This window comes from Stenella coeruleoalba (genome assembly GCF_951394435.1).
Source record: "Stenella coeruleoalba genome assembly, chromosome: 1".
NCBI classification, from domain to species: Eukaryota; Metazoa; Chordata; class Mammalia; order Artiodactyla; family Delphinidae; genus Stenella; species Stenella coeruleoalba.
This window is the reverse complement of record NC_137169.1, coordinates 57616051-57667524: the sequence shown is the minus strand read 5'-3', so window position 1 is coordinate 57667524 and position 51474 is coordinate 57616051. Positions and strand designations below refer to the sequence as shown.

General features: G+C 37.5%; 1 protein-coding gene across 1 annotated transcript; it reads left to right on the top strand.

The window, feature by feature from the left end:
* Positions 1-9519: 9519 nt before the first annotated feature.
* On the top strand, positions 9520-46351 carry LOC307187206 (uncharacterized protein C1orf141 homolog; the record flags this gene model as incomplete). The annotated part of the gene is given in 8 exon segments (XM_079923012.1): positions 9520-9594; positions 10182-10339; positions 24873-24985; positions 31914-31981; positions 39199-39338; positions 43891-44044; positions 45765-46185; positions 46188-46351. Coding segments are annotated over 8 exon segments (1293 nt in total).
* Positions 46352-51474: the final 5123 nt, after the last annotated feature.

The following is a 51474-nucleotide window of genomic DNA, read 5'->3' as shown; positions in this document are numbered from 1 at the left end:
AGACACGGGCTCAAGCCCTGGCCCGGGAGGATCCCACATGCCGCAGAGCAGCTAGGCCGGTGTGCCACAACTACTGAGCCTGTGTTCTAGAGCCCGCGAGCCACAGCTACTGAAGCCCGCGCGCCTAGAACCCGTGCTCCCAACAAGAGAAGCCACCGCAATGAGAAGCTCGTGCACCGCAACAAAGAGTAGCCTCCACTCGCCACAACAAGAGAAAAGCCTGCGTGCAGCAACAAAGACCCAATGCAGCAAAAAATAAATAAATCTAATTAATTAATTAAAAAAATAAAGAAATGCATAGTTTTATTAAGTCTTAGACCCTTCCTGCCCTGGTCGCAGTAATTTCTCCAGTGAGATCTGACTGGGGAGGGATTGGGTGAGAGGCGTCACCATCATGCTGGGTTGTGGGCTTGCTCTCACCACGCTTTCTCAGGTGAGTGTGGGATGCAGGTGGGAGGCTGGCTTCAGGGGCTTTTCCCAGGTTCCTTGAAAAGACCTTTGCTTTTTCTATACTTAATTTTAGGAGCTTCCTCAATCAAAACATCTTTGATATTTTGGCTTCCTATTTAAGGATCTGTAGGCATAGAGTGTGCAGGGCCCTTGTTTTCCACATGCACCTGTGCCCCTGCGCCCCGCCGGCGGTTCCTGCAGTGGAGGCTCCCTGGGGAAGCAGAACTGGAGGGTGGGCATGTGGTGCAAGCCGACTCTGGGCTGCATAATTGGTGCACTTCAAACTTCCCAAAACAGACAGAATGGGCCTGGACCGGTCTGGCTGGAGTTGATCACTCCTGCAATAATTGTGGTGGGATTTCGAATTGGCCAATGGATTCTTCCAATCGTTATCTCATTGTTTGCCCACAGTAATACTCCCCAGAACATATACATCATACTTTTAAAACATTTTTGATATTTGCCATTAGAATTTTACCATCCAACCTCAAATTGGTTGACCAGCAAATTTTAGTAATGTTTGAAAAAGATGAGGCAATTTCCTCTCCCGCTCTCTAATAACAAAAAGGGGACAAGAAATTATTCGGTGTGGATCTATGCACGTAGGCCAGGTTTAATAATTAATTCTTCTAATAATGAGTTTTTAAATTAGTTCTCGTGATTTGTGGGCTGTATTAGTTTTCTGGGGCTGCCATACACCATACCACAGATGGTGTGACTTAAACAACAGTAATTTATTCCTCACAATTCTGGAGGCTAGAAGTTCAAAACCAAGGTGTCTGCAAAGTTGGTTTCCTCTTAGGCCTCTCTCCTTGGCTTGCCGATGGATGCCTTTTCCCTGTGTCCTCACATGGTCTTTCCTTTGTGCATATTGTCTATGTCTTAATCTTCTCTTCCTATATGACACTAGTCATAGTGGATCAAGGCCCACTCTAATGCCCTCATTTTAACTTAATTACCTCTTTAAAATAAAGGCCCTCCCTCCAAATACATCCACATTCTGAGATATTGGGATTAGGGCTTCAACATACAAATTTGGGGGTGACATAAGTCAGCCTATAATATGAGTCATTTATCAACATTTTAGACTAAAAAAAGAATTCCCTTGTGTGTGTACTTGGAATGCGAGGTAAAGAAATTCAGCCAGTTATCTCATTATTGAGCAAAAAGTAATCATTTAACAGAGTACTTACTATGTGTTCAATACAGTGTTTAGTGGACTGTGTCAGGTACAAGTATAAGACAGAGGCCTTGCCTGCAAGGAGTAAACATTTGAACTGGTAAAGCCAGATAATGGAGTAAATTTTAATTTGAGCCTCCCCATTTTCTAGACAGTTGCTCAGTCCTACTCTTTAGTTTGTGAGTTTAGAGCCACTTTCAGTTTTCCTAAATTCTTCCTTTAATAGGAGACATTTGCAACTTGCTGAAGAAGTCTTCTTAGCAGAGCCGGTTATGTTGGCAACGTTGGGCTTTTTGTTTGTGTGGTTTTTGACTTTTTTTTTTCAAAGTGCTAACTGTTAAAATGAATTAATGCTCTTAAAAGTAACTTTTTAGTTTGGTATTGTTATTTTTAGTAACAACTCAGTCTCTAATGTGCTTATAATGTTGGCCTTGCAACCTTGAAATTTGTTGATGGAGCCAAGTCTTTGCAGTGAGGCCTGTGGATGATTTACTATGAGACTGACTGGGGATTTTATTCTGCTCTAGTTGGCAAGTTCTCTATTTCATTGTATTCTTTTTCAAAAAACTGTCATTACTGAGCCAGTAATTAAGAACATAAATCCAAGTTTCCTTTGAAAATAATTTTACTGAGTTTAGATTTGGCAAGAACCAAATTTTATAATTCACTCAACTTCATATTTCATCCCCAGTAAATCATCATGAATTAATATCATCCATTACAGATAAACGGGGATTACTCCTCCTAAACCGTTTCATTCAGAGACATCGCCAAACTAAATTATAATTTTCAGATCCCAGTTAGGTGTAAAATCCTTTGCCTGGTGTTGAGGTTCAAAGGTAGGTAAATCAATTCTTGCTTTAAATGAGCTTTTAACACAGTGAGAAAGAATTTACCATTGTCAGTTGTCAAATGGTAAATCTCTATAGCACAATGTGCCAAGTTCTATAATGAAGGACAGAGTATAATAGCACACAAGAAAATGAAACTGTCACTGGGACAAAGAATGAAAGAATGTCAAGCAAAGTCTCACAGAAGAGGTTGCCTTTACATTAGGAGTTGGGAAAGAATAGGCTTTTGACTGGAAGACATGAGGAAAGAACATCCCAAGTGGAAGGAAAAACAGGAGTGAAGGACGTGCTTGGAAAGGGGCAGGATGTGTCTGGGGAATAGGAGTAGTAGCACATGGCAGAAGAAGATGGGTTATGGTGGGAAATTAACTGGAAAGGTAGACCGAGCCAGGTCCTGGACTGTTTTCTTGAACTGTCTCGTATGTCATCTGCAGGGTTTGCGTGTTATTCTGCAGGTAATGGGGAGCAAGCCGAGGTTTGTGGGCTGGAGCTGGACCTGATCGGTGTCCTGTTTAATAAAGACAGCTCTGATGGCATTTTGAAGGACCAATATTTGAGGGATATTGAGGAGGAAAGTTAGGGGCTAGCAAATTAGGGAGATTAGAAGCGTAGTAACTGAGAGGAGGGAAAATGAACACCTGAAGGTCTGAAGGAAGACATGACAATGAAAATAAAAGCAAGGATTAGAAAGGTCTTGTCCATTTGGGGTCAATGTTGCCTCACTGTTCATGGAATTATGTGAAAGCCTATTGACCCATTTTAACCCCAAGATTCTATGGGTTAGGTTTCTGTGACCACATAAGAACTCTCTATTCCAGAAGGGAGGATTTCCCAGCAACCGTAAGTATATATAAGAATGCTTCAGATATATCGATACATATTTAAGAAGTGAGATCATCTCTTTCACCCCTAGTTAATGTATCAGTTGAAAGGGGGATGATTAGATCTATTTACTTGAACACAAACTAATTTTGTTTTTTGATGAGTCTCCAGTATGGCAGCATAGTAATGCTTATCAAAGTAGTGTCCCTAAACAGTTACTATATATTCAAGGCCTACAGTAACACTTTATGGGACAATGAGTTTTAGTTTCTGTTCACTGAACTCAGAATAAGAATTTAATAAAAAACTGAGAAGTAAAACTATGAGAAAATTAGGGAAGGAAAGGAAAGAAGATAATAGATGACATGGTACAGAAGATACTGAATTTCTGGATTAAAATAGAAGATACTGACTTGCTGAATACTTATTGTTTCCCAAGTTCCAAGCATTTAGTACAGGTATAATTGAAGAAATATACTGTGAAGGAAGCAAGTAGGCCATAAGACGTATGGAAACCATTGGTGATTGCACAGTGGCAGGTATGCAGAAAAAACCAAAATGATATGCATATGAGGAACATGCATTTTGCAGAATTTATACGTAATCTCACACATCTTAACCCTAACTGGTAAGTGTATCATTACTTATATTCTTTTCTTATCAAGCACTTAATGTGTCACTTGCATTCACTCAATTAAACATCATAACCCCATGAAGTAGGTCCTCCTATTATTCCCATTTTATGGATGGGACAACACAGAAAGTTTAGGCAATTAGCCCACAGTCATACAGCTGGTAAGTAGCAGAGCCAAGGATTCAAACCCAGGCAGTCTGATTTTAGAGTCCATGTTCTTAACCAGTATACTATGCTGCCTTTCTAAGTTTGAAGGTGGGAGAGAAAGCAGTGTTTTTTAATGCTATGGCTTGATCTAGAAGAACCTCAAGAGGACTCTGTCAAAGATTTATGTATACTCAGAAATGTAAATGCAGGATGAAAGCAAGTGTAGCATTTACTGTTTTCCATTTCCTCTATGGCTGATGGTTAATTCATTTATTCAGTTTGTTAGGTATTAGGGATGCAAAGATGAATTAGACATGGTTCTTGCCTTCAAGAAACAGTATAGGGGGGAATCAAGTATATCAAATGCTTTAATAAAGTGTGATTAAGTACTAGGATAGCAGTATACATAGACTATCATGTGAACACAAACGTTGGACATCTAAATCACAATGTATCAGGGAAAGCCTCCCAGCGGAGGTGTTATTTGTGTTGGGTCTTGAGAGATGAATGGGACTTAGAAATACAGGGAATGGATAACAGCATTGTAGGCAGAGGGAACAGCAAAGACAAAGCAACAAGTAAAGGAAAATACAACACATTCAAGAATTGCAAGCTGTTCATTAGGACTGGAATATCAAGTACACGTGAGGGAGAGGCAGGTGAGGTTAAAGGCTTAATCAGAGGCCAAACCATGAGCCTTGCATGATAAATCAAGGAGCTTGACCTTTGTCCTGAAAGCTACAGGGAGGCATTGAAGCTGCAATCAGGGAGGCATGTGATTGTATTTTTCTTGAAAAAATAATTCAGGCAATAGTGAAGAATAAAATGGATAGGATGGAACAAATGTACAGACATATTTTGAAACTACTACAATAATCCAGACAACAAGTTATGGAATCTTAGACTGAGGCAATAGCAATGTGAATGGATAAGAGGAAAAAAACTAAAAAGATATGTAGGATGTAGCATATACAAGAGAAAGTGACTGTTATATACTTAGGGAAAGGATGGGAGGGAGTTTTCCAGGAGAGTGGTGACAAAATTCTGGTTTAGGGAATGGCTGCATCAGAATGGCTTTAAAAAATAGATACCGGGTCTTTACCGCCATAAATCCTGACTTAGTGGATCTGAGGTGGTAACTGGGAATTTGTATTTCTTCAAACCGTTTGAGTTCATTCTGCAGTGTAACTAGGATTGAGAACCTTTACAACTCCTAAGTTTATGGGCTGGATGCCTAAGATACAACCTGTGTGATAATAAAGAGATGCCTATGTGATAATAAAGGTTGGAAGAGATTTTTGGCTAAGGGAGCAGAAGAATGGATTTACTTTTAGACCTACCTTTGGGCTACCTGTGGGAAATCTGGATTGAGTGAGGTATATAAGTTTGGAACTCAGAAGAGAGAATTTCTTTAGAAATAAATGGTATTTACTTCCAAAGCCATGGTTTGGGTTTGGAAGCTCATCCTGGGAGAATATATGGAATAGTGGAAAAGATAGCTGAACATTTAGGAACACTAGTATTTAGGAAGCGGTCTGAGAAAGAAGAGCAAGTTGAAGACATTGGCAAGGAATGTTCAGAGAAGGCAAGAAGATGTGACTGTTGTCACAGAAACCAAGAGAAGGGAGACCCATAGAAAGGGGTGGTCAACATTAGCAAAAGTTATAAAACTCAAATAAGATAAATAAGAGCAGAAAAGTGCCCACCTATGTATAAGATGGTGACCCTGGTGACTTATGAGAGCAGATTTAGAGGAATAGTTTAAGAGGAAGTCAAATGATGGCTGACTGAGAAGGACAAGGGTTGTAAAAAATTAGAAAACCTAAGTATAGACAACTAGCTTAAGAAATTTGGCAATAAAGGGAAGATGAGAGAGGATAATGGCTAGTAAGGTTAGAGGAGGAGTTTTTTTCCCTTTTTTCTTGTTTTAAATAGAAGAGACTTAAGCATGCTAAGGAGAAGAAATTGGGGAAGAAAACCAATGAAAGATAGAGGAAAGAGGATAAAAAATGGAAGTAATTCTTTTAGGAGGCCAGAGGTAGTAGAACCTAGAGTATTTGGGAGGGATTAGCTTTGGATGGGAGAGGAAACACTTCTATTAAAATTAAAATACAGGTGAGATGGGAATGGATGCCGATGAGACTCTGGTATGAGAAGTGGAAGTTGAAGAAGTTCTTACCTGAAATAGGAGAGACTATTTGCCTTGCCTAGGAAGATGGGTGTCACAAGAAAAATGTCTGCCAGGTGCCAACTTACCCAATAAATTTGGTAGAATACCTAGCACAGTGTCTTTCATGTAATAGAGTTAGTAGCTGGAGGCCAAATGAAATGTTTATCATTAAATGAAAATGTATGCTCATAGAAATAGGACAATGAAGCAGAATTTATGCCCATAGAAGTATAAATATGAAGCAGAAGTATGAAGCCAATATGCTGGTTTAAAATAGACATTAAGGGTTTCCCTGGTGGTGCAGTGGTTGAGAGTCCGCCTGCCGATGCAGGGGACACGGGTTCGTGCCCCGGTCCAGGAAGATCCCACATGCCACGGAGTGGCTGGGCCCGTGAACCATGGCCGCTGAGCCTGCGCGTCCGGAGCCTGTGCTCCGCAACGGGAGAGGCCACAACAGTGAGAGGCCCGCGTACCGCAAGAAAAAAAAAAAAAAAAGAAAGGACTGAAACTTTCTCCCAGTGCCCTTCCTCCACTGGGAACCATTGGCACATTGCCAAAGACCTATGAAAGCATTTGCAAACTGAAAAAGGAAGTATTGGTTCCAAAATATGAAAATAAAACTGCAAAACTGAAACTAATATCATTCTGTCAATTTCATTAAGTGTCAAATTCCGTATTCTTCACTTCAAAGAAACTCATGATATGCACAGTGACTTGCCAGAAATCATATCATAGCTAAATAACTTATTCATAGCAAAATAATTTTAAATCAAAACCAAAAATTCTTTCAAATTGCAGCTCTGTGTCCGTGTGTGTGTGTGTAAAAAATGGGATGATGTGGTATAGCTTAAAATTCTGATGTGATGTTAAAGATGAGGGACTCTAAAAGTAAGATCCAAAAGACACTTTACCCTTTAAAAGGACCTGCTTTCCATCCCTCTCACAGTAAGTAGCATGTCTCAGTTCCCTCATGTAATTTTTACCTTCCCCAAACTTGGAAATACATTCGTTTCAATATGCCGGTTCCTCTAGTTATTTAACTCTCTCTCTCATTTAGAAATAGAAACCTTTGTCCCCAGTAAAATAAATTTTGGTGAGAAATATAGCATCCTTCCCCATACTTGAAGTCATATTATGTTTAAGGGAAACACAGAAACTAAAATTCCTGAAGTTGTTTTCAGGATATATAAGAGGGGTGGATCCTGAATCTGAAAAGACAGTATATAGCATCCAGATAATCTCTATTCTCTTCCAAAATCTCTCCCCTCCTCTCCTGTAGGAGACCCAGAGGTCTGAGGCATTCACACTGTGCTAACACCCTTGCCCTGCCTCTCTCCTTTCCAACCTGCAACCAAAGGTTATGTGGTTCACAACAAGGCAGGCTATCTGCCCGCAGCCTCATAGCCCACAAAAGCCCTTTGTCACATTGGATTACATCATGGGACAGAGGTGAAGTATTTAGATGTAGCAAAATGTCAGAGGGCATGCTGGGATGGAAAGACACTAGCAGAGCACCAGGAATTCATTCCCAGGGCAATAGGTAGTAAAGGAAAGAAAGTAGAAAAGAGAGCTAAAAGAAACCAAGTACAAAATAATATGAGCTTTTGGCATAGGATTCTTTTTTTTTTTTAATTCCTAAGTAGTTTATTCTTTTGTACTTTTTTTTAAACATCTTTTTTGGGGTATATTGCTTTACAACTGTGTGTTAGTTTCTGCTTTATAACTAAGTTATACATATACATATGTTTCCATATCCCCTCCCTCTTGCGGCTCCCTCCCACCCTCCCTATCCCACCCCTCCTGGCATAGGATTCTTAATTCTTGTCTTTTCATGCTTTATTGTCTTTGTGTGATATTGATTGAATAATATACAATATGGGAGACATCGCATAAAATTTTTTGAGCTAGAAAGAACCTTAGTGTTGACATTGATGTTCATTAGAAATATTAATGAATTCAATACTTTCTGTGAACTTTTACATTTAAATGCCGCTGGAGCCCATTCAATTCACTGAGCAAAAATATGTCAAATGCATAAATGTCTACTCAAATTTTTAAAATAAATAAAATAGAGGGAGATTGGGTTAATATTCCTGATCCTTGCCTCCACTCTGCCCCTAGCTATTTGTATTGCATTGTAAGGTATTTTGTGGCTTTTAATTTTCTCATCTGAAAGTGGAAATAAATTAGACCAAGTCCTGATGGCTAACACTCAGGTCCCCAAAACTAATGTGGACCATCTGACCCCAGATGAAATTTTCAGCAAATTAATTAACTGGAAAGTAAGAACTATTATGGCAACAGAACCTCACCAGTTTGGTTGCTGCTCCTTCTGTGTGACTGTTTGTCTTCTAAGTGCTGTATTAACAGTTTTGGATCATTGACCAATTTATTTTATTTATTTATTTTTGGTACGCGGGCCTCTCACTGTTGTGGCCTCTCCCGTTGCGGAGCACAGGCTCCGGACGCGCAGGCTCAGCGGCCATGGCTCACGGGCCCAACCACTCCGCGGCATGTGGGATCTTCCCGGACCGGGGCACGAACCCGTGTCCCCTGCATCGGCAGGCGGACTCTCAACCACTGCGCCACCAGGGAAGCCCCCATTGACCAATTTAATTTGAATGTAATTAACTCTGTAAATGTGAGCTCTTCTTATTTACTTTCATTAAAATTAAATCATGACAAAAAGAAAATAGGTATAAATCAAGCTGCATGCCCTTGCTTCAGGTATGAGTCACATCTGGTTCTCATACAGTAATCTTGAACTTTCTGCAACTCACCTTTATCATACATTTAAAAATTCCTGGGCTTCCCTGGTGGCGCAGTGGTTGAGAGTCCGCCTGCCGATGCGGGGGACACGGCTTCGTGCCCCGGTCCGGGAAGATTCCACGTGCCGCGAAGCGGCTGGGCCCGTGAGCCATGGCCGCTAAGCCTGCGCGTCCGGAGCCTGTGCTCGGCAACGGGAGAGGCCACAGCAGTGAGAGGCCCGCGTACCGGAAAAAAAAAAAAAAAAAAAAAAATTCCTGGGGCCCACATGCTTCCGGGAATTCTGATCATATGAGCTTCTATCTAAAAAACTTGGGTACCTCTGCAATTCTGTGGTTTATTCCATGATCTATACAGTTCTTTTCTTTACCTAAAACAGTAATGTAAAAGTGGATCTCTTAATTTATGCCTAAATAATTGATTATATGTTTAAATTTAATTGCTTTGGAGATTTATTATTTTTTCCCCTCCTTTTAAAATAGGAATTTACTGACTGACAATGGCAAAAAAAATCTTAGAGAAGTTAGATATTCTGGATGAGCAAGCAAAGGCACTCTTGGCCATAAGAGCAAAGGTTTGTAAAATATAGGCTAAAATTCAATTTTCCATTAAAAGGTTTTTATCTCTTTATGCCTCTGTGCTGTGCTCTGAGAGAATGTTTTAAAGAAGATTTTCGGCTCCTTAACTCGCTCTTTAGCTTTACGCTTTTCCCTCTTCAGTCCATCTGTATAAATACTTGAACAAAGTTCTCTTTCGATTGCTTTCTTAACTCTATTTCTGGCTCATGTTCCACCATGTGTGTGGCTCCAGGGAGAAGAGCAGGTTGGAGAGAGCTGCCAGCTATAATTCCAATAACTCTATGTATCAATATTGTCTTTCCTAAATATATAGGTCGTTCTTAAATTCTGGACTTTGGATTTTGGAGGGAGCCTTCATGATCATCTAGTCCAACACCCTCATTTCATAGATAGAAAAAGAGTTGGTACACAAGGCCTCCAATTTTCAGTCTGCATTATTTTTCCATTGTTGCCTGCCACATAAATTCTGTGTGTGAGTGTGTGTATGTATGAAGTGAGATTAATTTTGTCCTTTCCATACCGGATTTGCCTTATATGAAAAGTGCTCCCTTTTTCACTGAGTTATGTTTTGGATTTTCTGCAGAAAAACTTCCTTCAGAGTGAAGTAAAGAAAAAGATTTCAGTGATACCCCTGACATTTGATTTTCAGTTGGAATTTGAAAAGGATATTGCTACCTCCATATCTGAGGCAGAATCAAAGATCACAAAAGACAGATCATATGGCATTAAAAAAACAAAAAGGTAATCGTCATAACTACCTCAAACTTTCAGTTTGAACTTTTAAAGCATTATTTTATATTTGTCTTAGATTATGCAATCTATATTAAATGTAAGCTTTGTCAAGCATGTATATTTCATAATGGTTATGAGTTACAATATGCTAGATTAGCATTCTGAATATTGCTAGTTTATAAAATATTAATTATAATATTTCACTATTGCAGATGATAATTGTATATAGTAATTATAATTCCAGACTTTTAAAGAAAGACTTCTTGAGCTTTACTATATCGCCCCAAATTAATGTCAGGATTTATTTCAAACTTTAACCAATATACTGCAAAAAAAAGTAGGCCTAGAAAACTAAGTAAGGCCGTTTCTCTGTGTACTTACAAGGGGTAGCCTGAATATGTAATAATTGGTCTTTCACTGGCATTGTGTATGTATGTAATGTTATATAAGTTTCTAGGCATCAGAAATGTGGAGGAGAGCCCAGACAAAAGAAATACTCAGGTACAGAATCAATAGGACTTCAAATCAGTTGGACATTGGTGGTAGTGTGTTCTTACCTCATTTATTCTGTAGTAAATCACTGTATTAAGTGCAGTTTTACAGATGCCAAACCCAAGTCTTGATGAGGTAAAATAACTTGCCCAAAGTCACAAAGCTAACACGTGGCAGAAGCTGGATTTAGACATAGCAGTCTGATTTCCGAGCCTATGCTCTTATCACTACCACATTCAACAGAATGATTTCCAGCTTTTGGTCTTGGTGACTAGATGTACTTTGGTGTTTTGTACTTAGGTGGAGATCATAGGATGAAAAGCAGATTGAAGTGGATAAGAGATTAGAGTGAGAAATGCTGAGCTTTATTTTGGATATGTTAAGTTTTAGATGCCTGTGGGGCATCCAGGTGATGGCGTCCAGAAGACAATTGGACAAATATGTCTTAATCTAAAGTAAAACAAGATCATTTGGACTCAAAATACAGTTTACTCAGATTTTTGTTGTTTATGATTTACCAGGATGTCAGAACATGTTTCCATTGTGCAGCCATAAGAAAAAGGAGTTTGTTCCTAACACAAATAAATATTAGTGGTTTATGAAATTCAGCTTTATCACAAACTTCTTTCACTACTATTTTGTTTTTATGTACAGCCGATAAAAGCCAATACTTTTACTTTGAAATCATTTATAGAACTATCCATGTTAAAATAGAATATTTTAATAATACATAGAAAAAGTTGCATAAAATGGAAGTTGGGCATGTAGAGAAGGGAAAAATAATGTCTTATTATATATCATGTATTATATAATTTTAATTATATATATTTTATATTTGTATATATTTATATTTTTGAATTTATATATATGTATACCATTATGTGATAACATAATATATGGCTAATGACCCATTAGACACATTTAAAGATAACGTGCAGTGTGTTTTATGACAGTATTTTCCAGGATGATACTGTTGCTTTCCCTTTCCTTTCTGTAGTTTATAAAGGCATCATTGATCCTGTCTTTAGTGAGGATATCAATAGCTGAGTAATGTTCCTTTTGAGTCGCTTAAGTCTGGCTAAGTTGAAGTTTGAAATCAGAGTCCAAAATAAAGACAAACAGGCACATAGTTTCAAGATTCAAAGACCAAGTAAATTTTGCTTGCTCGGTGCTCAGAGGACCAAAACTATCACACACACACACACACACACACACACACACACACAAGTACAGGAAAATGTCAAGAATTTACACAAGAATTAGGGTGTAACCTAGGCCAAAAGAAAGAAAATTTGGTTGAAGAAATGAAGAGGATCTAGTACATACAGATAAGTCCAACTGGCAGCATATCTAGGCTCCGAGTTTTGCTTTTAAGACCACTTCTAACAGTTGCCTCTCTTCAAGTAGCTTTGTGGCAATTCTGTACTGTCACTCATGCTTGAATGATTGGCCCTAAACCAAGTTCAAATAAAGAATTCTTACAACTTCATTTTAATTTTTGTTAACAGTAGCTCTGCTATCCCATACAACTGTAATTTTAATTTATTGATTTTATTCTACAAGTGTTTACTGAATGACTACTATACTCTAGGCATATGACAGCAAGAGTGAAATATTATCTCTTCAATGGAGATTCAGATAAGCAAATGGGCAAACACCAGTTGCCACAGAGAGATTCCTAATGTGAGGATCTGCAAGTTTCCTAGAGGAGGTGGCCCCTCAGGTGAGACCCAGGGAGTTAATGAAGAGGCAACAAGATTTAAGAGAGAGAAATTGATTCCAGGCCAAGGCAATAACATGAACAAAGGGTCAGCCAGAGGCAAAGGAAAGCCCAGCTCATTTGAGGAACCAAAAGTAGTTCAGTGTTGCTAGACTTGATAGGGATATGGGGTAGAGACTGGAGATGGATTGGTAAGAAATGAGGCTAAAGGGGTAAATAAAGGCCAGATCACCAAGGCCTTATGAGCCAAGTAAAGCACTCTGGCCAATCTCCTTCAGTGAGGAGCTGCTGCAGGGTTTAAACAGGGCAGTGCATACTCAGATTTGGATTTTAGAAATATCATTAAATAGCAAAAGAGGTCATTAAAAATTATGGGGGCTCCTCAGAGAACCGAACCTTTTATTAGAATTTATAGTATCTCCAGAAACTGCCTGTTCTAGGAAGCCAATCATCTTGCAGTGAGTCCTTTTTCAGCCATAGAGGAACGATTACTTAAATAACAGAGCATAAGGTGGTAAGTTTTTTCCCCATATCAACAATGATATGCTGATTACACTGGCTATATTGCACAGATTTAATTCCTCCAAATCTTGAGATGCAGCTCCTGGTCTTATAAGTTACGTTAATTATAACAGGATACCAGCCTCCACCAGTGCTCACAAACCTCACTCCTACACTAACCCAAGATGTCAGATCTGAGTCACACAGCTTTCAGCTTAGCCTAAGCCTTACATCATAACCACCACCACCAGTACCATAGTAACTCCTGGTAACTGCATGCCTCTTTCATTTTTGATCTCTGGTCTCTTGCTATTCAAAGTGTTATCTTCCATCCAGCAGCACTGGCATCACCTGGCAGCTTGTTTGAAATGCAGAATCTCTGACCTCATCCCAGATGACAGCTGCAGTTAACAAGATCCCCCAGGTGATTCCCATGGACAGTAATGATGGAGAAACCCTGCTCTAGCCCAGTGATTCTCAAACATGGAGGACTAGTTAAAACACAGATTGGGGGCCCCCACTGGCAGAGTTTTTGATTCTGTAGGTCTGGGCTGGGGCCTAATAATTTGCATGTCTAGTAAGTTTCCAGGTGATGCTGACACTGATGGTCCTGGGTCATCATCCTCTAGCTGGATGAGTCCCTCCTCTAGCTGTGTCCCACTATAACCATGCTGCCCAACACTGACATCCGTTCCATGTTTCTCCTTGGCTTGCTTAATATCATAGCAACGCTCAACCTGGTGCTACCCGATTTGTAGCTGAGCTTTGTTTTCAGAGCAGTGGTTTTCAACCCACCTGCATGTTAGTATTACCTGGGAAGCTTTAAAGTAATTGGATTCAACTTTAATTAGTTTGGAGTAGGTCCTAGGCATTACTATTTTAAAGATTTTCCCAGATGATTCTTACATAAAGCTAGGATTGAAAACCATTAAAATGCATAGGGCTTCTTTTTCAGTTACTCCCAGAGACATCTTTTCCATGTAACTATTATCTCAGGATTTCTGCATTTTTCTCGGATAAAAGGGAACTGATAAAGGTGATGGCCACAAATACCCAGAATTTGCTGGAAGGACTTTCCTAGGATTACTTTCCTGATACAGAGAGAGTTTTATAATCATTCAAAAATCTCAGTCTTTTGCCTTTCATTTGTATATAGTCTTTAAGATTTGTCAGTAAACACCAAATCTACTCTTCTTTGCAACTTTTCATAATTGGACCTTTTACAGAAGAGCCATACTTCGGCTTCCCTGGTGGCGCAGTGGTTGAGAGTCCGCCTGCCGATGCAGGGGACATGGGTTCATGCCCCGGTCTGGGAAGATCCCACGTGCCGCGAAGCGGCTGGGCCTGTGAGCCATGGCCGCTGAGCCTGTGCGTCCGGAGCCTGTGCTCCGCAACGGGAGAGGCCACAACAGTGAGAGGCCTGCGTACCGCAAAAAAAAAAAAAAACCTAAGCATTCAGTACTGGATTATCAGATGAAAATGGCAAATTTACCATTTATTAAGTGGTAAGAAATAGGAAACAATTTAGGAGTAAGTAGACAGATTTAGATTAATAGGGTCTTCTCATTAGAAGAATTATTTTCCTAAAAATAAATTCAAAATAATATTCCTTTCAGAAATATTTTTACGACAGAAGGATAAACTTGCATAAGGAAAGATAATGAAATATAGAGACTATGGTAAGAGCCTATAGTGAAATTTAATTGGTCAAATTCCACATGAAAAGCCCGCACACCACAACAAAGAGTAGCCCCCGCTCGCTGCAACTAGGGAAAGCCCGCGTGCAGCAACGAAGACCCAACACAGCCAAAAATGAATAAATAAATAAATAAGATAGTAATGAGATACACGAGCCATGTTTACATATGGCAATCATTTCGACGATAAAATCCTAGGTAAAGTATGACTTATAATAGGTAGGTGGGTTGGGGAGGGACAGGAGCAGAAAGGAGAAGGAGGCATTTAAGTAAGTGAAAACAGAGATTCATGCCTTGCTTGCTGCTACCCACACAACTTCTCCCTTACCTGGGCACAGGTTCTTTAAAGGCCCCACGAGGATTCTGGGCAGGTAACAGCCCTGCCTCCTCTAGCTCTCTGTGGCGAGAGCTTCACTTCTGGGCTGGATGGTTCCTCTTCCCTCCAGCTGGAAGAGGACTCCCACTTATTGCTCATACCTGGAGAAACCTGAGACTCTCCCGCAAAGCTTCTCAGCAGTGGCTGCTCACTTCAGAGTATTTGGAAAATGCACTGAGCCCTGCCCTAGAGATTGTGATTTAACTAGTAGGGAAGAGTCTGGGCATAGGTAATTTTTCAGAGCACCCCGGATGGTTCTAATATACAACTAGAGGTTTGAGAACCATTTCTGGAGGCCTCTTCATTTCTCACTCCCTCAGCTGCCATGTGAGACCCTCTCATGACAGCTTGTTTACCACTGATCACTGCAAAAGAATCTTCTCTCACTGCCTGATACTACCTGAGTCCCAAATAGCCTGACCTTCATAGGTGCTGCAAGAACCCACACTCACTGAAATGAGTAAAGAGAAACCACAGGTCATTTAAGGGGACTCACATGAAGGATAGAGATGAAGCCAAACAATCAGAACAGGTACCTGACTCCTAACGAGGCAGACTTATGGGAGGAAACAGAAGAGAACTTTAGAAAATATCTCTCTTAAGGACAGTAAACAGGAGAAAAGGGTATTTGAAAAATAATAGACATTTTTGAATCAAAAACTGAGTAGGGAAATTAAAAATAGAATACAGATGAAGACTGAATTGGTAATCTAGACGATCAAATAAAGGCACAATCTTATAAAAACACCAAAAAATGGAAATCAGAAGAGAGACATGTAGATACATTCAGGATACTCAGTATGAAAATATATATTTAATACATAAAGCAGGAGAGTAAGAAACAGATGGTGAGGAAATAATCAAAGAAATATAAGAAAAAAGTGCCCTTTGTTTAAGACAGACTTGAATCTTCAAATCAAAAGTGTTACTAAGTGCTAGACTTATGGTAAAATTACCCAATTCCAAAGGCACAGGAAAAAAGCAGTTAATTACAAAGGAAAGGATAGCAAATCAGTTTCATATGTCTCATCTGCATCTCTGAGGCTAGAAAATAGTAAGCCATTTTCAACTTCTAACAAAATGTCAATCCAGGAATCTGCTATTCGGATGAATCATCATTTATATTTGAGAACAAAAGAAAGACAAGTTTTTGGACATGAAAGACTTTAGAATGTAAACTGCTTATTTATTCTTTCTGAGGGACTTGGAGAAATATTTTTATCCAAATTTAAATTAAATATGAATAAAATAAAGATCCAAACTGGGTATCTTTATTACACAAAAATGCATTTGAAATTTTCCCATGGTGTCTGAATGAAATTCTGGACTTCCACCTCAAAGTGGCTGTTCTATAAAAACATAAAACATTCCAAAGATTACCATGTAAGTGGTCCATACGAGATTTCAAGTTGGGAAGAGGCAGCTTTAGCTCAACCCCCATCCTCCCATCTGAGCTGTACTTTTCTCTGGGTTTCTTCCTTTGTTTGCCAGTGGCACTTCAATGGTCCATTCCAGACACATGCAGCAGCCTTCCTTTAATTCCAGCCCATGCAGCACAAATCAAGGCCTTTACTTGTATTCCCTTTAAGTCAACTGCAACAGGATGTAATTTCACAGGGAATTTTTCTAACTATAAGACAAAAAAAGTGGGAGAGGGAAAAGGATGAATTTTTAAACATTCAAGCAGCCCCAAACCAATACAACTTACAAAAACCAGATTTATAAATTTATGCTAGTGAACTAACCTACCAAATTTATAACTCCAGTTTCATTCCTCATATTGTATGAAAACCCAGTGCTGGGCTTCCCTGGTGGCACAGTGGTTGAGAGTCCACCTGCCGATGCAGGGGACACGGGTTTGTGCCCCGGTCTGTGAAGATCCCACAATGCTATGAGATTAGATATCAATTACGGGAAAAAATCTGTAAAAAATACAAATACATGGAGGCTAAACAATACACTACTTAATAACCAAGAGATCACTGAAGACATCAAAGAGGAAATAAAAAAATACCTAGAAACAAATGACAATAAAAACACGACGACCCAAAACCTATGGGATGCAGCAAAAGCAGTTCTAAGAGGGAAGTCTATAGCAATACAATCCTACCTCAAGAAACAAGAAACATCTCAAATAAACAACTTAACCTTACACCTAAAGCAATTAGAGAAAGAAGAACAAAAAACCCCAAAGTTAGCAGAAGGAAAGAAATCATAAAGATCAGATTAGAAATAAATGAAAAAGAAATGAAGGAAACAATAGGAAAGATCAATAAAACTAAAAGCTGGTTCTTTGAGACGATAAACAAAATTGATAAACCATTAGCCAGACTCATCAAGAAAAAAAGGGAGAAGACTCAAAACAACAGAATTAGAAATGAAAAAGGAGAAGAAACAACTGACACTGCAGAAATACAAAGGATCATGAGAGATTACTGCAAGCAACTGTAGCCAATAAAATGGATAACCTGGAAGAAATGGACAAATTCTTAGAAAAGTACAAACTTCCAAGACTGAACCAGGAAGAAATAGAAAATATAAACAGACCAGTCATAAGTACTGAAATTGAGACTGCGATTAAAAATCTTCCAACAAAAAAAAGCCAAGGACCAGATGGCTTCACAGGCGAATTCTACCAAACATTTAGAGAAGAGATAACACCCATCTTTCTTAAAGTCTTCCAAAATATAGCAGAGGGAGGAACACTCCCCAACTCATTCTACCAGGCCACCATCACCCTGATACCAAAACTAGACAAAGATGTCACAAAGAAAGAAAACTACAGGCCAATATCACTGATGAACATAGATGCAAAAATCCTCAACAAAATACTAGCAAACAGAACCCAACAGCACATTAAAAGGAGCATACACCATGACGAAGTGGGGTTTATCCCAGGAATGCAAGGATTCTTCAATATATGCAAATCAACCAATGTGATACACCATCTTAACAAATTGAAGGAGAAAAACCATATGATCATCACAATAGATGCAGAAAAAGCTTTTGACAAAATTCAACACCCACTTATGATAAAACCCCACAGAAAGTAGGCATAGAGGGAACTTTCCTCAACATAATAAAGGCCATATATGACAAACCCACAGCCAACATCATTCTCAATGGTGAAAAACTGAAACCATTTCCTCTAAGATCAGGAACAAGACAAAGTTGCCCACTCTCACCACTATTATTCAACATAGTTTTGGAAGTTTTAGCCATAGCAATCAGACAAGAAAAAGAAATAAAAGGAATCCAAATCAGAAAAGAAGTAAAGCTGTCACTGTTTGCAGATGACATGATACTATACATAGAGAACCCTAAAGATGCTACCAGAAAACTACTAGAGCTAATCAATGAATGTGGTAAAGTAGCAGGATACAAAATTATTGCACAGAATTCTCTTGCATTCCTATATACTAATGATGAAAAATCTGAAAGAAAAATTAACCATTTATTATTGCAACAAAAAGAATAAAATACCTAGGAATTAACCTATCTAAGGAGACAAAAGATCTGTATGCAGTAAACTATAAGACACTGATGAAAGGAATTAAAGATGATACAAACAGATGGAGAGATATACCATGTTCTTGGATTGGAAGAATCAACATTGTGAAAATTACTACCCAAAGCAATTTACAGATTCAGTGCAATCCCTATCAAACTACCAGTGGCATTTTTCACAGAACTAGAACAAAAAAAATCACAATTTGTATGGAAACACAAAAGACCCTGAATAGCCAAAGCAATCTTGAGAAAGAAAAACAGAGCTGGAAGAATCAGGCTCCTGGACTTCAAACTATACTACAAAGCTACAGGAATCAAGACAGTATGGTACTGGCACAAAAAAAGGAATATAGATCAATGGAATAGGATAGAAATCCCAGAGATTAAACCCACACACATATGGTCACCTTATTTTTGATAAAGCAGGCGAGAATATACAATGGAGAAAAGACAGCCTCTTTTCTGGTAAAACTGGACAGCTACATGTAAAAGAATGAAGTTAGGGACTGCCCTGGTGGCACAGTGGTTGAGAGTCTGCCTGCCAATGCAGGGGACACAGGTTAGATCCCTGGTCTAGGAAGATCCCACATGCCGCGGAGCAACTAAGCCCGTGTGCCACAACTACTGAGCCTGCTCTCTAGAGCCCGTGAGCCACAGCTGCTGAACCCACGTGCCACAACTACTGAAGTCCTCACGCCTAGAGCCGGTGCTCCACAACAAGAGAAGCCAGTGCAATGAGAAGCCCGTGCGCCACAACAAAGAGTAGCCCCACTTGCGGCAACTGGAGAAAGCCTGCGCGCAGCAACAAAGACCGAAAGCAGCCAAAAATAAATAAATAAAAATTTAAAAAAAAAGAATGAAGTTAGAAACCTCCCTAACACCATACACAAAAATAAACTCAAAATGGATTAAAGGCCTAGATGTAAGGCCAGACACTATAAAACTCTTAGAGGAAAACATAGGCAGAACAGTCTATGACATAAATCACAACAAGATCCTTTTTGACCCACCTCCTAGAGAAATGGAAATAAAAACAAAAATAAACAAATGGGACCCAATGAAACTTAAAAGCTTTTGCACAGCAAAGGAAACTGTAAACAAGATGAAAAGACAACCCTCAGAATGGGAGAAAATATTTGCTAATGAAGCAGCTGACAAAGGATTAATCTCTAAATTTTACAAGCAGCTCATGCAGCTCAATATCAAAAAAACAAACAACCCAATCCAAAAATGGGCAGAAGACCTAAATAGACATTTCTCCAAAGAAGATATACAGATTGCCAACAAATGCGTGAAAGGATGCTCAATATCACTAATCATTAGAGAAATGCAAATCAAAACTACAATGAGGTATCACCTCACATCAGTCAGAATGGCCATCATCAAAAAATCTACAAACAATAAATGCTGGAGAGGGTGTGGAGAAAAGGGAACCCTCTTTCACTGTTGGTGGGAATGTAAATTGATACAGCCACTATGGAGAACAGTATGGAAGTTCCTTAAAAAACTGAAAATAGAACTACCATATGACCCAGCAATGCCATTACTGGGCATATGCCCTGAGAAAACCATAATTCAAAAAGAGTCATGTACTACAATGTTCATTGCAGCACTATTTACAATAGGCAGGACATGGAAGCAACTTAAGTGTCCATCATTGGATGAATGGATAAAGAAGATGTGGCACATATATACAATGGACTATTACTCAGCCATAAAAAGAAATGAAATTGAGTTATTTGTAGTGAAGTTGATGGACGTAGAGACTGTCACAGTGTGAAGTAAGTCATAAAGGGAAAAACAAATGCCATATGCTAACACATATATATGGATTCTAGAGAAAAGAAAAAGGTTCTGAAGAGCCTAGGGGCAGAACAGGTATAAAGACGCAGATGTAGAGAATGGACTTGAGTACACAGGGAGGGGGAAGGGTAAGCTGGGACAAAGTGAGATGGCATGGACATATATACACTACCAAATGTAAAACAGTTAGCTAGTGGGAAGCAGCTGCATAGCACAGGGAGATCAGCTTGGTGCTTTGTGACCACCTAGAGGAGTGGGATAGAGAGGATGGGAGGGAGATGCAAGATTGAGGAGATATGGGGATATATGTATATGTATAGCTGATTCACTTTGTTATAAAGCAGAAACCAACATACCACTGTAAAGCAATTATACTTCAATAAAGATGTAAAAAAAAACAAAGCTGTCATCTCCCAGTACTTCCACCAGACTTTGGCTTTCCTCTCATTAAGCACACTGAATCTTTAAGAACATTTTGCAAAATTAGCATGTTTAAGACCTCCCCAAAGAATGTTAAAATGACCATAATTTAAGAAATTGAAGAGAAGAAACAGACAACATAAAGGCACAATATTAGTAATGAGAAAGGAGCTATGACGATGGATGTAGAAGAAATTAAAATAATTATAATGAGTACTTCATATAACTGAGCTGCTTTGAAACATGAGTCTGTTAGTGGATAATCTGGGAAAATATGAATGGTGAAAATAGAATCAAGAAGAAAAAGAAAATGTAACTAAATCAATAACTAGAAAATTTTGAGAAATTGTCAAAGAACTGTTTTACAAAAGCAGTGTCTTGGATTTCCCTGGGGTGCAGTGGTTAAGAATCTGCCTGCCAATGCAGGGGACACGGGTTCAAGCCCTGGTCCGGGAAGATGCCGCGGAGCAACTAAGCCCGTGTGCCACAACTACTGAGCCTGCGCTCTAGAGTCCGCGAGCCACAACTACTGAGCCCACGTTCCACAACTACTGAAACCCACGTGCCTAGAGCCCGTGCTCCACAACAAGAGAAGCCACTGCAATGAGATGCCTGCACACCGCAACGAAGAGTAACCCCCGCTCACCACAACTAGAGAAAGCCTGTGCGCAGCAAGGAAGACCCAACACAGCCAAAAATAAATGAAATAAAATAATTTATTAAGAAAAAACAAAAAGCAGAGTCTTGAAGCTGTATCAGGGTGACTACAACGTTTCAAAGAAGTATTTAAATGGTTTCTGAGCATAGAGATGGAATAGTTCCAATTCTTTTTATAAAGATAGCTTTGAACCTCAAGTCTGACCACAAGAATATAAAACCATTGCAGTATCTCGCTTATAAATATAGATTTTTTTTAAATCTAAAATAAAAATATTAGCTTAACTGTTTCACTGCCTTTCTCAACTTGGGAACATAAAACATAAAGCAGTTTTATGTTTATTTCTCCAATTTCACTCTGATCATTTTTGGTTATTAAAAGTCTGACCAGTTTAGTATTTTGATCCTACGTTTTAGTTGTGGTTTCCCCTTCCCCCATATCAGCCAGTTTAGTGACCTGAAATGAAAAGGGGTATGGCCAGTAATTTGATTCTTCCTGTCCTGACCTGTAAGTGGGAGATGAGTGTGGTCTTCCTCTAGCGCACCTCCTCTTCTTCCCTCTTTTAATCTTTTTTTTTTTCTGGTATGGGATCATTGGTGTGCTAGAGCCAGCTCCCAACAATTTGTTAGAGCTGATTGTTGAATCTTCAGGGATTTTGTTAGATGGTTATTAAACACAGTCATTATTTAAATTAGATATGTAAGCTAAAAATTCAGTGACATACTAAAAAAGATAAAACTCATCACCTCCTAATTATTTTATTACATTTCACTATTATCTAATGTTTTTTGTTTGTTTGTTTGTTATTTGAAAGCCCAGTGTTTGATTTTATTTCATCCAACAGAAGGTTCTATTTGTGGTACTGAACAGACGGTGGGGATTAGAGCTGAGAGGGGGCAGAAAAAGGAAAAAAAAGCCACATCCACTACCACGCATAGGTTTTCCCCAGAATTGCCGCGTGGGGATGAATGAGTGATTCTGGAATTTATCACCTTCTCTCTCCTCCCTTCCTCTGGCTTCCGCTGGGTCTCGATAATGCCCATGTCTTCAACAGGAGGTCCCAAGGCGCGGGGCAGTGGGGAGATCCCTGGGGCAAAAGGCGTCACCCCGCGGCTGCAGTGAGCGGCAGGTGCCTATCTAACGTAAATAATTCTTGTAACAACCCCAAGAGGTAAATACTACCTTCAGTTGGCATATGAGGGACTGAGATTCAGAGAAACTCAATATTCTGCAGAAGTTTACATAGAGTTTAGATGCAAAGTATGGTCTAACCTCAAAGCCCATGCTCTTTGGTTCACTGTAAGGAAATCCATATCTGAACATCTCTATATATTCTACAAATGTATTTGAAAAAATACCTTAGTAAGATAAGGATAAAAAAATCATCTCCTTAACAAGACTATATAGCCAACAACATTAGGGTGGAATCTTTGACACATTCCCATTTAAATTAGAAACAGAGGGATGCCCGTTCTCACTAGTATGCCAAACTATTCTGGAAGTACTTGCCAATGATATTAAATAACAACATAATATACAAATTTAAATGTTTTGAAAGGAACAGATAAATTATTTTATGAAGATTAAATGATTGTTTATTGAAAAACCTAAAGAGAATAAACTGAAAACTCATTGGAAATTGTAAGATTATAAGAGAGTTCAATCAAAATTTACCAAAACAATTCATACATTCAACAAATATTTATTGTACGTGTACTATGTGCCAGTCACTGTTCTAGGTGCTAGGAATACAACGGTGACTAAAACAAAGACCCTGCCCTCAATTTGCATTCTAGGATAAGGTGGAGAGACAGATAACAAATAAACAAGCAAATGAATGTATAATATACATTCACTAGTGATAAATGCTGTGAAGAAAAATATAGTAAATTAACGGAATTAAGATTGATTCCCATAATTTACTATATTAGATGAGAGGGGGCACAAAAAGACCTTTCTGGAGAGATGGAAATTTGAGTAAAGACTTATGAAATACATCTCTTATGATTTAAGTGAGTAAACCTTGCAATACCTAGGGGAAGAATATTACAGGCAGAGGGGAGAGCAAGGGCCAAGGTACTTACGTGGGAGCATAAGTTCCTTTCCTTAAGCCAAACAGCCAAAAAACTCACTCTGCTTCCATGTGGAGGAGAGGGGTAAAGGGACACACAGAGAGAGGCCTGGAGGGGCATTCAATGGAAGCTCCTCTACTTGGAAATACAAGAATTGGGAGGAAAGTTTCTGTCTTACAATGAGAATTGTGAATTTCATTTCAGTGTGACAGGAAACGGTTGGAGGGAAATGAGAGTCTCATTTATATTTTACAGGTGCCACCATGGTTGCATTGGGAAAATACTGCTGGGCACAAGAGTGATAGCGGAGAGAGCAGATAGAAGAAGACGAGGGATGTAGAGGAGTAGTTCAGATGAGAGATGAAGGGGCCTTGGACTAGGGTAGATGTGATGAGGAAAGAGGTGGTTGGATTTGGAATGTATTTCAAAGAAAGGTCCAATGAGATGTGCTGAGATATCGGGAAGGAGATATGGGGAATGAGAGAAAGAAAAGTCAAAGATGATTGCAGAGTTTTTGGCCTAAGCCTCTGGCTGAATGGAAATGAGAAAACCTGGGGAAGGAACAGATTGGAAAGGAAGTGGAAGCAAACATTTGGTTTTGAATATGTTTGAAATTCCCATGATATATCTAACTGCAGAAATCATGTAGCAGTTGGATATATAAATCTGGAGCTCAGGGAAGAGTTTGGGGTCTGTACTATAAATCTGGAGGACATCAACCTATAGATAATAAAAGGTGGGAGACTGGATGACATAAACTAAAGGTGAGTGTCTGAGTCATAGCATTTAGAGGTCAGAAATATCATAAATTATATAATTATTATAATTACATACCCTCAATAGTCATTTAAAGAATTTAGTGGAGAAAAATTTCTGTTTACAGTAAATGGATTCTGTGATCCTATCTGGTATACTATTCTGGAATCTGAGCTGACCCTAACTGCATAAACCACCACTATGACTAGGCTTGGCAATGTCCCCAGTATCTCATTTAACAAATTTCCAATGTAGTTTTCTAAAAGTGTTAATTAGCTTGTGAACAATAGTTTCCTGAGTGCCCTCAATTCTATGACAACAGCACTTTTCTCTCTCTGTTTCCAGTGATTACCACTAATATTTTTAGCTCCTGCTTAATCAGTCCCAATCTTTTACACTTTATACTATAATATATTAAAACAATAACATTCAAATCTATATAACTGGGACTTGACCACATTTCTCCAAATTTATTTTTTAGATTAGTTTTGTAAATTTTCTGATTATTTTAATTTAGATTAATTTTATTTCTTTCAGATATGTCTCCTTCAAAAATATGCCTGAATCTAAAAAGAGTGATTTTGAAAAGTCAAATTTAAGACCACACTTTGCACCAACAAAAATAAAAATTCAAGAAATCAAGTCAATAGGTAATGCTTTGTATATTTATCTCTGTTTTGATGTATTAATGAAGTTCTTTTATTAAATACTTTATTATTTATTAATGTTTGTCTTATAAGTTCTTATAATTTGATGTTTCTGTTGAAAGCATTTGCTTGAAAGCCTATGGGTTATAACTGAAGTGTGAAAGATGTCAGTGAGCTATAAAGAAGAATTTCCTAAGAGAAAGAGATGATAAATGTCAGAATAGACATTTGTACAATTCACAAATTAAGAATATATTTTTATGTTTACTTTTCCGGAAAGAAAATCTCTGGATTTCCTTGCAGCTCAACCCTGAGTTTTCTTGTAATTGTTTTAAAAAAATCACTCAAGCTTGTACATCTTACTTAGTAGAAATTTACTTTACAGGGACTGTAAAGGAACTCACTTTCCTAGAAACTTCAGGAATCTGTGAGCTAGGAAACAGCGTTATAGAGCCTCAGAAAATTTGAGTGTTTTATGTTGTCTTTGTTTTTCTTTCCCTGGCATTATCAAAAAACCCATCTAATTGTGTCATGCTCATCAACAGCCCTGACTGAGGCTCCTTGAATCCACATTGCCCCATATTGCCTCATTTCTGTGACTCTTCGTAATCTAATTCCTCAAAAGATTTGTTTACATATACTGTCTCTACTCCCTCAACATTTTTTTTTTTTTTTTTTTTTTTGCGGTACATGGGCCTCTCACTGTTGTGGCCTCTCCCGTTGCGGAGCACAGGCTCCAGACGCACAGGCTCAGCGGCCATGGCTCACGGGCCTAGCCACTCTGCGGCATGTGGGATTTTCCCGGACCGGGCCGCGAACCCGTGTACCCTGCATCAGCAGGCAGACTCTCAACCACTGCGCCACCAGGGAAGCCCACTCTGTCAACTTTTGTTCAAACTTCAGCCTACTCCAAATTGGTCTTGCCTCCACCACTCTACTGAAGTTACACTGATTAAGAGTACCAGTGATCTCCATGTTGCTAAATCCAAAGGATATTTTTCTGCCACCTCTCAGTCCTACTATAGTTAGTTGATCACTCCCTTCTGCTTAAAACTCTGTTTTTCTGCTATCTCACCCTTTCTCAGTCTCTCTTTTTAATTTCTCTTCTCCATCCTTAAAATACTGTATTTGCTCAGAGCTCAATCCTGAGCCTGCCTCTGCTTCTACATTCTTTCTCCTTGGGTGATCTAATCCAGTCTTACAGATTAGATCACCCAACTGTATTTTAAATCTCTATGGTTTAAAATACCGTAGAGATATCGTTAAATCCTTCATTTATATCTCAATCCAGACTAATCCTCTGAAGGGCAGGTACCTACACTGAACTACCTATTTGATATCTCCACTCAAACTTCTCATTACATCTTAAACCTAATATCCAGAACTGGTCTCATGATTCCCTATCCTAGCCATCCTCTCAAACTTTCTCTCCCATCCCCTCCCCACAACAGCATTCCATTCTCAGTACATTGGACCAATTTACTCCAACTGGCTCAAGTCTAAAACCTAGAAGCAATCCTTGATCTCTCCTTTCCCTCCTCCCCAAAGTTCAATATGTCAACAAGCTCTTTTCATTCTAACTCATCTTGAATTAATCTATTTTCACCATATCTGCTGTCACCACCCTAATCCAAATCATCATCATCTTTGTGTGTCAACTATAGTAGCTTGCCGACAGGTATTTCTTCTTTCATTCTTGCCCTCTTTATAATCACTTTCCTTTTTTATTAAACCATTTAAAATTATGAAATAACATACATTATGAAAAGTGAATATAGCATAAAATGTACAGTATAATAACCAATTATTAAAAAAACACCTATATAACCATATTGCACATCAAGAAATAGAGCATTGCCAACGTCACCACTTGACCTTTCCCAAATCACCTCTCCCTTCCTTGTCCCTGGGAGTTACTACTGTCCTGATTTCTGTGGTAATCACTTCCTTACTTTTCTTTACATTTTTACCATCTATTATTTGCATCTCTAAAGAATATTGTTTAGTTTGCTTGCTTTTCACTGTATATGAATGTAATCATGCTGTATGCATTCATTTTTTTTTTTTTCTTAGCATTGTTTGTAAGATTCACTCATATTGTGCTGTGGAGGTGTAGTTGCTTCATTTTCATTGCTGTTAAGTATTCCATTGCATGAATATATCACGCTTTGTACTACTCTTGAAATTTAGGGTTTTTAGTTTGTCAGTCATTGCAATGCTGAAATGAATATTTTTGTTTAGGCATCCTGCTGCATCTGTGTAAAAGTCTCTTGAGAGTGTATATCCAGCATTTACATTACCGGGGATGCTTACCTTCAACTATAATAGATAATGTCAACTTTCCAAAGTGTTTTTACCAATTTATGCTCCCATCAGATTTGTGAGGGTTCTTTTTGTCCTGCTTCCTAACACTTGGAATTGTCAGTTTTCCATTTTAGCAATCTACTGGGTATATAATAATATATCATTATGGTTTAATTTGCATTTCTGTGATTACTAATAGGTTTGAGAACTTTTTCATAGACTATTGACAAATTGGATTTATACTTTTGGAAATCATCCAAGTTTTACCTTATTTTAAAATTAGTTTTTTATCCTTTTCTTGTTGATTTTTAAATATATTCTTTTTATTAGTTCTTTGTTGGTTTGGCGTGTTGTGAATATCTTCCCCTTTTCTATGGGTTTTCTTTTCACTCTCTTTATGGTGTCTTTTTGATGAACAAAAATTCTTCCACTTTAATAAGGTCAAATATACCAAATCTTTTCTTATTTGATAAGTACTTTTTGTACCATATCTAAGAAATCTTTTCCTACTCTGTGGTCATGAATATCTTTTTCTATTTATCTTGCAAAAGATTTTAGTTCTTCTTTTTACCTTTAGGTCTAAAGTCTACCTGGAATTACATTTTGAGTGAGGTAAGAGTCAAGTTTAGTTTTTGTTCATGTGAATACCCAGCTATCCCAGTGTGGTATTAAAAAGGCTATTCTTGGGCTTCCCTGGTGGTGCAATGGTTGGGAGTCTGCCTGCTGATGCAGGGGACACAGGTTCGTGCCCCGGTCCGGGAAGATCCCACATGCCGCAGAGCGGCTGGGCCCGTGAGCCATGGCCGCTGAGCCTGCGCGTCTGGAGCCTGTGCTCCGCAACGGGAGAGGCCACAACAGTGAGAGGCCCATGTACCGCAAAAAAAAAAAAAAAAAAAAAAAAAGGCTATTCTTTCCCTAATACTCTGGGCTCTTTGTTCTGGAGTGCTTATTATGTTTCATTATATTATTTATCCATTTCAATATCAATACCAAACAACATTAATTTCTGTAGCTTAAAATAACCCTTGATATCTGGTAGAGCAAGTCTTCCCACCTTGTTCTTCAAGAGTATCATGGTTATTTTCTGTTTTCCATTATGATTACTTCTTCTGACACATTGGTTATTTGGGAGTTTATGTCTTAATTCAAAATATATTGGACTTTTCTAATTATCTTTTGGTTATAAATTTTTAGCACAATTACATTGTAGTTTGAGGATGTAATCCATAGGATTTCAGTCCTTTGTAATTAGTTAACGCTTGTATTTTCACCCAGTATATGGTCGATTGTTGTAAATGTTCAGTATGTGCTTGAAAATTAAGTATATTCCGCAGCTGTTGGGTGCAGTGTTCTACATATGTCTTTTAGGTCAAATTTCTTCATTGTTTTTCAACTCTTCTATATCCTTTTTTATTTCTCTGCTTGCTTATTCTGTCAATTGCTGAGAAATTTCAGACTCATTTATTTTTTTCCTTGTAGAATTATCAAATTTTGCTTTACAGATCTTTAATATAGTTTAGGCTGTGTTATTAATTGCATAAAATTTTAGAATTATTATATATTTCTAGTGAATTGAACCCTTTTTAATTACAAAGTGATTGTTTTATTATCCAGTATTACTGTAGTTACCCCAGCTTTCTTTTGGCTAACATTTACATGGTATATCTTTTTCCATCATCTTGTTGCCACATTTCTGTAACATTATGATCTCTTACATAAGAGTCTTATCTCTTGTAAATATCAAATTGTTAGATTTTTAAATCTACTCTGTAATCTTTGTCTTTGAAATGGAGCATTTAGTCCATTTATACTTAATGTAACTACTTATATCTTTGGATTTAAATCTGCCATCTTATTTTGTTCTTTCTCTCCTGTTGATTCTGTGTTTCTTCTTCTGTCCTCTTATGTCTTATTTAGGATTGACTTTTTAAAATTTAAACTTTTCCCCTTTACTAATTTGGTAGTCATGCATTCTGTTTCTATTCTTTAAATGATTACCCTAGAAATTACAATATTCATCCTTTCAAAATATATTGTTACCCTCCTTCTGGACAATAAAGGAATCCTCGAACATGTTAATTATTTTCCTGCCGTACTGAGTTTTATGTTATCACTAAAGTCCAAAGTCTTACCTAAATATCATCTAAATCAGCTATGGTGAGACTCAAGGTATGATTGATCCTGAGGCAAAATTCCTCTCCAGCTTGAACCTGTGGAATCAAACAAATTGTGTGCTTCCAAAATACATTTGGGACAGGAATAAGATAGACATTCTCATTCCAAAAGGGAGAAATAGGAAAGAAGAATGGAGTAATGGGTCCCAAGGAAGTTTAAAACCTACTAAGACAAACTTCATGAGATCTTAAGGCTCAAGGATAATCCTCTTTGGCTTGATGCTCTGCCTTCCTGACCCACTGGGGCAGAGGTCCTGCTCTCACAACTCTGCTGAGTGGGGGGGTCACATCTCCCCCACTTCCCCACTGGGACTCTGCTAGGCCAGGATTTCATCCCCAGGACTATCTAGTGAGAGTGTTGGCCCACCCCCAAGGGCTCCATAGGCAGAAACTGAGGCAGTGGCCTCTGATTTTGATACTGAGGCAGGCCTGATGATCTTTGAGTCACCTTCATGGTCATTCTTCCCTTGTCTTGAGGAATAGCATGTTTGCAGTGCATAGCTCTGTGGTCCTATCCTGTAAAACCCAAGAAGTCCGACAGCCTTCCTTCATTTTATCCTGTCTCTATCCCCTTCACTTCAAACTGGCAGTGTCTCTCCTGGGATGGCTGATTAGGTCCATGTTTCACACCCATACCAATCTCCTTATCTCCTTATCAGATGGTCAGTGCACCACAGCCTTAGTGTTCTCTTTTGAACGTGCTTTCTCAGTTATTGTAATATGAGAATTTTCTAAATTCTTAAGTTCTGGTTCCATTTTGCTTAACAATTTTGTCTTCAATTCATTTCTCTCGTCTTGCATTTTTACTACAAGCAGTCAGGAGAAATCAAGCCTCTTCTTTAACACTTTGCTTAGAAATCTCAGCTAACTATCCAATTTCATCACTCACAAGTTCTACCTTCTACAACAAAACCAGAACACAAACACAAGTCAGCCAAGTTCTTTGCCACTTTATAATGAAGATCACCTTTGCTCCATTGTCCAATAGCGTGTTCCCCATTTCTGTCTGAGACCTCATCAGAATGGCCTTAACATCCGTATTTCTACCAACATTTCTGCATATGGTTATTCATGTATTCTCAGTGAAAATGAAAGCTTCCTCAATGGCTCTCCTTTTCTTTCTGAGTTCTCACCAGAATTGCCTTTAAAATCTCTTCATGGCCATATTAGCTTTTTCTAGCATGCACCTCACAACTCTTTCGGCCTCTACCCACTACCCAGTTCCAAAGGTTCTTTTATATTTTTAGGTATTTGTTACAGCAGCACCCCACCTCTCAGTCCCAATTTCTCTCTTATTCAGGCTGCTATAACAAAGTACTATAAACTGGGTGGCTTAAACAACAAATATTTATTTCTCACAGTTCTCACTGGAGGCTGGAAGCCTGAGATCAGTAGGATCAGGTTCTGTTGAGAGTCTTCTTCTTCGTTTGCAGACAGCCACCTTCTTACTTTATTCTCACATGGCGGAGAGAGCATTATTCTCATCATGGACATTCTACCCTTATCACCTCATCTAAACCTAATTACCTCCCCAAAGCCCAACTCCCAAAACCACCACACTGAAAATTAGAGCTTCAACATATGAATTGTGGGAGAGACACAAACATTCAATCCCTAGCAACTACCCTATCTAAATTATACCTCCCTCTCATGCTGTCCCTCACCAAAATCTGTCTATGTCTGTCACGGCATGCATCTCAATTTATAATTGTTCACTCCTTTGTTTCTTTACTTAATTCTTTTCTGTACTATCCAATAAAATGTGTGCATCATTGGGCAGAAATCACAATTCCAGAGTCCAACACCAGGCACTGGCCTGGCACATTGCAGGTGATCAACAAATAACTGTTGATTGAAGGAATACCAGATGTAAGTTTGTTACATCTATTATCTCATTTAATCCTCACAGCATCCCTGTTACATAAGTACTATTATTTCCACTTAACAGATGGGGAAGCTAAAGCTCAGAGGGGTTAAACGATTTTCCTAAAGCTACATAACTCACAAACAGAAAAGTAGTTTTTGGTCCCAGGCTACCTACATCCAAAGTCTGCATGCTTGACCATACATTATACCTACTTAAAAAAAAAAATCCATTAAATGATAATACAAATTAGTAAAACTCATAATTGGAGATGGGGGATTCAGGTTGAGGGGAATCTTTCTCTTTTCAAAGGAATTAATGAGAAGATTTATTTGACTATCAAGTATGATTCTGTTTTATTTAGAAATCTTTTTTTCTAAGAAAACACAGCTTTATTGTACAATAGTAATTGAATGTTATATTCTGTTAATAGAAATTCTTTTTAAAAGCAAATTATTCTAGAATATATTTAGCTCTAACAAACTACATTTCTAAAAAGTTTACAAGTAGAGAAAATGGTTTGTTGAGTTAAATTAGAAGTAGTCTAACAGTATAGAAATACCATTTATGTTTGGATTTCTTTCTTTAGAGCCAGTAGAAGAATATCTAAAATCAAGATCTATTAGATCTTTTCATTATCTTAAGGATACAACTGAGGTAGGTTTAATTTGCATGCTTACAATTATTTAATAGAAATCCAGATTATCCCTAATAGTTTTATATATTTTTCTACAAATCCCAAATTCAAATGAATTTTAGGATTCAGAAGCATAAAATTTTAAAGTGATTTCATCTCTGATATTATGCAAAACTTTATATATGGCAATAATAGAGAAAATAATATGTTACCTGTTGGACAGGCAATACAGTGGAAATTATTTATTGAATGTTATCATAAAGTTATCAAAGTTAAGACAGGGCCTCATAGAAAATTATATGTGCATAATTTAAATATTTTATTTTAATTTAGAATATAAAAATATACATCCATTTGTTAATCTTTTGATGTGTAGCCAAGACCATTTTTTTTTCTTTTTGCGGTTCACGGGCCTCTCACTGTTGTGGCCTCTCCCATTGCGGAGCACAGGCTCCGGACGCGCAGGCTCAGCGGCCACGGCTCACGGGCCCAGCCGCTCCGCGGCACGTGGGATCTTCCCGGACCATGGCACGAACCCGTTTACCCTGCATCGGCAGGCGGACTCTCAACCACTGCGCCACCAGGGAAGCCCCAAGACCATTTTGGTTATAGTTATTTAACTCACATAATTACAATAACAATGATTATAACAGGTTTAGCACCAATACTATTGGAAACATTTTTAAAAATTTTATTTTATTGAAGTATAGTTGATTTACAATGTTGTGTTCATTTCTGCTGTATAGCAAAATGATTCAGATATATATACATTCTTTCATATTCTTTTGCATTATGGTTTATCACAGGATATTGAATATAGTTCTCAGTACTATGCAGTAAGACCTTGTTGTTTATCCATTCTACATATAATAGTTTGCATCTGCTAATCCTAAACGCCTAATCCATCCCTCCCCCACACCTCTCCCTCTTGGCAACCCCAAGTCTGTTCTCTATGTCTGTAGCACCAGAACTATTGACTCTTGCTAACAACCTGAGCAGAGGTACATGGGCATCCTGAAAAGTGACCAACCAGCCTTGACCATTGAGCATGCCTGGATATTATTCAGGAGGTTTTATCTAGGAGACTAGAGAGAGAAATTAATACAGAGAATCAGCAAAGGGAAGTCATTTAAGAGAGTCTCTTAGGTGTTAATTTACTTCTTCTTCTTCTTATTATTATATTTATTTATTTATTAAACACAAAAGGCAATTTATTGGCTCATGTACATGAAATGTCCAGGGCTGTCTAGCTTCAGGCATAGCTGGATCCAGGGGCTGATATGATGCCATTATGGGTCAATCTCCATCTCTCAACAATGGTTTCCTGCCTTGGTTTTCCACTCTGTGGCAAGATGGCAGCTGAAGTGCTGGACCTCCTTCCCCTCTTCTCAGCAGGCTCTTTCTTTCTTTCTTTCTTTCTTTTTTTAACATCTTTATTGGAGTATAATTGTTTTACAGTGGTGTGTTAGTTTCTGGTTTAGAACAAAGTGAATCAGCTATACATATACATATATCCTCATACCTCCTCCCTCTTGCGGCTCCCTCCCACCCTCCCTATCCCACCCCTCTAGGTGATCACAAAGCACCAAGCTGATCTCCCTGTGCTATGTGGCCGCTTCCCACTAGCTATCTATTTTATATTTGGTAGTACTTGTAAGTCCATGACACTCTCTCACTTGATTTACTTATTATTAACCCTGTTTATTGCTAATCTGGAGAATGAAACATGAAGAAATACATACTTTGCACCATAATTAATAACATGTTATCATTTTATTGCAACTTTATACCTTTTATACTTTTTAAAAATATTGACAAAATACACTGTCTGGCTTATTAGTTTTATCCTCATCTACATGTTTTAAATAGGTTTGTGTTTAATAAAAATCTCCCAAGAAATATAAATATATTGTAACTTCATCATAAGATTACTCATCATAATAAATTTACTAGCATCTTATATAAAACATTTTAATTTTTAAAAAACAAATTAAAATATACATATGCCTTTTTAAATTAAATAATACAGAAAGGCTAATAAGAACACAAAGCCCTTGCACCCGTTCTTCCTGTTCTAATTTCCTCTTTTCAGAAGCAACCATGTTTAACCTTTTGGGGTTTCAATTCCTCTTATGATTAACTCTATAATTCTAAAGAATGAGCTTCTACTGCTAATTTTTTATTTATCAACTTTAAGCATTATCTACTGCATAATCAAAAACAAAGATTTGAATTAGTTTATTTACACTACATCTCACTTCTCTCCCTCTTTCCTCTTCTGTATCTTTTTTTTTTTTTGGCTGTACGCGGGCTTCTCACTGTTGTGGCCTCTCCCATTGCGGAGCACAGGCTCCAGACGCACAGGCTCAGCGGCCATGGCTCACGGGCCCAGCCGCTCTGCGGCATGTGGGATCCTCCCGGACCGGGCCACAAACCCGTGTCCCCTGCATCGGCAGGCGGACTCTCAACCACTGTGCCACCAGGGAAGCCCCCTCTTCTGTATCTTTGATAGTTACTTTTCTGCTTTTTCTGTTTTAACATTGAAATAATATATCTAAATACTTTTTTCTTTCCTATCAACTTTAATCACTAACTCCTGATTCCTCTTTACTTAAGATGAAAGATCTTAACAGTTTTAGCCTTTCCTCCACATCTTCTTCCCTAGGTCAAGTATATCTTTATTTTTACACTTTTGAGGTCAATGATTATACTCACTTTGTAACTCTGATTAAACCTTTATGTTTTGTCTGTAGATTAATTCTAAAGCTAAAAATGCTTTAAACAGCATTTATATTATTACATTTTTGTAAATAATTGTTTATTGTAGAACAAAGTAGTGTGCTAGGACTATGTTTCTTCTCAAGGGGTGCAGTGTAAAAACAATAGGCTCTCTTTTCTTATTCTCCATCAGTTACTAAAAAATAATGCCATATATTAATTTCCCTTATATTTAGATCTTGACTGTCTTGTGTACTTTTTCTGGAGTTCCTAGTTGCCTTTCTTTTTTCTTGTGGTGAATGATAATAATAGCAAACATCTATGTAGTACGTGAGTGTGCCAAGCACTGTTCAAATGCACATATATGCATATATATGCATTCTTCTTTTCCTGCCTTCTTTTGGATAATTTGAATATTTTTTAACATTTTAATTTATTGACTTTTAGCTGTACCTCTTTGTGTTTGGATTTTTTAGTGGTATCTTTAGGGATTAAAATATACATCATCAACTCTTCAAAGCCTACTTAGAGTAAAATTGTACTATTTCACATAAAGATTTAGAAGCCTTTAAATTGTATAAAACCATTTACTAACCCTGTCTTTCATAATATAGTTTTCATGTGTTACTATAAACCCCATAAGACAATATTATAATTTTTGCTTTCAACACTCCTATATGTTTTAAAGAAAGTAACAGAGTAAAAAAACAACCAAATACAACCAGATCTGATGCTCTTCAGTACTTCCTGAAGATATATTTCCATCTGGTATCATTTCCCTTTATCCTGAAGAACTCCCTCAAGTATATTTTGTAGTGAAGGTCTGCTGGCAACAAATTCTCTGTTTTCTTTTACCTGAAAGTGTCTTAAGGATATTCTGAAGGAAATTTTTGCTTGACACAAAACTTTGGCTGGTAATTGTTTTTTCTTTCAGCATATTGATGATGTTCCAACATCTACTGGCCATCACAGTTCTGACCGCCATAGTTTCTGATGAGAAATCAGGGGTATTTTGAATTGTTCCCCTGTGTGTATAACTTGTTTTTCTCTGGCTGCTTAAAGATGTTTTCCTCATACTTGGTTTTCAGCAGTTTGATTATGTGCTTAAGCATGGTGTTCTTCTTAATTATCCTGCTTAGGGTTCATTAAGCTTCTGGAATTTATAAATTTATGTCTTTCATCAAATTAAGATCATATTTCATCTCACCACTATTTATTTAAATATTTTTCTACCCCATTCTACCTTTCCTGTCCTTCTGGGATTCTTGTTACACATATATCAGACTTTTCTTTTTTGAGTTCAGCAAGTATTTATTGAGTTCCTACAGCAGCCAGCCTCCTGTCCAGAGACTTGTGGCCTGAGATCACAGGGTAGGTGAGCAGGCTCAGACTTTTCATTATTGTTTTCTCACAGGGACACATATGTCTCTGAATCCCTCTAAAAAACAAAAATTCTCCTCTCTTTTTTCATATTGGGTAACTTCTATTGGTCTGTATTAAAGTTCCCTGACTCTTTACTCTGATGTCTCCATTCTGTTTTAAAGTCAACCAGTGAGTTTTTTTACTTCAGGTATTATACATTTTCAGTTCTAGAATTTCCATTTTTAAAAATAGTTTCTATTTCTCTAAGATTTCCTTTTTTCTCATTCACTGTGAACATATTTTACTTTTTTCATTGAGCATAATTATAATAGCTGCCATAAAATCTGATAATTCCAACATCTGGGTCATTTCAAGGTTGGTTTTGATTGATAGCCTTCTCTGTTGAGACTAGGTTTCATTTTCCTGGTCTTTGCATGTTAAGTTGGATTTATCCTGGACACCACAATTGTTATAATGTGGAGACTCCAGAGTCTGTTATATTCCTACAAAGAGTAATGATGTTACTGTTTAGCAGTCAGCTAACTTGGTTGGGCTCAAAATATACTCTGTCTCTATAGAAGCAGCTCAAATTTCAGTTCAGTTGTTATGTTATATCCTTAGCTGCACTGCTTGCAGTTTTCCCTAAACATGCATCGTTCATGGGTCAGCAAGAGACTTGGACAGGGTTTATACATAAAAGATGGGGCTATCATCTTTGGCACTCTTCTTTCTATCATTCCCTTCTCATTTCCCAGAAGTTTTGGTCAGCCTGAACTTTTTCCTCTGGTTCTTCTGGCCAGAAAGAACTTAAGTTTTCTATCAGAGTTTTAGATGTCCTATACTTTGGCCTGCCTTCAAACTAAAAGCCATAAAAATAGAAACTTCACTCTACGCAAGTCAGTAATTCCAAGTGTCAATGCTTTTTCTTTGTCATCTGCTTTTGTTCATTCTCCAGGACCTTCAGGCAACTTGTGTGTGTGTGTATGTGTTTGTGTTTTCTAGAGTATTTTGTCTAGAGTTTATAGTTTTTATCTGAGAGAGAGTGGCTCTGATAGAGGCTTACTCAGCCATATTGAAAAAGAATTTTCCAGAGTTTTTACTACTTCCTTTATTTTTTCCTACTGCATTGCTCAATATTTCCTAAACATCTATAAATAATAGTGCTGATAGGTGTCACTATTGTCATGCCACACACTAGTGTATTGTCATTAACCATAATATTAGTTAGTGGTTTTATATGGGTATAATTTTTTAAATTTTGCTAAGATATTCTTTATCATATTAAGAAAGTATTCTCTTTAGTTTTATTACAGTTCTTATCAATGATGGTTACTGAATTTATCAAATGTATTTTAAATATTACAGCTATTAAAATAATTACATTATTTTTCTCCTTTGATCTATTGGGACATAAATTATAATAACTTAGAACTATTAGGAGCTTTTAATTTCTTTTATTTTTTTTTGCGGTACGCGGGCCTCTCACTGTTGTGGCCTCTCCCATTGCGGAGCACAGGCTCCGGATGCGCAGGATCAGCGGCCATGGCTCACGGGCCCAGCCACTCTGAGGCATGTGGGATCTTCCCGGACCGGGACACGAACCCGTGTCCCCTGCATCAGCAGGCAGACTCTCAACCACTGCTCCACCAGGGAAGCCCAGGAGCTTTTAATTTCTTGATAATTTTGTTTGGCCATTACAAATTGTTCCATTAGTACAGTGTTGAGTAGTATTTTATTTTGAATTTGTGAAATCACCTGAAGTCGTATGTGAAATTAGCTTGTAGGCTTCTTCTGGTGCATCTTTTCAGACTTCGGTGTCAAGACTATGTCAGCTATGAAAAGAACTGAAAAGTCTTTGTTGTTATTTATTTTTTAATTTAACTGACATTATATTGCATAAGAATTGTTTGTTGCATAAAAATTTGAAAGAACCTATGTATAAATCTATTTGGGCTGGGTTACTTTTTTAAAGGTAGTTATTTGAAACTTCTTTACATTTCTTTTAAGAATTTTTGGTATGCTCAAATTTTCTACTTCTTCTCAAGTCAATTTTGGCCATTTTTCTTTACATTGAAGTTTATCTGTTTGACTCTGAAGACATCGATAGTCTATCCCTCTCACAACCATCCTTCTTGACTATTGAAAATTACCCTTTATACACTACAAATGATAAATGCTCCCCTGCCCCACCTGGCTTTGAATATGCTGTTGATTGTCTTAATGAATACCCTGGACATATGTTGTTGGCCTCTCCTGATATGTTCTTATCTCCAAATCCCAGCATTAAGTTCTTCCTCACTGATGAAGTGTTTCCTGTCTATTCCAGCCCTCTCTTCTAAACTCCTCCCCATTTAAAGATTGTATTGATTGGTTTGGTTCTTAGTGATATTATCTTATTACATTATTTGCCAATGACTCATGTATGCTAATCATATATATTTAGAATGTGAATTCTTTATGGCCTGGATTTTTGTCATATTTAAAATTTTTATCTCATATTATCCAGAATGAAATATATTCTGTTCCTAGTGTGAAAAAAAATTGTAGGTACTAAACAAATATTTGTTTGGTTGGTTGATGGACAGTCACAAGTTACGCAGTTTATACTTACATATGCATGTTTATTTTGGGTATCTAAATAATTATATTTAAATAGAAATATACAGGGACAATCTGAGACACTAGGTAAAGCTGGATCACTTTTTTCCAGTTTCTCCCCCTTTACTCAGAACTATTCTGCTGTACCTGCTCTGTGTATGAGACAGTAAAGTTTCTGTTTAAACCAAGAGGGCTTTTTTTTCTCAGTACTTAAACTTTAGACTTTCTCTGCATTTGGAGAAATACATTTTATATGAAAATAATGGCTAAGTTTTAGAGACAAAGAAAATAAAATTTAGTAAAAAGTGCGAGCATAGGCAAATTTTTAAATTTCTGTAGACATGTTCCCTCATCTAAGAAGTGGTAATAACATCTATTTCATAGGGATTTTTTTTTGAGGATTAAATAATCATTATATTTGAAATTATTTAAAGATCTAGTCAGCTGTTAGTTATCATAATTAGCTATTCCAAATATGAATAATCAAGTATAAATTATTTACAATATAGACATGGAAAAAATAATTTCTAAGATAGTTTCCCCTTTTCTTTATGTTTAGGAAGAACATGCTAAACCCTTCCATGAACTGTATTCACAGCATAGACAACAACGTAGAAGAACATTGGGATCTACAATCTTTTCTCCTGTACCCAGCATTCAGTCTAATGCTTATAAGAATGAAAAAGACTCTATTTACAGGTATACACATTGTGTGTTTATATTGAAGTAACTGAAAATTAACTGCATCTAACTTCAAGATATAGGCATTAAGAAAATCTTTAGCCAAGGAATATCAGTATCTAATCATATTACCACATTATTTCACTACTTAATAACATCTGAAGACTCTATAACAAAAATGGTAAAGCTTAGATTCCTTAGTATGGCATATAATATCTTTCCAGCCGTCTATTCTGTCCTTTGCTTATACTGAGTCTAATCACAGCAAACAGTTTATTCCAACTACTGTGTGATTGACCCACTCTGTTCTTTATGCTCAGAACATACTTCTCCTGATAGATTCCTATTCATCTTGAATAGTTGGGACACTTTTAGCTGCAATTAAAAGAAAACTAACTACATATGATTTAGACAAAAAAGGTATTTATAATCTCAAATAACAAGAAGTCCATCAGTAAGGCAGCTCCAGGTTAATTCAGGGGTTTAATGATGCCATCAAATATCCAGCTTCTCCATCTTTCCTCAACTTGCCTCTACTGTCTCAGCAACTAGCTTGTCCTCCTAGCCTTGCTGTACAAGATGGTGACCACTATTGAAGATAACTGGTAACAGCACCCACTGAAAAGGAGAAAAGCTCTTTGACCCTTTTTTTCTTTTAAAGATTTATTTTATTATTTTTGGCTGCGTGGGGTCTTAGTTGGAACGCAGGATCTTCATTGAGGCATGTGGGATCTTTCGTTGCGGCATGCAGGCTCTTCCTTGTGGTGCGTGGACTTCTCTCTAGTTGTGGTGTGCGGGTTTTCTCTCTCTAGTTGTGGTGCACAGGCTCCAGGGCTCAAGGGCTCTGTAGTTTGCAGCACACGGGCTCTAGTCGAGGTGTGCAAGCTCAGTAGCTGTGGCACACGGGCTTAGTTGCACTGTGGCATGTGGGATCTTAGTTCCCTGACGAGGGATGGAACCTGCGTCCCCTACATTGTGAGGCAGATTCTTTATCACTGGACCACCAGGGAAGTCCCTCTTTGACCCTTTTGTAAGAATGAGGAAAATGCTCCCCAAAGCCCTCCAGCAGACCTCCCCTGGTGTCTCTTTGGCTAGAATAGCTTCATACACTCATACCTAAAAACCAGTAAATCATTATCAGCTTTTAACACAACCCACAGTATGAAATACTTTTTATATCACAATGATTGATATCTATATCAATATCTATATGTATCTATCAATCTATCTATCTGTGGAGCAGAAGATTCAGATTCATAGACCCCTAATTATTTGTCTTTCTGTTAGTTGAAATTGATTGCAGTATTTTAGTGTTTTGAACAATTGTTACTAAGAATCTATGTGATACACTCTATTCTATTCTACTTTTTAAAATGTTGGTCAGGAGATGCTAAATTGATTTATTGTCTAAATTGATGGGTTGTAGCTCACATTTTGAAAAGCACAGGCTTAGATTATTCCAGGTTCATTCCCTTGATTTAGGAAGGCGCTCAGCCTCCCTTGGAGGACAGGGTTGCTTGGAGAAAAATGAATAGGATCGGAGTTCTGTTAGCAAAAAAGGGGGAAAAAAGACTCTTAAGTAGGCAACCCTCTTTTTAACGCATTATCCTTTAAGTTCTACTCAGATGTCACATCTTCTCGAAATGTTCCTTGATAGCAGTGGCGGGCTGTTCTACGTGTGCCCTTATATGTTTTGGCCCCTGACACCTGTCTCATCTCATCTTACTCCACTCTCCTCATCACTGCACTCCAGCAACACTGGCCTTCCAGTGAGCATTCCAAGCTGGTTTCATACTCAGACCTTTACACTTGCTATTCCCCCAGCTCTTCACCTGGCTGTCTCCTTCCCTTTCTCAGATTTCAACTCAAATATCCCCTTCTGAGAGAGGTCTCCCATAGCCACCTTAGATGAAGTATTATGTTTATATTTTTCTGTAATACTTACAAGTAGTTGAAATTATTTTATATATATGTTTTGTTGGTTGGTTTGTTTGTCTTTTGACTATTTCCTCTCTCTAGAGCAGAGCTTCCTAACCAATAAACTGTGGTAATTTTGTGCTCAGAGAGGGTTATAGGTGTGCTGAAATGCTGATCCTTCAACCTTCAAAACTGTGGAGTTGGCCCCATGGTAGCCAGGCTACAAGTGTTCTCAAGTGTTTATCTCAGTGTACTGAACAAAGACTATTAACTAATATGTTTGTCATTATGTGGAAAAGGTTGGGAAACATTGCACTAAGATACAAACTACTTGAGGATAAGAAAAAAACTGAATTTATTGCCAACAGCATGTGTGTCTGGGAACATGTTTAAGAAAGCAGAGAAATGCTGGAGTGGCCAGCAGGCATATTTGGAAGAGTTCTGCCCTGGACACTTTATTCATGCCAGGTGGCAAAGTCTGTTTGGCATGTGCTAACTGACCTCTCTCCATACCAAGTGTTTAACCATTTGAGGCTTCCTACTGGCTAATGATGACTTTACATTTTAGAGAGATTTGGGAATGCCTTTCTTCAACAAAAATCCCCCAAGACCAGTTTTATGTTAGCCAAACATTAGATCCTTGATCTCAGTCTTTTCCAGTTCTATCTTGTTCACTTAAGAAGTTTTTACTGGGCTTCCCTGGTGATGCAGTGGTTGAGAGTCCGCCTGCCAATGCAGGGGACATGGGTTCGTGTCCCGGTCTGGGAGGATCCCACATGCCGCGGAGCAACTAGGCCTGTGAGCCATGGCTGCTGAGCCTGTGCTCCACAACGGGAGAGGCCACAACAGTGAGAGGCCCGCGTACTGCAAAAAAAAAAAAAGAGAAGTTTTTACTGAATAGCTACTACAGATCAAGCACAATACCAAGTACTTTCCATGTTATTTTACATTGAAAAATATTTTATACAAAGTATTTTCTAAATGCCATAATATATATGTGCCTTTTGTGAAAATCTTTTATAATTTCAGCTCAAACTGAAAAAAAAAACCTAGGGGATCATTTGATTTGGTTGGTCACTTAGAAGATTAAGTTAATAAAAGGTAATTTATTTAATTTTTTTTATTTTATTTTGTTCAAAGATGTTTCTAAGAAGAAAAGTTCTGCCTTTTATTTTCTTGTAGACCAGAATGAATTTATTCTGTCTTATTATGGACATCTAGGCCCGTACTACAATCCAATGACTGTCCTAAGACTGCTCAGCTAGTCACATTCACATTCAGACAAGGTCATACACATGTGACACAAGGTCACATTCAGACCTTGAGCACATGCTCTATCTGCTGCAAGTTCACAGTCAAATGGAGAGGAAGACAATGAAAAATGAATGGAGAGAATACAATTGCATTTTTATAGTAGATACAAATTTAATTACACTACAACATGGATGTGAAAAAAAGGTAGCTTTTTATTTTTATATAATTCTGATACTTCTCAGGAGATCCTCAAACCCTGTGTAATGAAAAAAATTCATATTAATCCATTGTGTTTTAAACTTTGTTTGGAGTAAAAATGCACAGCCTCTTTAGGCTTAACACAGTCTTTCTGTTTCTTTCTACCATGGTGTCTTAGTATATGAGTGAGGGGCTCACTGGACTTTGTGACATTGAGGAAAAGGTACTTGGCCAGGGATCTTGGTCAGTGCCCTTGTACTGCTGACCTCATTCCTAGATGTTCTGTGGCTACTGACATTTGTGCTTCATGAACACATAGTCTATTCTCTCTGAACCTGGATAGGGTCCACTCTCAACTATCACTAGTATGGTAGAACCCATTTAGTTCTTGTCATGTCTTCATCTCTTCTTAGACTGTCTATTTATACCTCACCTAAGTCAAGCCTTTGCTATGGGTCACTGCACCCCTGCAATGACAAGCTTGTTGCAAGCCTAATCTCAGTGTCCATGTCACGTGTGGACCAAGGGAGATCTGGAATGAAAACTATATCCTCTCTCTGCCTAACCACACCATTTCATCCTGATAACAAAGCTAGGGTCACCCTGTGTTGGCAGGAAGCTGCCCTGCAAAGCACTTTCATCCCAGAATCTCAACAAAGGATGTGGCAAATATATCTCTCTTCCTTTGTTGTTCTCCTCAACCTACATAATATACTTCCTCTCCACTCAAAAACCAAAGAGGCACACATACTACGGTCTTGCTTCCACCCCTGCTTTTGCTATTTTCCCCCACAAACCAAGCAGGAAAGGATGGTCTTGTCAGGTTGAAAGTATGGCAGAGGGTTTGAGGGAGATGTTAGCAGTAGTGATTTTTTTTTTAATTGGGGTATAGCTGTTTTACAATGTTGTGTTAGTTTCTATTGTACAGTGAAGTGGAGTTCCCTGTGCTATACAGCAGGTTCTAATTAGTTATCTATTTTATACATATTAGTGTATATATGTCAATCCCAATTCATCCCACCCACCCCACGCCCCCGCTTTCCCCCCTTGGTGTCCATACGTTTGTTCTATAGCAGTAATGACGTTGAGGAATGGGAAAGGCAGACAAGAACAGACAAGCTGAAATCAGCCCTATAAACATTTATGCTGAACTTGTGTTCATTTTCAGAATAAAATCTCCTCCAGAGATGAATGATTTTAGTACAAAAGACAGTAAATCCATCAGAAAGGATCAATTAAATGAGTATTCAGTAAGAAAGAAAAGCTTGCCCCCCTTGTGCTTTGAGGATGAACTGAAAAAGTCAAATGCCAAGATAATCGACATTAGTCCAGCAAAGACAGCAACTTCTTACACGGTAATAAAAACATCTACTACTGTTCAGTAAAAATGTGTATTATTACTCCTTGTGGGAATGTCATACTCCAGTGCCCAGAATCTTTGATAAATTCTCCTTCCCTCTTGGCTTCATATTCTGAAGTGACAACAACACAAGTTCTTAGTGTTCTTTTTAGAACCTCCACCCCAAATCTGGGGATTCCTCTGCACCAGCTGAAAATTTTGTGTTTTTCTTTATAAAGAACGATTTATCAAATTTTCTTGATTATAAAAGAAATATAAAGATGGTATTTTTTTTAATGACTGGATTATGTTTCACTTTTCTATCAATCTATTTTAACTATTTCAACCAGAAAATACATTTATTAAAGGCCATCTGGTAGCTCAGAGTCTCTGGGATGCTGGAGAGACAATCTGGCTTGAAAGCTCTCCAATCAGGACTAACCCTGTTACAGCCCCAGGTTGCTCCACTGGGGCCCATGCTGTTGTCACAGATAAAAGTTTACAACTCTGACTCTGGTCAGGGGACACTGTTTCTAAGATCTTTGCCAGTGCTGCCCTTCCGCTAGATATATCTACCACCATCCTCACTAGAATAGTTTTCACAATGCCTACTTTTCAAAATGCTTGCTTTTTCTGAACTGAAGACTGTCTTAGGTGTGTCTGAGTGGCAGAGCCTAGGTCACACACCTACGCCCTAACCTCAAGCAAGGCTGATAAAGCGAGTTTTTGCCTCTACCTAAGTGTACTTTGACTCGGAAGGTGGAAAATTCCCTAAGGTATTGATTAGACAGACCAAAAATTTGACAGACCTCTACTCCTATCACTAAATAGGTAACATGGGCATCACCAGTGGATTGCAAAACTAGATCTTTTGTCATTTTTTCAGTGATCGTATGCATTAATATGCCTTTCACACTAAGGACACTAATATACAATGAGATGATCCTAATTTCTTACTTCATTAATTATATTTCTAAAAGAAAAGTAGCAATCATTGACTTAAAGTTTACAGACTAAATACTAGTTCTACTCATATTTGATGAGTTTCTGTGGAGTTAATCTTTTTTCCTTACAATGGAAATGTGGAAAAGAGTTCAGTGAGTAGCTCATACATACAGATTTTGCTACTACTGTGATAAAAGTAATCTATTTTTAAGTCAATCTATTACTTCGGCTATTTTATTCCACAGATATATATTGAGCACTTTTTATTGGGCTAAGTATTGTGCTAAATGTTGGGGTATAGTAATGAATATAATTATTTTAAAGAAAATTTTCCACTGTCTGAACTTATTAGGATACTCAGACTGTAATTTTGGCTTATAATCAGTTATATTTCTTTTGATTTTTGACTCAATCCATTTTTTGGTATGCTGCTTATTTCTGGACATGGAAACCTAAGAAATGACAGAACAATGTTCCATCCCACCAACTATCATATTTCCCAGTGACAACACCAAACATAAAGACTTTATATCTCACTCTATTTCAAAAAGGGTTTTAGGAGGCCAAAAGTTCAGATTTTACTCCTAACATCTGAACAGAGTGTCAAGAGAAAGAAGTGTGTCACATACAAGGACATCTTTTTTGTATGTTTAAATACCATTATTGTTTATATTAAAAACTTCTATGTAGCCATTTCTAGAATACTTTACGATTTTATTTTCATGTTTTAAAAATTATAGCCTTCTTGCCTCAATAGACTGATGATGAATACTCTCTTCTTTAATCCACAGGAAGAAAATGATACAAATCCCATAATTTTCCATGAGACTGGATATGTACAAATGTTACTTTTGACAAAAAACAGGCTTCCTCCCCATTCTATGGAAAATGGGAATGGTTACCCATATAAAAGATCAAATATTGTTTTAGAAAGAAATTGTGGAATGCTCAAATCTGTAGCTAGAGGTCAATTTACTACTCCTTCCAAACCCAAAAGAACTCTGCCTACAACACAGAAGAAAGCTATACAAGCAGTATCTTTTGAAGTAAGCCGTAGAGTTGTAGATGATAAACTAAGGAAGAAAACTAGCAAGCAGATATTTGAAAACGTATCTTGGAATAAACTTTATAACTTTTCACAGACTTTTTCCAGCCTAACAAAAAAATCTGTGGGTTTCCTTGATAAAACTGTTATTCAAGAAATGAGTGCTAAAACGGCAAATTTGAAAAAACGTTTTCTACAGTAAAAACAATGAGCAAATTGAGTGCCTCGCCTGTCAAATATTGCTCAAAGCCTTCAAAAAATATACTCAAAGTCCATAAAATAAATAATGTAACACCATTGGATGATTTGTTAAACTTGTCAAGTAAAAATTAAGCACCTCATAAAATATTGTTTATACAGCAAAATTTGGGTAACAGGAAGCAAATAAAGTTCCAAGATCACAGAAGAAATCCTTGTCTAAATGGTAATGTTCTAGTGGATGGTAGAAGAAAACAAAGTATAGAAATTGGAATTACAAACCAACAGTGGTATACTATTTTTAGTAAATAAGAGGACAAAATTAGGAAATAATGATCAACAAGAGGAACTAGTTCAGGAATTTCTCTTATCTCAATTAGATCCCTCAATCATCAGCATTCCTACAGTAAAGTAGATTCAGGACCAAGAATGGCACAGACTGACTCTGGAAATTTGCTGTCGGAAGCCAAATAACATCAATAACCTTGCTCCATAATTGGATATCAAACAAGACAAATATACCATTAACTTGATGCATGTGGAATTAATCATTGTAGCAGCATTTTGGATAATCATTAGAAACCAGTATTACATTAGCAATTCATGCAATTAAAAGACTTTGTAAAATTTCAAATACCTTTTTGTTAGTAAACATTGGAACTTCTTTACTATATAATGCCTTTACCAAGTATAACTTTGACTTTTTTCTGAATTGCTAAATAATTTAAAAGAATAATTTATCTTTAATAAGATAAATAATTTTGGCAGCAAATCCTTAAAGGATTAAAAGTTCTAAATATATTATTATATTGCTATTTTATCTACTCATTAACTTCTCATGAACCCAAACACTATAAAGACGGAATTCACCTTAGAAACAAGTTGCATTTGAAGAGTTCATTGGCAATCTGCTAGTTTAAGGACTTTGAAAAAAAAAATCTTAACTGTTAGTACTCGAGGAGAAGTAGGTTAATTAGAAGCATTTCAGTTAAAGGAAGGTTTTGGAGGTCTTTTGGAAACTTTCCAGGGTAAGGAGGTAAACTTGTTCAGGCTTCTCTGTTTCCACTGACTGGAGGTTTTCTTTATTGTGCGTCATCAGTGTTACTCTTGGACATCTTTTCACAGTAGAGGCAGATTTTGGCTCTCAAATAGGATGACAAGTAGAGAAAATGGAGATGAAGGAAAGATAGTGTAACTGGAGACTTTGTAAATGAGGGAAGAGCAAGAGAAAAAGGGTTCAAGATAAGGTGGTGGGTTCAGGTATGTAGGAAGTAGTAGGGTGGAAACACACAAGCTTTCCCTGGCTCTTTACCTTTCTTTTTGTTACTGGCTGGGGAGGAGAAGCAGCAGCTGCAGCAACTCAAAGTCATGAAGTCCTCTTTCTTTCTTTCCAGAAAACAGGGATTGACCCTCTTGCTCTCTTTGCTTGCTCTTATCCACTCTCCCCCTACCTCTACCCCACCCCCATATTCACTCCTCCCCTGCTCACTGCAAAGCAAAATAGTTTCCCTAACTACCCTGCTGGCTCAGAAGAGAAAACACAGACTCTTCTTAACCATTAACAATAAAAATGACAAGAAAGAGAAAATATACCCAATAATAGCCCAAGTAATGACGGTAGGGTTTCCTGATATTCAGTACAAGAGAAACAGGTGTAGGCCCTGGGTTTGGGCAGTTATGAATAAACTTGGGCAAATAATGTAAACTGAGTCTCACTTTTCCGTATCCCTGCCTTAAGATGAGGACAACAGTACCTTATTTTACTGTATTATCATTTTTAAGATTAAAACAACAGTGTGGAGTATCTTGAGTATGGTAAGCATTCATTTAAATTTCCCTTTTTATTCCCATCCTTTCTCCTGCTCTTAGTGTAAGCATAACATCTTAAAAGATGTTCCCCCAAGTGTCTTACTACCATCTTTTCTAAATTAAATGCTAAACCTAACTACAATCAGTGTCCAGACTTCAGCCCAAAGTAGACTCAAATTAGAACTGAGGATTTTGTATGTTATTTTTGGAAGTTTCTGCTGGAACTTGTGAGTTTTATCCTTTAGAAAGGCACTAAATCAACTTAAAAATTCCATTTGGCTGAGATTGGCCATTGACATAGCTGGACAGCAGGGAGCAGTGGATTCTGGGAAGATGGTGACATAAACTCAGCACCTTTCTCTTCCACTCTCAGATTTAATCTATTATCTCCTCAGCCAAATAGATGCTGGCATCTGCAAGACGTGGGGTGCAAGATTAGACATGGTTTCTATTCTGATGCTGAGATCTGAATATGGCCCTAGAAACCAGTCTCTGAGTTAGAAGGTAATAATGGAAGTTGTGCTGTATCCAGGGACTAGCTAGCATTTGGGATCTGTGGATTACCCAGGGAATGGTTGTCTTTGGTCCTGTGTAAGTAAGTGTTCCTGGTCTCATTGGTCCCCAGGAGACCAACAAGGAAACTGTAAACCTATGAACAAACTGGGAAGTCAGAGGTCCATGAATTTTCCTTCAGATGCCTCAACAGAGGTCGTGTTCTGCTTGCTCTTATAGTACCAGTCCATAATGGGCAGGATTTTACCTTCTACCATTTACACAACTGTGGTCACTAGATATTGCAAAAAACAGACCTGAGCTTCCCTGAGCCAACTAAGAAAAACAACAAGCCATCTAAAGGGGCACAGCAAGTAGACGGTGGCCAGCCAGGCAGGATGTAATGGAGAAAAGGGCAAAATTATGAGACTTGCCAGAGGTTTCACCTAGGGATGGGGAGGAATAAGCAAACATAGTAATTTTGTAGGATTAACAGTCAGAAAAAAATCTGAAAAAATAAAGTTTTTTCCTGTTTGCTTATCCTGCCAAGTCCTGCTCATTCAGCAATCAGCTATTAAATAAATAGAACAGTTAAAGATGCTAGAGGAGACAGGGATAATTTGATAAGAAAAATAATAAAAGCACTTAAGTTGATTCAAGTGCAGCACGGACACCCCCCCACACACACTCATTACACTATTTTTTATAAAACACTGGTTGTATGTATTACTCTCAATTGTAATCTGAATTGATAGAAGAGTTAACTGTTACCTGAATAGAAAATATAAGAAGACTTCCAAAATAAGGAGAAATGGAATTAATTAAAAAATGTATGGAAAATGAGAAAGAACAAACATAATATCATAAAAACATTGATATCAAGTATCTGTCATACTACATTTGAACTGGTTGAATTTTCTCTTTAAGAAACAGAGACTCTCAGACTGAGTTAAAAATAACACTTAACTATACAATCAGCTCTCTGTATCCATGAGTTCTACATCTGTGGATTCAACCAACCACAGATAGAAAGTAGTCCAAAAAAAAAAAGAATTCTGGAAAATACCAAAAACCAAAACTTGAATTTGCCTAGAACCAGCAACTAGTTACATTTACACTGTATTTATAAATATTTACATAGCATTTACATTGTATTAGGTATTATAAGTTATCTAGAGATTATTTAAACTATATGGGAGGATGTGTATAGGTTTTATACAAATACTACTCCATTTTATATAAGGAACTTGAGCATGATGGATTTTGGTATCTGTTGGGGGCCTTGGAACCAATCCCCTGTGGATACAAACAGATGACTGTATACTGTTTATAAGAAATATCATTAAAGCAATAAAGAAAGCTTGAAAATAAAGGAGTGAAGATGGAGATATCAGACTAATGAAACAAAAAGAGATTGGAGTGGCATTATTAATATCAGATGTTAAAATTTAGGATTAGAAACAATAAATAAGACAAAGAAGGACCTTATGCCTTATGTAATAATGAAAACACAATATCTGAAAAAGATATAACAGCATCTTTGGTGCACTATATATGTACCAAACAACAGAACAGTTAGTTATATAAAGCAAAGGCTATTGGAAATCTCAGGAGAACTTAAAAAACATAAAATTATTGTGGAAGACCTCAATTCACCTCTTTCAGAGTTAAACAGGTAAAAAAGAAGTATGAATATGGAGTAATTATATAATGCAATTAATAAAATTGATGTAGTGGATATAAACCCCGTTTCATTGTTTCTTTGAAACAGAGAAAATAAATTTTTGACTTTGTCCATAGAAAATGGATTATGTGCGAGGCTACACAAAAACACTTAACTTTTTTTTTAAATGAATGTAGAGACCTTTTAAAAAAATAACCCAATAAAAAGAAATCAAAATTAAACAGAATCCAAATATATTAACTATTTAAAAATAAAGAAAGGATAAAGAAGAAATCAAAACTCAAACTATAAAGTGAAAAATAATGAAAAGGAAGCCACTTCATTTCAAAGCTTATGGAACAACAGCAAAAGCTGGTTTAAAAGAAAAGTGTAGGTCTTATTTTTCTTTCCTCTCTCTCACCCTTCTCCTCCTTCCCATCCTCCCGTCCCCCTCCTCCTCCTCCTCCTTCTTCTTCATTTCTACCTTCTTCCTTCTTCCTCTTTCTTTCTTCTTAGTGAAAAGAGTTCAGTGAAAAGGATCCCGAGGTTCTTATTTTGGAAAACAGAAAACATATAAAACAAACCAAAAGCAATTATGAGTAAGACATTAATACAGATAAACATTAAAAATACTTTAGAAATAAAAATACAGTATAAAAAATAGATAAAAGCAAAAGTTGTTGTTTTGTGTGTTTGTTTTTAAAACACACTAAAATGGATAAGCTCTTCTCAAACCTGATTTAAGGGAAAGGAGCAAAAAAAGCACTATAAGATTATGAATGAGAAAAGAAACAACCATAGACGTAGGAGCGAGCAAAGGAATCATAGGAAATATTACAGGCAAATTTATGCCAACACATTTGAAAGTCTAAAAAAAAAAAAGGTTAATTTCATATCAAAAAAGAAATGCCCAGAATTGACCCCTAGGAATGGATATTTTGAATAAACCAACTTCCTAGAAGACAGTGACAAGCACCAGGACTAAATGAGTTCAAAAATAATTTTTCTTATTTTCTTATTGAAGCCAGTGTGGTAAGTAGAATTTCAAAGATGTCTCTCCAAGATTCTTGATCCTTATTTTTCAAACACTAGATACAGTTGTGAATGGACTTTGTAAATGGGTTTAAGTTTATTAACCATCTGACCTCAAATATGGAGATTATTTGGAATTATTGGTGGGCCTGATGTAATCACATGATCCCTTAGGAGCAGAGGAATGCAGAAGTCAGAGAGATGTGGCAGAAGTGAAGGTAAGAAAGATGGGAGAGAAGTAGAGGTTGGAGACTTTAATTCA